General features: G+C 34.8%; 1 long non-coding RNA gene across 1 annotated transcript; it reads right to left on the reverse strand.

The window, feature by feature from the left end:
- Window positions 1-27,719: 27,719 nt before the first annotated feature.
- Window positions 27,720-32,838, reverse strand: LOC117244608. Its single transcript, XR_004498044.1, has 3 exons — window positions 32,799-32,838; window positions 31,634-31,706; window positions 27,720-29,488 (listed from the first exon to the last, which is right to left on the reverse strand). It is a non-coding gene; the product is annotated as an uncharacterized LOC117244608 (long non-coding RNA).
- Between the last annotated feature and the right edge of the window lie 39,251 nt (window positions 32,839-72,089).

Consider the following 72,089-nt stretch of genomic DNA (forward strand, 5'->3'; position numbering starts at 1 on the left):
TCAGTGGAAATGCTTCTATTGATTTCAGTAGCTTTGGATCAGACTTTAATTCTGTTGTGACTGGATTGAAAACCAATATATTTATCTCTTTGGAATTCTACTGACGTAGTGTCTTTTAAAGGGTTTTGTTTAATTCTTTTCCTGATGCAATTCAGGTAATTATTCAAATAATTCAACTTACTTCCTATTTAACATATTGTTGTCAGCTGTCAAAATAATTAAATACTCAATATAAATTTAAGCACTTAAACTCAGAAAAATGTTGCTGATAAGAATAATGGAAGAAACAGAAAATGGGAAAAAATTACAAAGATAATTCAAACCATTTCATCTGTAAATAATGAGAATTTAATGAGGTTGATATCCAAAAAGGCTCTCCCTTCTTACAGTATAAAGCATTAATTTTTCACATTAATTATCTTTTTAGTAACATTTTTAGGACACTGAAAAGAAAATATTTATGTCAATATAAGTATTGGAACTTTTTCTCTGGTCCTAGAAAAAACAGATCACCTATGGACTTCTGGAAAAAACATTTTGTAAAGAGTCTGATCTGTCAAAAAAAAAATAAATTCAAAACTCAGGAGACTCATACCCTATAAACAACAGGCTGGCTCTTTTAATTGAAAATCTGAGACTCTGAATTCTCATGATATAGAACATGGCCTTAGGGTAAGCTTTGTATAATATCAAGCTCTAGAGTCAGCAAAGAAACAAGAAAGTAACATTATGGCATTCGTCCACATTATTTGGACATTGTTCTTTCAGATAAAAATAGAACAACTCTTAGGAAAAATTTATAGCTGATTAGTGATTAAATGCACAGGTAGCACCACCAGTGAAATAGTTGTTCTATCTGCCCTAGACATCCACATTTATTGAGATGAATTATCCCCTGGAGGTACTGGGCTCTCTCCATTTACTATAGAAAAGTCTCAGTAGATAAATTAATGGTATGGTCAGATCTTAGAAAGAGAAAATTAGGTAAATTGAGACCTACACTGGATACTGATTCATTCATGTGAAGTACCTTCTTGTATCTTATTTAATAAGTCAAAAGAAAACAGTTATGTATACTTGATACAAGAAGCAGGAACTTTATGTGCCTCTTTGTGAAACATTTCTTTCACATGTTTATGCAATGCTTTCAACTTTGAAAGTGTTTCTTTAGTTTATGTTAAACTATATAATAGGAAAAAAATAGGGGATGGGAAAGATGGGAAAAACCTGAGAGGAACAAAAATACCAGGAATTATAGTGAGGAAGAAATTATACGATTTAAGATGAAAAAAAAAAAAGAAGAAAGATGATAGTGTGTAAAACTGAAAAATTGATGGCAGGCTGCTGATGCATAGCTCTAAGCAGCTATCTCAGTTACCTGTCTCTCCTGAAAAAGGTTTATTGCCAGCACATCACTGAAAGCTGCTGTTGAGGGTGTCCCAAATGGGCACCCTTAAATGGGAGTTTGGTGTTCAAACAAGAGCACAACATTTATTGAAGGGCTTCAGGTAAATTAGGCAAGTGGAACCCCAGACTGCAGATAATAAAAGTTTTAAAGATCATGAAAACTGTTTGAGTCTAGAAACCCACAAAACCAAACATAAGGTTGATTTTTTTTTTCTGACATTTTAAGAAACATCAAAAATAATCTGGAGGTTATCACGAAAGAAATAAGGGTCACTGTAATCAATATTTTTGTTTATGCCATCCAGAGATGTTTGAAGTTAATAAAAAAGTATCAGCAATGTGTATGGGCAGATATGGAATTATGTACTTAAAATAAAATCTGTAAAACTATGTTGGTATGTGTCAGCCAACAATAATGATTTCTACAAGTATGAAAGGGTTGAGTGGACCTGTCAAAAGTAAGAGGGTTTTACAAGTAGTGAAGAACAAAAATTGAGTGTTGTGTTGCTACCAGAAAACTTTTACAGATCGGCAATCAAAATATTTGAGAGCAATATGGACTTAAAACAGTATTATCATAAGATAACAGAAAGGCTTGGGTTAGAAGTGACCTTAAAGTTCCAGCACCCTGTCATAGCCATGAGTCATCCCACTAGATCATGCTGCTCAGAGCTCCATCCTACCCGGCCTTGAACACTTCCAGGGACAGGAGATCCAGCTTTTCTGGGTCATCTGTTCCAGTGCCTCACCGCCCTCAGTAAAGAATTTCTTCCTGATATCTAATTTCCCCCTTGTCATTTCATTACATGTTGTTGAACTCACTCTTATTCATAAGCTCTAAGTACTGGAAGGCTGCTGTAAAGTCTCCCCAGAGCCTTCCCTTCTCCATGCTCAAATATCCCAGTTCTCTCAGCCTGTCTTTGCAGAAGAGGTGTTCCATCCACCAGATCATCTTATTGCCCCTTTGGACTTGGTTCAAGAGGTCCACATTTCTTGTACTGAGGACTCCAGACCTGGACACCTCACCCTTGATGGTGTCTCACAAGGACAGGGAGAGGAGGAGAATCACCTTCCTCAGCCTACTGGCCTTGCTTCTTTTGGTGCATCCCATGATGCAGTTGGCCTGCTGGGCAGTGAGTGCATGCTGCTGGCTTGTGACTTGTTTTTTGTCCATGAGAACCTGCAGCTCTCCACAGAGCTGCTCTCAAGGGGCTCTTATCTCAGATTCTACATGCCTGGGATTGGCCCAGCCCTAGTGCAGGACCTTGCATTTGGACTTGTTGAACTTCATGAGGTTCTTATGGGGTCTCAGCCAGTTTGTGGCTGTTTCTCAGATATATTGTTTAATGGGGAAGGAAGACAGTTTAACAGGGAAGGAAGTGGAAATTTTGCTATCTAAACATAAACCTCAGTGCCCACAAAGGCATGTTTTGACCACATAAAATTTGCAGAATTGAAACATATTTTTATTTGGGTTTGTGTGGCAAGGTTTGGGCAACCAGACCTAGTGGTGGGTGAACAGGTATGATTTCTCTGAGAAACTACCAGGAGCTTTCCCTGTGTCTGACAGAGTAAATGGCAGCTGGCTCCGAGATGAATCTACCTCTGGTCAAGGCTGAGTCCATCAGCTGCAGCCCATGGTGAGTCAAGCTGTGGCTCTGCAGCACTTGGGGGTCCATGGGGAAGCAGAGATCCACCTGCAGCCTGTGGAGGGCCCCATGTCAGAGCAGGTGGATGTGTCCAAAGGAGGCTGTGACTCCATGGGAGGCCTGCACTGGAGCAGGGTCCTGAGAGGATCTTGGACCTGTGGACCCATGAAGAGAGGAGCCCACTCAGGAGCAGGTTTGCTGGCAGGACTTGTGATACCACAAGGAGCCCACACCGAAACTGGCTTTTTTTGGAGGACTGCAGCCTGTGGAACAGACCCACTCTGGAGAAGATGATGAAGAACTGTAGCCCATAGGAAGGATCCACACTGGAGAAGTTCATGGAGGGCTATCTCCTATTGGAGGGATCTTGGAGAAGTGGAAAGTGTCCTCTCCCTGAGGAGGAAGCAGAGGCAGAAACAATGTGAAGAACTGACTGTAACCCCTATTCCTTGTCCCTGCCTCACTTCTTGGGGAAGAAGTTAGATAGTCAAGAATAATAAGCCCAAGTTAGTACAAGCAGGGGGAAGGTGTGTTTTAAGATTTGGTTCTACTTCTCATTATCCTATTCTATGATATGGTTTACAAGAAATTCAATTAATTTCCCCAAACGAAGTCTGGTTTGGCTGTGATGGTAATTAGTGAGTGATCTCTTCATGTCCTTATCTCAATCCATGAACTTTTCATCACATTGTTTTCTGTCCCTCTTGTCCAGAGGAGCAGGGAGTGATAGAGTTGCTTTCATTGATACATCCAGCCAAGGTCAAACCACCAAAAAATTATTTAAAACATAAAGGAATAGTTGTAATCAAAGCAAACCAGGATTTAATCTCTCATTTTACAGAGGTCTTAATAAAAGGCAGTTGAAGAAGTTATATTGATGGACAGGAAAAAATCAATGAGATCATAATCATGCCTGATCTAAAGAGTTGAGAGATATGCAAAAGAGAATTTCTGAAAAAAACTGGCTATACATCTCTTTCGGGAAGAATTCCTTAATGACACTTGAAAGGTGATAAATTTGTGTTTTGTTGAAAATAAGGACACAGACACCACACCCTAAATGAACTCTGTTCTCTTACCTAACTATACACATAAACAGTTTCTAGTATCAAATAGAATACATAATCTCTAAGGCAATTATAGAAACACATTCATAAAGCAAAACGTGTCAAAACCAGGTTGACACAGACACATTTTGCCATCTGTCACAGCAAACACTTATAAATATTGAGTAATTAACACACAAAATTGAAGCAATTTTGCTTCAGGAAGCCCCAGCTTACCAGCTATATGTAGCTGCTTCTTTGTACTCATGAAAACTTGCTCATGTCTTATATTTGGAGGGTGAGGGGAATTCTTTACCTCATTATATAAATTAGTTACTGAAGGTACAGAGCCCAGACATACGACTAAACACCAATGTGGTTGGTGTCAGATGCGCTTATGTTAGGGATTCATTCCTCTGTGTTTAAAAAATAGCTGAAGGAACTCGTAGTAGCCTGGAGCTTTATGGAAAACAAACTACCCTGCTAATGCATGAGAAAGACCAAAAGTGCAGTAAGAGGCTATCAGAGAGGCTACATCTACGGAGAAAGGCAACAAAAAAGACAGAATGAGTCAAAGCACACTTTTGAATCAAAATGGGTTTTTCATGCCATGTTTTTCTTTGCAGCTCATGATAGCACAAGCCATTTAAATACTAAATTTGGCTTCAGAAAGCAGTTTTATCAATATGTGGCTTGTATGTATTGAGTATAAAATCATATCTGTTACACCCAAGGAAATGAAAAGTATTGACTACCTAGAATTCTGTGTGGGTGGACTTAGTATCTCCAATACTACTATACTAATACTCAATATGGATTGGTTTAGTGTTTTTATAATATAAACTGACATTATTTAAAGTTGTGAAGACATATTTTTACTTTTTTCCATTGCTTTATTTTCAAACCTAGAAGAAAACAGTAACAATGCATGAGGAGTGAAAAAGAAATAATAAAGAAATAGCATGTTCTAAAACTCCTGAAGTTAATACATGTTCATTTATGTTCTAAAACTGTTGAGTTTATATAAAATCTGTGTTCCTACTATTTACAGGTGTTTGAAGACCACTGACCTTTACCATATGGTAAATGTCGATATTGTCAACATCTATTAAACAATTAAAAATATATTGAACGTTTTTGCAATGTACACCTGTGCAGTTTGAGCTCATTTTCCAGCTTCTCCTTTAACTGTCCACACAACTGACCTTATTTCTACTGGGTATCTAAACAGACAATATCACCCTCCTTAACTCATTTCTATGAACCTGTTTTTCAGCTCTTGTAGCAACATAATTTTTCCTGATTACTGATAAAGCTTAAGTCTTTCCTAAGAAGTTGATTCTTTCCTCCAAACAAATGCAGCCCCTTTACATGATTTTTCTACTTTCCGTCTGGGATGTGTTCTTGTGCAAAGAGAGAACTTGGGAGGAGTGAAGACCGAGTTAAAAACCAGCAGATTTATAGTTGCTTTCAATTAATTTTCACTCATTTAAATCCAAACTTTATTTTCTAGTGGATTACTTACACTTTAAGTACAGTATCAGACCTCCTAACTTCAGATTTATTGGCTCTGCAGGATCTAGAATAGCAGTTGTGCTACATGTTGTCATCACCTACAGTAATTCCTAGAACTGTAGCTCTTTAAGTCAGAAGTGACTTTTATGATCAGTCAATTTAACATTCTAGATAATAAGGCTCATATGATGTCAAATAACAAGGTATATCTCTACCTCAATAGCTCTTAGTCCAAAGAAAATAACAATGAATGGTCTATTTGAGCATGAACACAATATCTGAGTTACCTGGGGACTCTCTGTGTGGTTCATTATTGCTTACCTCTTCTTTGATTCATGATTCCTATACAAAGTGTTCAACATCACATAAATTCTTGCTCTAACCTGTAAATTGTTGATGCAGGCAACCATTGTCTTTACTTGCAGAATAAATATGGGAAAAAGGAATAATTAAGCATGGAAAAACTAAGTGCATTTGTGAGCCCTAGTTTTTGGAAGATATATTCTGACTCTTAGGCAGGAGAACTAACACCTCAAAAATAACATTCTTAGAATCCTGTCAGCTCTTTAATCAACACCTAAGGAGAAGGCAGAGATTTGAAACCCAAGTGTGTGAATGAAGCAATGGTGTGTGTATAGAAGGAATATACAGATAGGAACTGGGGAATTTCTCTGATGAAGGAAATTCCACAGGCAGCGTAGCCTGAAATGTAATCATAATGGAGCCAGGTAATGAAAATTAAAAGTGTTGTAGACTAACATATAGAATAAGAAGGGAGAAAGTGGGAGAAAGCTAAGATATACAAAAGTATACTTGGCTCAAAGTGACACAGCTGCTTGTGTCCTACCTCTGGGGACAGGAACATGAAGGATATAAAAAATGCTACTGCAGTAGCACTCACTATTAAGAACATCTAGCATGTGAATGTTCAAATTCATGAGAGGCAAATACATAAAGAGGGGAGGAGTAATATAAAAAAATAACAGCCCAAAAAGAATGAAATTTACCTGCTGATTTAAGACTCTAAAATTTGTGTTTTTTTTTTTTAAAATCAAAGCCCAAGTAAATTTGACCTACAATTCAAGAAAGAAATAAAACTGTCCAAACACCCTAACTCTAACACTCACAGCAGACTGAGAAAGTTAAGGAAACTATCACATGAAAAAGGCTGACTTTTATGAAATGGAATGCTTGCTCAAAAAAATGCTTGCTCAAAAGCAGGAAAGGAAATTAGAGGGGCTGGAAAAGAATTCTCAAACTGATTTTAAAAACCCTTCATATCAACTATCAGTCTTGGTAACTTCATCTCTGGCTATGATCAGTAAAAAAGCCACAGAGATTCTAATGGCCTATTAAAATTAAATAGGTGTTTCTGGGAGAAAATCTCCAACTTTTTTCCTGAGGTTAGACAAAAAGGCAGTTGGTGCTTTTATCAAAATATGCCACCCACAGTGAAGCACTGTATGATTTTCAGTATCTAGTCTTTATCATGGAACCAAATTCAGTCATCTATTCCATGGCACAATAGTCCACTAGGAACCAGAAGTGGTTTGCACAGGACAGCTGAGACAGTGTTACCTGTGACTTCCTTGTTTTCCCATCCAGCTGTGTAAACAGATGTTCTTCCTTTGCAGTATTTATGCAGATCAGTGGAAAAGAATCATTAAATAAATCAATCTAGAACTTTTTGAGTCAATAGTGAATAGACATAAGTGTGTTTAACAACACTGGAGTTAGCGTTTAGTTCCAAATTAAGATTTTATTAAGAAAAAATCTGGTGAGATGTTTCTTCTTTCATTTTAGGTAGGGAAGGAAGGGATCAGGAAAACATTTGGGGACATGGGGAATGCTGTACTGGTAAAATATAAGAGATCTCCCTCTGCACTCTGGTTTATGTAACTCTTTTCTACCAGGCATTCTGTTCCATACCTGCTATGACTTTGTGATAAAATCTAGCTCTTTTTTTTCTAAGGTAAGGCTGCTTCACTAATCCACCAGATCAGTATCTTTCTTTTTCTATAGTAGATAGCACTAGAAATGATCTTGGGTTATCAAGTCCAGGACCCTGCTATCATAGGGAATCACATCATCTAATCCCTTCCTTTAACTTATCTAGTTCCATCATACTGTTTTGTTGCACTAATACTACTAGAAATATGTTCCAGAACCAGGTTACTCCACTTAAAACTTCTGGTTATTTGAAATGACATGTATTTATTAATTATATGAACTCATAACTGCATATTTTTGAAGGTGGATAAAATTAGCAAATTGAGCTAATCCTAATACCCTTATGGCTTTCCCCATGATAGAGTGACATACATACAATATGCAGCATAGTATCTTAAAAGCCTACAACACAATAATAACTTCAGTGAGATATTAAAATTAAGATCAGCTTTACAATCTCATTTTGAAAATCCATTTTATCTGGTCTTCTTTCAGGATTTATTAGTCAGGGATTTCTTTGGTTTATGTTTCATATACAATAGGCAGTGAAGTGTTAACTGTTGGACCTTCTCAGGTATGGGAACAGTTTCAGTGAGAAGGCTCATTTCAAGGTTCATTAGGAATATATTTTTGTTGTTGCAAATTGCTTAACACCCTCTTCTTTTTAAACATTAGGTGAGACTTCAGTTCAGCCAGAAAAATTTAACTTTTTAAGCCAGAAAGGCAAAAGTAAATCTTTAGTATAATCACTGATGCAGAGAAACGTTAGCTCTATTCTTTTCTCTTCTCCCCAGGCTTTAGAGCTACTTATTTTTAACAATATCTAATGTTGAGTTCAGCTTGGAGACTGAATGTAAAAAGAAGCAGATACTGAGTACATCATGGTAGGGTGAAAAAGCCTATTTTAGTCAAAGGATGATGGCACTAGACTGTGAAAGTCTGAGTTACTCTGTGACTCACTCTGAAGAATGGACAAGGGCTGTGCAGAAGTGCTTCACCAGTCATTTTTCAGTGCTGTGGCATACAATCAGTTTTTGATTACCCAGGTTGAGATTTCCTGAAGAGGAAAAGCTATCGCATTCAGAAATTATTTCCAGAAATGCTAACCAAAGCAAGACTCAGTTCTTCTCTGTCAAACAGTAATTTCTAGCAATTTAAAAAAAAACACACTTTGAAATGTGTCCACAAGAGGAGGAGAAGGGCAGAGGATCTTCAGAAATGTTTTACTTTTATTTTACTTTTCTCTAAAACTCATGGAAGACTTTAAAATCACAAATATGTAAAAGTAATGCTATCTTTCAGAACACAGGTATTCAAAAAATCCTCTTGGTGTAATGCCTAACATAATTTACTGAGGTCATTCACTGAAGGTGTTTAGAGTCCAAAGAGCTAACAAATATTTAGAACATTTCAAAAATGAAGACATTTTTACATAAGGTATTATGTATATTTTTTCTAATTTTTATAATTTTCAGGGTTTCTTGGAAGCTAAACAGGAGTTCTTCCAGAAATATTTATTTTGGGGGAACTGTCCCATGCCCATTTTTTCATAAATAACTTGACTTAGGTGTCTGCTGGATGTATCATAATGGGTTTCCACATATTAAAAGAATGGTAAGTTTTTTAATATCTGATTTAATGAAAAAAATACATTCAAAATTATATAACAGCAGTTCTAAAAAAAAATTTATAGACTCATGTGTGAAAAAATTATTATTTAGTGAGGGTAATGATGTCAAGGAAGCACATTTTTCACTTTCTAAGACACAGCACTGATTCAAGTAATGAAATGTTTAAAAGGCAATATTAATGACACCTTAAAAAACTTGCTCTGTAGCTGTGCACTTGCTGAAGCTGCTCCTTAATCATTAAATGATATGACTAAAATCTGAATAATTAACTGAAAAATTCTTAGTTTAGAGTGAGCCTTTTTAAAATTATATCACTGTTTCAACATATTAAGAGAAACAAGCTCTACTAGCAAATTAGTTCATGCAGAAATCATCAAGAGCCTTTTCTTTCTTACAAAAACTAACCTCTGTTATCAGTGCTGCTGCATACAGAATCACTGTATTGTTTGATGGACTTAGGTTCAAAAATCCTACTTATTTAACTGCACTGGTGTGATCACTTTGGTATTTTTTCATCTTACTCATGAGTGTTATCTATGTCTCTTTTCATCTGTACAGTATTCCTTTGCTATGGAGTTAGGTGTTGCAGAATTTTTTTGCCTCAGCCTGGTACAATGGGCTGGTGAAAATCAGAATATGTAACTATAATTCAGGTAGTACATGTACAACATCTTATAATTTCATATTACATTATAACTTCAGGCGATTAGATACTGTAGGCTTTTGTTCATTTTTATAAACATCAATATCTTAATTTTCTATAACTTCTAATTTTCTAGAATGATACGTGTTCTCAACTCTCACATATGCTTATCTTGATTCTTCTCATCTCAGGGATCTGATATTTAAAAATGCTTTTTTTTTTGCTAACTTCTAAGACTTCAGAGATTCCACTAACACTTGATGTTTATAGACAAAACCAATTGAACTGTCTTTGAATAACAGGCCATTTAATTAAAACTAAAAATCACATCTTTTTCTGAAATCCTGATCAGGATGAATCTCTTTCCAGCAAAAACCATTAATAATTTCATGTTTAGGATAATGCTTGTCACAAGGATACAAGCTTGAAATAGAATGCAGTGGTCAGATAAGTATTCAAAGAGTATCTGTTATCACCTGATAACCTACACAAGAAATTTGACGGATGGTAGAAACACAAGAAATGCAGTAGGGCAGAGAGAAGGACAAGCAAACACTGAGTAACATGTGAAAACTAACCTAATATCCTCCTTTCTCTTCTGAAGTGGTAATAAATAACTCTAAAATTAATTTCTTGCATGAGTTTTACAAATTGTCCTTGTGGTAGTTTCATTCACATGTGGTGCTTACTCTACATTGCTTATATGGTAATCAAATAACCCACAATCAGTTGTTAGTCATCCTTATTGCACCACTGTGGCCTATTAGAGCTTTGTCACCAAACATTGGACAGTATTAAGATGTTATTTAGTCACTAGGAAAAAGTTCATGCTGCTTATTTAATTGACAGCTTAAAGCATAAATTTTGTATAGCTGGCTGCTACATACATATAAAAGGCCAAACTTATATTTCATTTCACACTATTGCCTTTGAATTTATTGGTTTCCTTTGTTGTCCTTGGGGAACCACTTTGAATGCAAGAAACTACAGTTATAATAGTTAGAAAGAAATCAGTGGTTACAGGGGAGGTGATCAAACAGTAAATAAAATAACCATTTATAGCTGTTTTAGCAGTTTGCCTTTATGTGTGCTTGGAATCGCATCTCAATAAAGCACAAGCTAGGATTTAAAAACACACAGTTTCAAAGGTAACATGCAAAACAACTTGACTCTTTTGCCAGATTCCACCCTAAGGCTAATGGCATGCTTCAAAATATCGCTTGGCTAGGCTTTTATTTCTGGCAAAAAATATCTTCCACAAAATTGTTCTGTTCTGCAGCATAGCAGCACTAATTTATAATTTGTGCTTCAGTAGCAAGAGGCTTTCTGTCTTTCCCTCTCCCATTTAACATTTATATTTACTTTATTCCTTCCCCACTTTTATTTTAGTTACTGTAGCAACTGCATTTAAAAAAAATAACCTGTAAGAAAAAATGGAGCTTAAAGAAAGGCCTGGAAAAGTAGAAGCTGAAGAAAAGTTTTTGTGTGTATCTGCTGATGACCCATGGGATATGGGTCAATGCTGTGCTCACATGCTATATTTTCTACTTGGAGATCTTTTGGCAGTTTGCACAGAACAGAAAATGACCAATTTGATTTCACAGATGTGAGGGAAGGGTAGAAGCAAAAGTAAAAAAGTTACATACAAGGTGTATACAAGATTAGCACAAAAAGAAAGCAGGTCTCTTCATTTTCATATGCTCTAGACCAAAGTGTCTTTGCACGTAATCTTTGCAGTTTTCCATAAAACATATCAGTTACATACAGAATCCCCAACAGTTCAGCAGAACAGAGGTAACCCACTAGCAGGGGTGAAAGATATGGTAAAGATAATCTGTCCTCAAGGAATTGGAATTAGAGCCATAATTCAGTACATGTAGGCTACTAAACATCTTAATTTGGCAATTATTTTTGGTTTTGTCAGCCTCACTGGATTAAAAGTAGGAATGAAGCAGCTGGTGACTTCTCTGCATAGAGTAAATGTGTTATTAATTTCTTGAGTGTAGCTTTGCTCCCTAACCACTGCATTTTCACACATGTTCACTCCTCATTGTCACATGCAATACCATCAGCTATGATTTTTTTTTCAGGGTATTGTCATGAAAAATACAGCTCATCCTCAAGACCAAAGAAGTGATTATGTGTAAAGTGCACATTACCTGATCTGTTGCAAGGAGGAATCTGGGGTCACATAGACATTTGCCTCTTCAAGGAAGAAGTAGAAGCAATTTATTCTCCTGAGCAGCGTTTTCTTCCTTATCAGCATAGCTTTTGCTGTGCTCCTTTTTTTTTTCACCCTTGTTACAGTTTATGTTACTGCTATTGTACTGCTTGAAAGAAAACTAGTGCACAATTTGCACTAAAAAAAGTAAAAAGCAATAGTAATTTGAGCTGTTTCAGTAGATTACTTACTTTTTCATAACCCATCTTATCTAACTAATTACAACTCATCGCTTATGGATTTGAAAATATTACAAATCCACTCATTCAAAATTATGATCAGATTCAGGTTTTCTTACAGTATTGTATCTATGATTCCTGATCTGATTTCTGATCAAGAAAATCAATATTCCATTATTAACATAATTGTGTTTTCTTACCTGATTTTATTTACCACCATTTTCAAATCTAAGCTATACCTTCTCCCTTACATTATTCTATTAGCATTCTGCATAAAATACACTATTTGTTACTGTAGACAGCAAAGAATTATCTTCGTATTATGTGAGTTGTCACCTGGGAATTTTAGTATGATCTAGTTTGGAGTTTCTGGGAAGCAGCTTGCTCAATTCTCATCTTCCCTTGTTTTTGTTATTGCACATCTGCAAGCTGAAAACTATTTCTGTCCCTTTGTCTTGGATGTTTCTGGGCACTAGAATGCTAAAGGCACTTGTTTACAAGGCAGTGAGAACATGAACACAAACCCACTTTGATAGATGATCCAGGTTACTCCTCAGACTTCCCTGTTGTTTTATTGATTCCCTAAACAGAAAGACTAATTCCAGTTTATGTTCTGTGTATTTGCTCTGGTCTCTCCAGAATTCTTCACCCTCCCCCAAGATTAAACAAAATAATTTTGTCTTTCCATCAGCACAGTGACAGTGGAGTAACCATCAACTAATCAATTTTATTGCAAAACTAATTTTTGTTTTAAACAAACATCACCATATTTTGTTGACACAATTAAATGATTTGAGTGTTATGCCATATATCTAGCATGCACCCTCGGGAGCAGGTAGAAGCTACAGCAGAAATCATGACATACGTGCCTCTGCATCAAATTAAATATTTTTCCCTTAATCCTAACACCAGCAGCTGTTAGACACTGTGGCTTGCTGCATATAGCCCATATAATGAGACAGATGCAGTCAGTTCAAGTTCCTCTGCTGAATGCTGAATAAAGTCCATCTCCAAGGCCACTAAGTCTTAGTGCTGTTGAATTAGTCCTCCTCAAGCAAACAAATACATTTGGCATTCAGATTTCATAAAGATGAAAAACTGCACTGTGGTTTTTATTACTAGGGAGACAAAAATTAAAGAGGTTTGGTAAATGAAATGCGGGGTCTTCCATAGAATTTGGTGCAAAAATAATTTCTTTCTGTTATCCAAAAAAGAGTAAAATTAATTCTTTGCAATAACTACAAAGTTTTTAGCAATTCCAAAACTGGAGGTGGCTGTTCCCAGCCATTGATACAATATCCTGGAAAAAGTAATTTACTGATTGTGGAAAAGAACAGAACTGTCTGCAGGTGGATGATATAGCTAATTGACCCTTCATATTAAGAGCAGATGTAATCTGTTCTAAGCTCCATTTTATTTATCTCCTGTTCCATTGCTTAGCAGGCTGCAAGGTTAAGGGCAATCCTTTCACGCTACCTGACAACGTGAAGACAGCTTTTCCATATTTGAACAATAAAACCCAGTCCAAAGGACTACAGGACTCCCAATTAAAATTCTCCAGTAAAAGTAATCTGAAAATATGATCTATAACTGAGAACAGAAAAAGCTGAAACAGATCACTGCTTGAAGCAATGTGCTGATTACTTCCTACTGCAATGCATGCTGTTGGACTTCATTACAAGTGTGGGAAGGGGGTTTTGATTGTGGTTTGGTTTCATGTATTAAAACAGATTAGTCTAAATTGGAAGAATAGTATAATTATGCTTGGTTGTTTTTTTGGGGTTTTTTTTTTTGAGCTGGGTGGAAGCTGGGGCACTACAACAGAAGTTATTTGTGCCTGGAGGGCCAAATCTTCTCCCTGCTGTGTAGCCAAAGTAAACAAGTTGTTCAATAGAGTTTGAGGATGAATTTAAAATATTTCTATAGGCCATAGTTTACCTGTAAAACCAGAGTATAAGTGCTGGGTTGTGTTTTTGGCGCTCTTATGCTTGTTCTTCAGATATAAGAATTATCCTGACATGCTTATATACAAAACTATCATAATCTTTTATCATTCCCATCCCTTTTTCACATACTAACAAGACATAAGGACAGCAAATTTAAGTCTACTAAGTCACCTTTTGCTCTTAAAGTGTCCCACACACAGAATTTTAATACTTGTTTCCAAGATTCCACTCCACAGAAATCAATTAAAAAAAATAAAAATAAACAACAATGACAACAAGCCCAAAACAGCCAACAACCAAGTGTTGGTTATAGGGAATTTAAACATTCACTATTGCTGTACCTGCTGCGAGTTCATGTTTTGTACTAAAATGACCCTTTCTTGCCTTAGATACAAAACCTCCCATGTTTTAAAGGAAGTCTCTTGCTTTACAATTTAAATATTAAGTGTGTCCAAAACCTTGTTATGTTTGTGAATTTTTTCAATAAAATGGATATATTTAAGCTAAATATTACCAAAACAAATTTAGATCTAAAGTGTGGTTGTGTAAGTGTGAATTTTCAAATGTGTCTCTGAGTTTCTAGAGCATATTGTGAGATCTATGTCTCCCAAAGGGACTATACACACTACTGTAAGAAGTGGGAAAGAGCAGAGCTGGTTTTGAAGTAATGCTTTATATGTACAACAACATCACAAAAGTCATGTTCTCAGGCATTCAATATGATATGAGAAGTATGTATTTTTTAACTTCCCAGTTTTGGTTCCAAATCTTAGTTGGGAGGGACAATTAATAATGATTTCCAAACTCTGCCAGCATTGATGTTCTAAGAGGGAGATATTTTTTATCTTTCAACGTATTAAATAAGTAGAATCTGTTTTGTGTTAGAATATTTAAACCAGAAGTAGTAAATGCTAGTCCTGATCTCATAAGGAATGCAGTTAGATTCTACTGTGATTGCTATAGGCATTTCAGTCCCTTTCAAGCATATTCAGACTTCAGTCCAAGAACAGTGAATTGGCATACATGAGATCATTATATCTAAATTCAAAGATGCAATAAAAAACACAAAATACCTTCCCTGCTACAGCTAGGTTTCTTAGACCTCTCTGTTGTACCTGGCTTTTCCTATGAATCAAGCAGAACCCAGAAGATAATAAAGGCTTCTCTCCTGGTCTCCAGGATTTCCTCCAGGGCTTTATTCCATGGCTCTCTATCAAGGAGGTCCCTGAAGAGGTCAGTGTGCTCTCCTGAAGTGTAGGGTAGAGAGCTTACTGTGCACCCACCTCACTGCCCTAAGGCACTAGAGCTCCACCATTGCACTGCAGCCAAGTCTGCCCACTTAACAGTACACATAATAACTCTCAGGTGTTAAACTTCAGCATGTCTTCCAAGTATCTTTCTGCCTCCTGTAAAAGGATGGATTAATAAGCTCTTTCTTCAGCATTTTCCCCTTCTATTGCTACATGTACATTTGGTTTAGTGAAACTGTGCTATGGTGAAGGACATTTTTACTAAGGGTATCACAATCCAGATTTAATTTCTGGACCATAATAGCAATATGACCATAATTACTGTACTAAGTACTCTGAGCTAGGTTTTTGAGGAATCTCAGTGAATAAGGAACCTACATCACTCCATTGTTTCTGATCCTAGCAACAATTACAATAAAAACAAGACAGAATGAATGCTATACAATTTGGACCAATCTAATGTTTTAAACTATTATTAATAGTTTTAAAATAATTCTCTAATATATTTTTTAAAGTCAATTGGATTTCCTACCTTTACTTCATGTGGGGCTCCATGAGTCAAGATGAGGTTCTGCAGCTGTAGCATACAATATTTTTATAACCACAAGAAGTGGCATCCTGGGCTGCATCAAGAGCAGTGTGGCCAGCGGGCTGGGGGAGGTGATTCTCTCACTCTAGTCAGCTCTTGTGAGATCCCACCAGGAGTGCTACCCTGGGCTCCTCAGCATGAGGAGGACATGGAACTAATGGTGCAAGGCCAGAGAAGGGCCATGAAGGAGATAAGAGTACTGGAGCAGCTCCCCTCCAAAGAGGCTGAGAAGGCTCAGCCTGGAGAACAGAAGGTTGCACGGAGGCCTCAGGCCTGCAGTTGCATAGTGCATGAATCCCTTCTTTTCCTTTATTTCCACGTGCAGCTTTTGCTTCACCTATTAAACTGTCTTTATCTGCACACAAGCACTTTTACCTTTCTGATTCTCTCCCCCACCACCCCCACTGCAGCGGAATGAGCAACTGTGGGAGACCGACTTGCCAGCTGGGATTAGCCCACAACAAAAGTCAATACACTTATGATGGATGCATATTTCACAAATGGAGTTGTCAGTTTGTTTTCTTTTTATAGGTTACATTCCATTGCACTTTTCAGTACAGAGCTCAGATAAGAACATCACAGCTCTGCAGAACAGAATTAGCTTCTTAGCTAATCCTTAGCTGTTTGAAGAAGCACCAGATTTCCATCAATATTGTGCAAAAATTTATTCTTCCTTTAAGAGTCTATTAGTAGACCCTACTGCAGTAAGTTCTTACTTTGTAAATGACTGTATTTCTGTACATATTGGGCTGTTTGGCTACCCGTATATTAATTTATCCACATAAAGCAGACTTAAAGTGTTTATTACCTCTGGAAAGAGAAATAAAAGTGGCAAATGGGATCTATTGTATCTTTTGTATAGTTTATGCTTTGCATTTTCTTGGTAATAATTCAGTCCTGGCCAGTCTGAGACTCAGTAATTATTTCTTAGATTGTTACAATAAACACAAAGGCTGCACTACCCACATACACTTGAAATTGATCATCCTCTTGCATTTTAAATATTCAGTGAATATCAATGAACATATGATTTTATTGCAACCTTGTTTTGTCTTCCTTTTTATGCGAATCAGAAAAGTAAAAAGTTAAGCAACAGCTAATTCAGGCAGATATTACTTTAGCTCTAAGACACCATTACTTGAATAACAGGAATTGAAGAACACTACATTAATCTACTATTGGGTAAATTATCTCATAGAGGCAGCTGGTATGGCAAAATACTGAAGAAGGACAAAATCAACCAAACAAAATTCACAGAGTCTGGATACCTGGGATGAATCATAAAGAGGGGTAAACACCCACCAAATTCTCTTCAGTAAGCTGAAAGAGTGGGAAGAATGCTTGCAAGAGTCACGTGGGGAATGACTGTATTATAAAATATTGAAATGACATTTTGAAATGAAAATTTAAGATTAAAATAGGAAGAATCAACTTCCAAAGCAAAAAGTTTTAGTGACCTGTCACCTCTCACTTTCTGGTACTGAAGCAGGATGGAGCAGATCTGAATGAAAAGGAATGAGAGAGGAAGAACCATAACATTATATAACTGAAGCCTGAGAGTTCCAGGTTCTGCCTTGATTTGCAAACCATTGAATTAAAAACTATGGGGACATAAAATGTTTGTGGATTAGAAGAAACTGGTTTTATTCAGAAATTAATAACTTGCTCCACAAGCCCAATAAGACGGTAGATTTCTGCAGTTGTTTCTAGACAACTAGAATTTCTAGACTGCTTCATTCTAGAGCTAAAGATCAGGAGAATTTTACAAGTAAGCATCAAATAACCAAAAATAAAAAACCTCAAAACAATTAATTTAAGAAATTCTTTCCATTTGATAGAAATCTGATATACTTATTTTGAATTTTTACTCCAAAATAGAGGAATAGATTTCTTTTAAATCATTGTCTACCTGTTTATATTTCAGATAGACTTAGTAGAGAAATTTTTTTCCTGTTTATTTTGCAGGTTGTTTACAGTCCATTCATCTCTTGTTTATATCAGATTTTTAGGAATTTAAATAAAATTATTTTATCAATAATAGTCTTAAATTACTAGTTCCTTACATTCCCAAAAAATCCCCACAAAGACAAATTTAAAGAGGTCTAAACTTCAAGACACTGATACTATCATGTTAGAAAGATAAAGAACCAAAATTTTCACTGTTTCTCCTGTATTTAAATTTGTATATATAAAGAAGAAATGTATTTTCAACCTATGTAATTATTAAATAATATCCAAATATGACAGCTGGTAGCAACCCTATTTCAAGTTCCTGGATAATTTCTGCGTTCTTCAGAGAAATTATCTTCATCACTAAACTAAATTTAGCTTTTTTCCCAAATTGTTTCATTTTTCCAACTATGAGAGAGCTGCTACTACTACTACTTTACTTTCTTCCTCTTCCCTGACAATTTCACTAAATATTGATTGACCTTGCACATTCAGTGATTTTCCACAGGCATTGTGACCTTTTTTTTGGTGGAAAAATTCACCTGAGCTGCACAAGTTGGCACACAGATCCACAGGAATTTGAGATACTCACATTCCAGTCAATTAGATTATCCTATTAGTTTTTCAAAATGCCAGGCAGTATCCTTCTGATTTTGTTTGCCATTCTTAAGCTGAAGAATAGAAATAACAAAAAAACTTAATATCTTTGCTGGGGATGATTGTTTACCAGCAGCAGCACCACCCATGCTGGTTCAGCATTTGCCTTGAGAGCACATCTTATATTTCTGGGCTTGGAACCTGTGGCATAAACCAGCAGAAGGGCCCATTTGAACTATTCCTTTTCCCAGGGACATATTATTTAGTATTTTCCAAAATCCAGTCTTCAGTATTACACCAGTTAATATGTTTAATGTTAGTCCTGCTTTGAGCAGGATGTTGAACCTGATGATATCCTGAGGCCCATCCTAATCTGCAGTTGTGAAATCAGGATCAGAAAGGCCTCATATTCTCTGTTTGCAAATATTTAGAACTATTGAGGCATGCTAGACATAGTTCCAATACTGCTTAAATTTCAATTATTTTTAATACATGCTGTGATACCCCTTGAATAATTCATGCCTCCAAAAAATTAGAGCAGCACACATTACTGTCCATCTGTCTGAATGTTTCACTGCTCTTCAAAACAAAAGCATGTAATTCCTGATTCTATATCCTGTCCTGATTTTTCCTTTAATTACAAGGGAAAAGATTTCATTTATGTTGTTGAAAAAGACATCAGAATCAAACTCATTATTTGTATAGAGACATATGACAAGAGAAATATTAATCCCTAGCCTTGACGTGGCAAACTATTTTTTGGATTAAGTGAAAATTTCACAATAATCATTATATAACCTTTATTTGCTACAAAACACCCATGAATTTAAGAATATGAACAAAGGTTACTCCTGAGGATGTTATGGCCAAATTGACCATATACAATAAAAAAAATTAATAACAAGGATGTGAACAGTATTACTACCTTACAAAAGCACATTTTTTTCAAGAATGGGAGGAAAGAACAGTTAATAACTGAGCCTGATCAGTGTTAGCTTAAATCCCACTGTTGCCCCTTGTAAAAGAAACAAATTGCAAAACTGGTGTCAATATGAAGAGGTCAGCTTAATGGAGGACTTTAGAGTGGTTTAATCCTGTCTCTTGGTATGGGAGAGACATGAACTCTTCACTGCCTCTCCCTAAATACTCATCTCAAATATTTTGTTTTTGCTCACATATATAATAGCCTCTATAATAAGGACACCATTTCTTGTCCTTCCTTCAGAACATCAGGTCTAAAAAGACAACATAAATACCCTCTCTTGGCATGAGCAGCCCTTTTCAGGATGTCCCAAGGACTGAGTATATGCATGTCGTGGAATGGGAGGATTAACAAAAAAATTTGTTATAGCAGTCTTACAGAGAGCTTCAGGTTTCCAAAATTGTTCCAGGGGATGATTATCATCTCAGAGAATTTCCTCTCATTAGATGCAACCCCTCAGCAAACTCTTCCTGTAGTGAACACTATTTTTCAAACCTCAGGGTAGGGACACATTTTTTCATTCCCTCCCTCAGGGGATTTACTGCTCATGAAAGTGCTGGCTCAACAGTCCTGAGGTTGAAGTTGTTATCCACAACATTAATGAATAATGCAACATAGCCTCTAAAACTGTTTCTGTGAAATGAATGGGGTTATTTGGGTCATACCAGAACTGCTAAGCAAATTATATTTTTTATAGGAAATGTTCTTTCTACAGTGAATGCTACTAGGTAGTATAGTAGAAAAATACATTAATTTGAATCTTTTTACACATGTGTATCTCTAAGAACAACTATGCTTTAGTATGACTTAGAAAATACATTGCGAGACAGTTGGTGAGTTTGTGACTGGTTTTGAAAGTCAGATTGTTCTTAAAAGCACTGAAATATGGAGCAATAGAGGGCTGTTTCTCGTTGGGTTTTTGGGATGGATGTTAGCTAGAGTGGAACAACACAAGTGGAACAACACAGTAATGCAAACGCGTTCTGCAGATACAAGCTCAAACAAAAAATCGGCACAGTTGCTACACTATAATGTAGCAATGTATATGTATTTCTAGACTATAAGTAGTCATTCCTAAAAGGTCTTTTAGCTTAAGCAACTCAAGAGAATCCAGCTCAACATTATTAATGGTAAGATTATACAAAAACCTATTTACAGGGCTAAAAAAAAAAGGAAGGATGGCAATTTTGGTAATGAACATTTTTTTTCTGATGGTAATTATATTAATTGTAAAAATTTATATTCCTTGCTTTTAAAAATTCTGAAATTAAAATTCAAATCTCACCTTAGCTAAAATCTACATGGCTTAACTGTGCTGTTTGTCTCTAGCACAGCTGAAAGCATGTGGTTTATTTTTTACAGTTATACTCCAACTCATTTTTTACAAAATCAGAATGTTCTAAGGAATGAGAAAGTGGAATGTTACTTTATGGTAAAAATGCATGCATGACAGAAGAATATATTTCATTCAAAATCAGAGAAATTTAAATACCATTAAAATAATTTTAGTTAAAAGAATGTGAAAATTAACTAATATTTATCTTTTTAAAATTTCACAGACAGAAAAAACCTGAAGGAGATAAATGGGGTGGGTGGGGAGAGAAAATAACCTTATATTAGGTTATTAATATGAAAAGAAAATAAAGCTAGAAAAAGTATTTTTACTCTAAAGAGAGTTATCAGGGAAAAAAGTATTTAGCAAACAGTATTATAACAAAATAAGGACCTAGAGAATTTAATTTGCTTTATGCAATTCATGAGAAAATCTTCAGAAAAATCATGTGTCCTGATTTTCAAGAAGAAAAGCACGGAAACCCCCACATATTACTCTCCTCACTGACATCTATGTGATATTTTCTAACCAACAGTCTTCAAGCATCATAGATAGCTTTAAGGATAGGAAAACTAGAGCTTCAGCTAATAATAATAATTATTATCATTATCAGGTAATAATTTCAAACAGATCAGAGTGATTATCACCCCCTTTTTATACTTGTATTCTTTACACATTAAGTGGCCTTTGAAACTCACTGATGATATTCATATCTCGTCGGCACATGACAACACCTTAGTGCTCCCAGTATTAATATTTTAAGATATAAATGAAGCTGTTCAGAAAATTAATCTCATCCAACATCAGATATTACAGTTGTGTGAGATAAACACACTTGGGATTTCCATCTTTGTACTATAGTTCTATAAACTATTTCATGGTCCGACTAAACTGCAGAGAGCACAAATAAGTTAACTTCATTTTAGCAGTATTGCAGTTCTGCTCCAGTCAACCTCTCAGAGGGCAGTTCATAGCAAGCTGAGGCCTCAACTTTAGAGACAATCTACCTTTTTTCTTTGCATCACCAAGAAAATGGAATACCTCAAATCAGCCTAAGTATCTTCTTCCTCTGTTTTGCCACAAATCTTTACTTGGTCATTTCAACCTTTACACTCTGTTTTAACACCACTACCTTGAATGAACACCTCCTCTCCATCCACTTGAATAGCAAGCATTACTTACAAAACAGTACTGCAGTAGAAGCAAAGACTAGCCATATCAAACTGAAGTAAATTAAGGCTTCTCTCTATCTAATAAAGCATGTTTCATGTCCAGATACTATATTTATTCCAAGTACTCTCTCCTTCTGAAGCCTAGGAACAAATCTGTTTAGCTCTTTCCAGAGTAACAAGACTGTTACAATGTCAGCTGAAAAAAAATAATGCTTACGTTTTCATGGACATGGCAAAAAAAAATGCTGGGACTAGAGGTCTGCAAAGGCTAGGATCAGATTTCCATACACTTTCCTTTCTTGTAGCTTGAATAAAATAGTTTCTAATATGTTAGCACCCCTTACCAAATGAAACTCATAGAATCCAGACTTTTTGCTTAAGTCCCTTTCTAGTAACATAAGGAGGTCAAGGGCAGAATCCTTCTGGTGAGGAAGAATTTCTTGCACTTGGACTTGCAAAATGGAGAATAAAGATTTTTGGGTCCAGTGTACACTGTGTCCCTGTGATTGCCAGCCTGGGCTTAGGGGCAACATAGAACAGGTGTGACATTTTGAAAAGACATTTTTGAGAAAGCTCTGCTAATTGAACCCAGCAGAGGCTTCTCACAAAGAGGTTCAGTAATGATGACTCAGTGTGGACTTCCCTCCCCTATATACATGCACACTCAAGTCCTTTTAATCAGGAAACATGCCTCTGCAAATAAAAAGAAAAAACATTAACCCAGTCAGTGACTTCAGGGAAAACCAGGACATACAGGCTCTCTTCATTTGGGTTAGCTATTGAAGGATGCTAGTAAATTAACAAAGTGCAACAAAACATGTTCTGCTAGCCAGCCCTGTAGCAAACTACTTTGCAGTCATGCCAGGAGATTGTCCTTTGTCATCTGTTTATGATGTCTATTGCCAAGAAAAATTCTGTAAGCTGCCTGCTGTAAGAGTGGCAACTGCCAGCCTTGACTGTAATTATGGGTTTTCCAGACAGCTGTGATAGTATTTAGATGCTGGCACAATGAAATGAGCTGAAATGGGATGTGGATAGAGAATAAACTGGCATACCAATGTCATGCACATGTGAGCATCTTAACTACATCAAAACTTCTATGGCTGCTGAATCTGGTGCTTGATGGATTCTCATTTTGAATGAGGTTTGTAGGATAAAACAGATATCAAAACAATGCCTAAGTTCTTCCTGAACATTCAGACATATCTTGTCAATTCTAGTTTTACTTGAGGACATGCTTAATGGTGTGTAAAAACCTGAAACTGGAAGCTCAAGAAAGATCTGAGCTAACGAGACCCATGCAGCTGCTGAAGGTCACTAAATATTCCTACCTGGAAAATGTGATAGTCATATCTAAAACTCTAACTTTAGAGTGGAAATTTTAACAAGGCCTCATGTATTAAAATTTATATTTAACATTTCTATTTAATTTCTATTTAACAGTTTATTATACACAACATGGACTAAAACCAACCATCATCCTGTACTCATATACTCTTATTTCTTAAAACACAAAGAAATGTATTTGCAAAAATGTTGTTTGATTGCAGATGATCAGGATATATCTATCCTCAGAGAAGCATGGAGATCTAGGGAAAGCTGGCTAAATACCCATTATGTGCTTATAGTAAACTTATCCTATTTTACATCCCCTGAGATGAATACTCAGATGAAATATAGATGCATCACTGATCTCTCTTGCTGTAAGCAGATGACTAAATGAGTATGGTCTAGCTAGGACAGATCAGTGTGGTGTTTCCAACAAAGAAAATGCTGCACAACAGTTAGTGAACTTAAAAACCGGAGTATGCAAAAACTTATCACATAGCTGATTCTTGTAACAACGCATAATTTGACATAATTTCAATTTATTATCCATCTGACATATCTATTGTGTCCTTCCTTATTAAATTCTGCTCTACTTGGAACAAAAGCTGCCTCTTTGACCTATAATGACATTTCAAAGGCTGAAGAATAATTATTGAAATAAAAGCCTTATAATGACTATCTAATACCTTCCCACACAGAATCTTTTCTTGTGCAGAAAACGCTTCCACTGTTGGTGGTCTCCTTTTTAATTTTTTTTTTTGTTAGTTTTTTTCTCCACCCTTTAAATGCATGGGCATGAAAATGAAATGCACTGCCACAAGTTCTGTAACTATATGGCAAGTAAGTGCAAGTTGCATGAACTCAGTTACATTTTTACAGTCAAATAAATAACTGACCTTTCAAAGTGTTCCAAATATATGAAAGAAATGGTTGAGGGAAAAATAGTATTCTTTAACTGCACACATTTGTGTAGGGTTTAAAAATCATGTCTACTAAATCTGAATTGAATTAGACTTACTATTTGGAATTGCAGCCGGTAATAGTTCAATACCAAGAGGAAAAGTTTTGCTTCAGTCTGTTTCACAAGAAATTATGTGAAAGTTTGGAGAAGCTAGTGGAGAAGAATCACTGGATATAAGCATCTCCCTTTAAAAAAATATGTTAAATACCTTGTAATGTAAACCAACATAATCTGTATTTTGAAATTGGCAGTAATTTGCAGTATTATGTTTCTTGCTCACTGAAGCAATCCCTCACCCTCCTTTAAGTTTTGAGATCATAGTCCATTTGAGGAGTTGGTACCATACCAACCTTTTCTCAGATTTTATCAGTAACTTTCTAGGTCAATATAGTCCAAATTAAAGTCATCATCTTCTTGTCATGACAGAAAAAGTAAGAAAATGTGACTATATACACCTCAAAAGTTCAATTATCAAAAAGAATGTATGGGTCTAGGAAAATAATTTTTAACAATTAAACTTCGTTGGATATTTGACTACTGCAATTGGCAAGACTGCAAAACCCTGATGCACGTAGGCACATGCTTAAATATTCTTGTTTCTGGTCCCCCTGGATTCAAGCAAATTATGAGGGAGCTTAATAGGGATAAACTGTTAATCATTAACCAAATATTAGCTCAAAACTTCTTTCATAAAACCAGCACAGGAAAGTTAGTATTTTGATTTATTTCAGATAACCCAGCTTTTGATGTTGTCTGGATAGAAATCTGAATTCTAAAGCTAAACAAGAAGGGAAGAATTTCTACATGTCTAAGTTTCTGTGCACTAGAACAGCAATAAGAGTGTGACCATGAGGAGATCACCAAAAGAAGGCAGAGGGGAGTAATCTACTCCTACATACGTTAGTCTACCTTGTTTATAAGTTATGAAAGAAGGTTCCATGTTCCCCAAATGTAAGTACTGTATAAAAAATCAAGATGCATCATTGTTTTTAACAAAATTTGCCCCCAACATTTGTACTGTTTATTCTGGTAAAGACAAATTTAAGGGTGAAACTAGTCATAGCTTTCTACCGTCTAAGGGAGCTGGCCACTGAGAAAATAGTACCAGATCCTTTTCTTTTCTTCAGATGTGCATTGTGAGATAAGGAGAAGCATGGTTCTGACTGGATCTACATAAAATTATTAACAGACTGAGAAATATTACCTAGAGCTGCAACACTACCTCCACATTCAAAACCCTTCAAAATTATTGAAAAAGTCCCATCAAGATTCTGGTCTAAATAAGTAAAATATTGACCATTTTTGAGATACACATTTACTTGTTTTAAATTAGTCTGGTAGATTTTCTTGTTTGCCTTCAATTTCTAACAATTTTCCTGGTGGCTAGCTTACATTTTTATATGACTAACTTCATTAAAATATCTCCCTTTTGACAAGCAGAAGCAATTTATCATCCTCCAGCCCACTCATATACCTTTTAATTCCATATGCAGCTGGGCATTCTATGAGCTCCACAGAGCACAGCCTCTCCCACTTGTCCAGGAGCATCATAAAGTAATGAAACTGCCACCTACATATACACTTCCAATATTATATAGACTTAAATTCATGCATTGTGGAGTCCAAAAACATACTTTAAAAAATAATTAAAGAATACAGGAGATTTCAGAAGCATCCTACATATTCCTGCATAAATTGGAAAAGAAAGGAGTGCACACAGTTCTGTACTGACTGTAAAGTATGAATTGCATAAATATTTGAGGAAATGGTTCTCAAGTGCTCCCTTCAGATTCAGACACAGCAGTCATGGTTAAAGAGTGGTATTCTTCAGCTCAATGAAAAACTGAGGGAGAAGACTCAAACTCAGTTAGCTCACATGTTGAGAAGCAGGCAGAGTGTCATCCAGCAGCTCTGTTCCACAGACCCCTCTTTAAAGTACTTGTAAGCCCAGGTTTCCAGGTGAGGAGAAAAGATGCTACAACTGAAGAGGTACATGCAGTAGTAAAAACTGCAAACTCTGGAAAGAAGTAACTTAAAGTAATAACCTGAACACTGACCACCTCTATCTTTATGATAGATCTTTACAATTTTGAATTTATCACTATTCCTTTGATAGTATTAATTGTGTTCTCCTTTCCAAAAATCTCCTGAATGATCATAAAAGGTCAAACCACTTCTAACTCTCATAAAACCAGCAGTAAATACTCAGAGAAATGTAGTTTCTCTTCAACCAATGTGATATGTTTACTTCATAACCAAAAATGTTAAGAGAAGTTAGAAAACAGATTTGCAGAACAGAAAATAAGTATTTTAAGATTTTTAAATACATCTACAAATCCAGAAAGGTGACCTATTTCTGAACAGTAACAAATGTAACATCTTTATAGGAAGAGAAGGGAGGACTAGTCAATGGACTACAGACCAATTACCTTATCTCAGTAACATACAAAATTAAGAATATATTTTAAGGAATAATCGCTAGACACACACAGTAAGTTAGAAAACACTGCATGGGTTTACAAACAACTGCACTTTACTTGAAATACGCTTTTGAAATTTACCTTCAATACAAATGAAACATGAGAGAGTTCATTTGTGGAAATCAAAGCCTCCATTTTTAATCATGCTTAATGAGGAGTCAAAATAAGAAGGATGCTGGTTACAAATGAAACCCTGAAAAGTTTGGTAATGATAAACAGTGGCAGGAGCATTAGTCTGGAGAGAGGGTAATAATGCTGTTTGAGATGGTTTTGGAAGTTGTTTTTTTTTCTTAAAAATGCAGCTGTAATATTCTAGACTGTCAAATTACTTGGAAAAAAAAGTATCTTTTGCTTGGCTAATGAAAACAAGGTAGCGTAGATGATGCCTACAAATTAATATGTTCTACCTAGACAGTGAAGAAAAGCAGAGGATTATTAGTGGGCAGAGTAACTGGCAGAACAAATAGGCACAAGTTGGTTAGAAGCTATAGATGCAGAAGTTTATAAAAAATTATTCCTTATATTGACACTTCTAATGTCCATGGAAAGATCTCCAAAATGCTTATTGACACAGAATGAGGTGTTAAATAAACTCTTCAAACTATTAAAAACCAATTAGCCAAGGAAGAATTATTTGCAGTATAGTACCCAAATCAAAAATGTCAGGAGAGCATTACATCATGGGTAACTGAAATACCTGAGCCATTTCTTTTGTATCATCAAATCCAGTTTAAGCATCCAGTACTTTGTATTAAGGGCCAGCTATTCTTTTGTTTCAACTGGGTTTAATTCCAATCTATATCCACTTAATTCTCATTATATTTGGAGAAGTTTATTAATAAAAAGAGTAAGTGTGAGGAGAAAAAATTTTAGGCAGAATTATCAGTACAGAAAAAAAATGTAAAATTCTCCTCAAGAGTTTTTGAGGTCATCATCATCATAGTTTTTGATTATCAACTCATCAGCAAAATGGAATGAGTTTAATGAAATAAAAAATGGTAATTAAATTTGTTTTGCAAGTCAAAATTGTTGCTTTTTCTGAAGAGAATATTTGAGGCCTGGATAACTTTTGCAGAACAGGTATCAGTATGGTAACTGAACACTACAGAAATGTCTACTGATAGAATCATTTGCAAAAATGCTGGGTGCAATACCAGTGCAATGAGGCTTCTCACAATTAATTTTTATTCTGAAATAAGATTTATAACTGATGAGGGCCACAGAGACAGATAAAAACCATAAAAAAATACCTTTTTTATTTCACTTGATTGGGGAAAGCCACCTTTAACAGTATTTGATACATGAATGCACCAACATTTTGTATTCTTTGGTGGAACTGACATACTTTTTCATTCTTCATCTCTGACATCAGTGCCCAATGTTTTTGAAGGTTTGCCAGATGAGAAATTGCTCAGAGGGCAATGGAAAAAGCAGAATCATACTCCATATCATGGTGTAATCCAGTGCCTGACCTTAGGAAAGCAAGCTCATACTTCGAAAAAGCATGTATTAAATCTGCAACATTGAAGCAACAACATCCCATGTATTTTCAAATTTAGTTAGATGAAGTGAAGCAAACAACACAAAGAATGAGTTTATTACAAAGAGAAGCAGCAAAATATATACCAGATAAAGTGGTTTTCCTGTTTTAAGTGAACATAGTTTTAAAGAGGAGTCAATTTTGCACGTAAATTTACAAGCACACATAAACCATTTTTCAATATCCTATGGTAAGGATAATACAAAGCAACCATTTATACACAATATAACTCAATATCTTCAGGAAATTGAAAGTACACATATGCACAATCTTGATAGACATATAAATTGAATATCCTCTTTTAAAAGTTAAAGGATTGCACATCACATACATCTAAGCACAGCCTTTTTCACTCAAAAATTGATGGAATACAGCTGCCACGGCAATGCTTTTGTTAACTCTGTGAAGATAGATATGTAAAGATGAAAAAAGAAATCCATGTAAAGTTGAAAGCTGTCAAAAGTAAATTTACTATCTTAAAAGAATGAAACTTACAGGAAAAGTTCATACCTAGATATCCAAGATGTAGATCTATATGAGGAATTGAGATGAAAAACTGAATCAACAACAAAAAAAATTACACTGCGCTAAAGCTTGGGATATTCAAGCATTAATTTAATTTGGAAAGTTGAGTAATTGCTTTCCAGATTCTCCATAGCTCAAGTATTATTGCACTTTATCATCATCACCTTTTTTACTCCTATCATTAGAAATTGTTATTGAAATGCCTTGAAACAGAATAGTTGTCTTCCACCCCTTCTGTAGAACTACCTATTTTCCTTTATAATTGGTCAGTGGAAATTGACACTGCCAGGCAGGGTTACCTTGGTGAAGAAATATTGTTGTTGAGGTGTGTACTTTTGCTTCTTAAAAACTTGGTACAAAGTCCATATACAGGTGAAAAGAGCTGCAAAGGGTTTATGATTACCACCTCTGTCTCAGAGTCAGATAGGTTTGTCACGCATATGATGCTCAACAATTTGCAGAAAGATAAGAAGTGGATGAAACAGCTATTAAGCTGACATTTACTTCAAACCACCTATTTTATTTTGCAGCAAACCTGGACTAAGATTCACCAATTTCCACCGAGGTTAAGGCCAAAGGATATACTTAAGCACCTGCAAATGAAGATCACGTATTTTGCAGATTTAGTGATTACACAAGATTATATGAAGATAAAAAAGATAAAAAAGCAAATGTCATATTTAGGTGCTTAACAGATTGGTTTATACTTATATAAACTATATTTATAAATACGTATTGTCTGTTATTATGCAGTAAAATATTTTAGATATTAATGTATTATCTTTTTAATGTTCCTTTGTTTTGTACAAAAATGTTAATAAGAACATTAGACATATTGAAGTAGATTAAAGTTTACACTAAAGCCTGTAATTTTTATAAATAACAAAGGGTAATTTCTCTCTTGAGCTAATTTAAATGCAGGTTGAATACTATTTGGCAGATAGGAATCTCTAACTGGTACTTATTTCTGGTAGTACACGATTACAGTAAATACAGAAGAAGTGTAACTAAGAGCCCAGCCTCTTGAATATTTCTTACATTCAACTGGGTCCTCATAATATCAAAAGATGAGAAAGTACTCCTAAGCCTTGTTAATATACTTCTGACAGATGGTACAGTATCACCTTCTTGACTAATACTGCTTCAAAACAACCTGCCAGGAAGGCTATTAGTAACAAGGATTACACTGAATGCAAGAAAGCCTCGTATGTCTTTTTCCAAATCCATTTTTCTTTAACATCCGTTCATGTCTCTGAACTTTTGTGCTAAAGCTAAGAAAATAACCATAGGAGGTATTATCTTTCCTATTACAATTTCTGAAGTGCTATTGTGGTCCTTCCAACTTTCTTCCTTTTGCTGTAGAAAAACATTTTTTTTTGATCCATCTTAAAAGTTTTTCTTTTCTTCCCTGAAGAGCGCTATGTAAGCCTAAGTTTTGTTCTGTTTTGTTTTTCTTTTTGTTTATCCTGTCTTTAGTTGTCAATGAATATCAAAATCATGGAAGTGTTCATTTCAGTGCAGTATATTACCCCAAACCCATAGGTTTTTATTAATTTTATCTATGCAATATAGCTGCAATTTGGTCAAAGTCATGGCATTTCACTGTTACCCTCTTTTGGAACATGCTTGGGGAAAGATGGGGTGGGGGGTGAAGTTTCTTTTTCTCAAGTGTGACAATAGCAAGCAATTCACAGCGGCTACTGAAAGACATTTTCCTTTTAATCTTTGGATTTCATCTCTTTCCTCAGCTACATTTGAATTGTAAAATGGTGGAATAATCCAAAACTGACTTTTTGCTCACTTCAAACTTAGTGTTTCTGTGTCATAAAAGGCTAAAAACTTCCTGGTTTGCTCCAGAGTGAGAATACTGGTTTTCAGGAACATAGTTATCTGTCAGGATTTGGTTGGAGCAGTTTGTACCCTGGTGGCTACCTCCAGAACCATAAGTTTTACCATCATGATTACTTTGTCTTTGATTCCCATCACCAGGCTGCCTCTTAGCCCAAAATTATCATCCATTTATTGTTGTTGCCAAACACCATTATCAATTAAAGTTATTTTCTTTTGTGGGGCACATTAAACATCCAGTCTGCTATACCGTACTGAAGCACTGAAATGAGCTGAATATATTCAAGGAACTTTAGCAGGCTTTCGCAGGCACAGACTTAACTGGAGATCAATCATGGCTTAAGCCACCATTTCCCAAAACCCATTAGCCCTACCAGGACCCATATGTACTTGCAGAACATGACATTCCAGGCTGACAAGACCTCTCAGCAAAATCAGTACATTCACCCATACTTTGATAGAGCAGTACTATACTGTAATTGATTTCTTCTTCCCTAAAGACTGCCAAAGCCTGCCTCATCTGTTAGAACTATGATATTTCTGAAAGGTCACTCTCCCTTAAGCAATATGATAAATTATTTTTATTTCATTATTTGCCTTTTGCTCTCCCCCTCCTTGCAAAACTATCCAAACCTGTAATTCAACTGTTTCCTCAAGCCACTGACTCAGCTAGGTATGGAATTGAAGTTCAAACAGGAGTACCTCAGAATGTTTCTTAGAATTGTTTCTTTACCCTCAAAAGTTTTCCACAGGAAAAGTGTGCCAAGTTCAATTAAGCCTTTATCAAAGAGAACTGCCAAGAATGTAGTCAAGATTAATTAACACAAATGAGGTATAGCAAAATTACCCTTTCAACCCCATACAGTGAATATTGCAGCCAGTTCCCCTACCCTGCAGAAAACGTTTGCAGCCTGTTTCTTTTGTGATGACTCGTCTAAATCCTTGTCATACACGCATCTGATACTGAAAGACACAAGATATCAATGGTTAAAGACTTCCATTAGGAATTAGTGACTGTAACACTGATTTATACATGCTTCTATGTAGATATTACATGCATATGTACACCAAGAAAAGTTAGAGACAGATAATTAAGCTTCCGACAATTTTAACTCTTGATCCTCTTCTAAACAAACACAGAGAGAGAAACTTCCATCTTTCCTAATATTAAGATGCAAGACTTGAAAAAAATCAACCATTTCTTACTGCTTTAAAATAACAAAAATAGCACAGATTTCACTGATTTTCTAAACTTCTCCTTTTTTATTTGTGTGTTTTTCAAAATCTTTCTCAGCATTCAAAATTAACTTTTTTCTGAAAAAACTGTGAATGAAAAAGATTACATATTAGAAGTAATAAGAAATATTTAATATGATTTTTTTTTCCAACCATATATAAAACCAGAAAAACCTACAAGGAAGCAAGAATAGTATCTAATTAAAGTTATTCCATGTTAAACCATAAGAAGGAAATGAAGAAATGTCTCATGATAATTTGTGTTTAACACCAGCATACAGAACTCAGTAAAGATACAATATTTTTTTTTTAATAGTAAAAGACTATTACACTTTTTTCCATCACAGCCAACTTTATACAGAGTATGTAGGAGAACAAAAAAGAAATATTACCAAGGCATATTTGTTCAGCGAAAACAGTTAAGAAATAGCAAAATTCAAAGTAATTGAGAACATTTTGAAACAAACTACACATATCCATTGCTTTTTCTACATATGTGATTATAAAAAAACATTCTGAGAAGAAGGGGAAGGGAGATTAATCAAACTGAAATTTCAGCACTCAGTTAGAAATTTGCAATACATAATACCTATAAGTAAAACATGGTTTTGTCAGCAGCAATACATATGAGCTACAGGATCATAACAGTAGCCCAGAAGTAGTAGAGAAGTGGGTCAGAGATACAAGTAAAGGTGACAGAGAAATATGATTCCCAGTGCTTATTTGTAACTTTTGTAGCAGAGAAAAAATTGTATGTCCTCTCCCTAGCATGAGGGTTTGGAAAAGGAAAATAACTGGTATACAGCAGCTCCCACTTACCACCAGGATCTAGGCACCATGCTGTTCTGTGTGATCACACTGTCAAGGGCAAAACACAACTTAAACTGTAGAATGGGAAATACTCTAAAACTTGTCACTGCTCACACACTATTGTGCAAAGCTGTCCCTTCTTTCTGCCTTATCATACTTTCCAAAAAGAGCTTTGGAGATTACCAAGACTTCAGTATGGGTACCAGAGATTTACACTAACATTTAGTAATGTGTTAACATTAACAAGGCCCATCACAGAGCAACAAGGGCAGACAAGAGACAGATTCAGATTTCTCTTAATGCTTATTTTCTGAAAAAACATCCTTAACACTGACCAGAAAATCTTGCAAAACAAAACCATATAATGTTACAAAGCAAAAAAACCCCCAAAAAATCCCCCCAAAAACAACCAAAAAAAGCCAACAAAAACTCCTCAAATATGATCTTGACCAGCTAGCCTTAGTACCTGTGAATGATACCTAAATTAGGCTCTTCCCAGGAACCAGCCTTCTCACCATTTTCACTTTAAATTCTAAAGAAAACAAGCTTGAAAGTTAGGTTTTTATCCTGAACAGAATCAAGCATGGCCTCATGATCACAGGATATCTGACTCTTGATTAGCTACACATTGGTTTTAATTATCCACCTGCTTTCATTTAAGTACCAGGAAATCCATCGTATTAACAGTACAAACTAATCACCCTTGCACAAACATAGGAGTCCTTTTTCTCTCAGGATACATCTGAAGAATAGAAACAATTAAAATAATTTTTTAGGCTTGGAACAATTTTGTTAAAAAAAATAACAAATCACCTGCTTTTTAAAATCTATAGATAATTTAGTAAGATGGACTAAAAACTGTACCTCATTTTATTGTGACAGTATCATGAAAGAAATTTAGGTTAGGAATCAAGAGTTTGTTTTGAAAACAACATGCAGTTAGTATGTTATCATATCCTAAAAATCAAAATCCTGACCCTGCCCTTCCCCAAGGTATGGTCTTTGTTCCAAAGGCTGCTTTGAAAACATGCCCTGTATGATCACCAGTTCAGCTTTCATAGCCAGCTGTGTGAGTAGCCCTGATATTTCTGCAAATGGGTGAAATGACACTGCACATCTGCGTGCAACATTTTAGAATCTAGAAGTAAAATACCAGAAAATGGTTTTAAAAATTATGTAGAAGCATAAAATACATTTTTTCATGGCTTACACCTTAGTATTGTCACAAAACTCTGTAGGTTGGATGGATATAATTTTATTGTTATTTCATTTAAATATCTTGAATATTATGCAGAAGATAATAAAAATAATAGTATTAATAATAAAATTCAGACTGTTTAAAACAAGAACAAAAACAAAAATAAAATTTAACTTGGCATTATATGTATGTGTGTATATTTAATAAAATATATGTAAAGAATAGCTGTGCATTAGAAACATATGAATATAAAATTAATTCAATTTTAATAAATTAAATTTTAGAAATGCATTATACATTTGTATTTAAATAGGAAGCATAGCTTTATGTTTTCAATAAAAATAAAGGTGGAATAAAAAAATCCAGCACTGGTAAATGAAACAACATACAATACAAGGACACTGAACTGTGGAAAAGATGTCGGGTATTTACTGTAATGCTGGTCAAAATGCAAATTGCTATCAGAGCATGTGTAATATAGTCCCAGTCACTGAGACTCCTGTGAAGACGTGTTTAGAATTTTATTCCTTCTGGAAAATAACTTCAAAAAAAAAAAGGCAGGTTATTAATTTTCTACATCCTAAGAATATTTACAGGACAGAGGAGAGGGTGACGTAGAGTAGGAAGATATTCTACCTGATGGTTGTTATATACCGGATGTAAGAAAGCCTGCCATAAGATCTAATTATCAAGAATTGCTTTTTCTGCCCCAAAGCAATCATTTTGATGACAGCCTTCTATGCACTGTAAAACAAAATGGGAAGCCTGTGCTATATAAACTGGCTCAGCGCTTCCTTTTACTTCCTCTGATATCAGTCTCCCCACCTCATTTATTTTCCACACATTAATGGTAGCAGTCACCTTGAGCTGTTGATGCAGAGTAATTTTCACAGAAACCTTGATCAGAAACCATAAATCAGCCTGATGTGCTTTTATGGTCTAATAACATTCTGCCTGCTCCTACAGGCCCTTATGTAAAACTGCATTGCGGAGAATTCCTTGGACTGTTTTTTTTTCACATGCACTCCTGTATCTGAAAGACATAAAATACCTACAATATAATAAGATTAATATACTTTGCTTAAAGCTGCAGTCATGGAAGCTAATTCAGGTATTAGCCTGTAAACATGAAAATATTAAAATAATAAAACTGGTTTTTTTTTGTCTGTAGATTTTTCTGTGTTTAGCTGTTCCTTCCTACATTTGGTTAGAGAAACCAAGTAATCTTCCCCTTCTCTCCCAGATGCAGTGCATCAACAGGCAGAGCACACCGAAGCTGAATGCTTTGTCTAGATTAGAAAACGCTAACCTGTATAGCTGTATCAGCAAATCCACACAGCGTGGGAGACTTCTGAAGGTGAATCTTGTCTGTAACATTCCACTCTCATTTGCAGATAAGTTAAAGATTTTAAGTGAAGAACTTAGAAAAGATGTATTGATTTCAGTATTAACAGCATCATTTTCCTCCCACGGAAAAGAGAATTATTAGTTACTGTTAATAACGTTTTCACATATGACATAAACACATCATGTAAACTGTAGGGGGTTTACCACATACCCCAGTTTTTCCTTCACCTGGTTTGAGAAGGTGTAACCTGTTTTAAAGAAATCCTTAACATTCCTAGTTCTTCAAACTGGATTTTCAATATTTCTTCCTGTCTCTTTTTCTGATTAATCTCTATGTACATCTGTTCCTACCTCTAAGGGAGAATAATTTCTCTCCCTGACCTTGCAAAGATGATGTGGGAACACACAACACACAGACACACAGACACACAGACACAGACACACACAGACACACACACACATCTATTGTAATACTAATTATGTCTCAGTAACACAGTTTCACATATATAATAATCACAAAATCTCTGACATGCACAGTTTAGGCTACATATGCATAATTTTTTGATTTAAGTGGATTGTTCATAATTTTTGCTTTTGTATCACAAATATTTTTAACAGAGTTGTTGTTGTTTTTTTTCTCTTACAGCTAATAGTGTAGTTTTTTGCTTTTATGACTAACTTTCTACAGCTTTTATGATGCCCCCCTGGCCAGAAGCACACACAGCTGATAGCAGCAATCAGTGCACCAACAAATAACCATGATTCACAGCATCTTTCATGTTAGATCTCCCCAGCACTTAGTAGAAAATACTTGTAAAAGGCAACTTCATCATTTCAGGGCCAGGTATATTAGTAGCTGAAGAGAAAACAGGGCATGAGAGGAGTAACTGCTCATCTTTCTCTCATACCTCTCAAGGTATGAACGTAAGTGAAATCAGTTTATTGTTTGCAGAAGGCTTTTGAAAACTCTCTGATTTGTGAACAGAGTATACAGAGTAGCAAGGACAGGGCAATGGAAGAAAATGGAATAAAGAAATATTCCTTTTGGATTTGCTGAATCATTGCTGTGGATAATGCAGTGATAGCACCAAAAAAAAGTATCATTCAGCATTAAAATGGCATCACTGTGAATGCTCTTTTCCTATCCAAAAATAGCTGCATTTACCTGCCATACCACTTCTACAAAATTAAAATTAAGGAGAGAATTACCATAATGAACAGAATGTCACTTAATGCTGGAGTAGGAATGGTTACAACATTAAATTATTTTTTATTATAAGCTTCCATAATTTAAAAATAAAAAACTAGTACTTTGAAATGCTACCCACTCATGGGTGGATACTACCTGTCTTATCTTGAAGAAACATCCTTCTTACCTTGCTACATAGTGTGAAAAACAGGACCTATCCAAGAAGAGGAGCATTCCTACTCTGTATGTATGCCTTTTTTGTTTTAGTGATGATTTTATAAAAATTACTTTGGGATAATTCTATGGTAATTTCTATAATTACATAGGTTAAATCTAGCTTTTCATATAGCCATCCATTCTGCTGACCATAATGTTGGCTTTATTGCTGAGCTCAAAGAGCATTGGGGTATGGAGAGATCTTGCTGACAAACAAAAATTGAAATGAGAGCAGTAATAATTGGTCTTGCACATTCAATAAGGCATTTCTCTTTTGTTGACCGGATACTAAGGCAATGAAAACCTAGGATCTACCCATTTATTGGATTGAATTGGGCTTAGACTGGCCACCAAGGATATTTTGATAGAATGCCTGTGACACTGGGCTGCTTTGGCACTTGGGAGTCTATTACTGTAAGGTGTTTGCAACCCTTGTGTTGATAGAGAGACACAAATGGTACAGGTACAATTTGATACTTAAATAAGGTACACCCAAATGTATTATGGGCTATAATTGGATCTGCAAAACATGTGATTTGAGGTAAAAATCTTTTTCAAAGCTGTTATCTCAACAAAATATATTATTATACATTACTATATCTGTTGGGCATAACCTTTTCTTTTATAAGCCAGGAAAATTGTGACTGTGACTACCACAAGAAATACTTAAGAGTTTGGAATTTCTTTAATTTTAATAATTTTTTCAACAACTCTTGAATTCAGCTAAAAGAAATGTATATCTGTTTTATATAACTCCCTTAGGACTGCCAAAACTGGAACCTGCAAAAACCAGATGGATTAATAAAGTTTATATTATTTTAATTTTGTCTAATGTGTGACAGCGATTTACTTTTATTTCTATTTTCAACATCATAACAGAAGGAATTTTATGCCCTGTGTGTGTGCGCACATGCATTTAATATATACTTCGCAAATATTTTTCTATCACATATATCATTGAAGAAACAATGGAAAATGCCAATTATTTTGTCTTATTTTGTGGTATAATCCATATTGAGTCTCTAGTAGTTTGCTTCCTCCACAAAATGTAATCTTCCTTGTGATTGCTCTATCAGTCATCACAGCTTTTGGTTTTGTTTTTACAGTTAAGCTCCTATAATTTGCAATACTCAGTGTTCTGAGGCTGAGAAAATTCATTTCTTGGTAATGGCCAATGCTTCACAGATAAGTTGACTTGTCAGAATTCCACACATGGAAAGAAGTGAGATCTGAACAACAATACTTTCCAGAGTTTTGTCTATTAAATTATTTGGACAAAACATTCTCTTTTTCCTTTGTTTAGTACACACCACAGATTGTCTTTACAGAGGGTAGCGGTTTACCATATTGATACTTCCTGTTGTTCATGACTGAAAACAGCTATTCAGATCATTTTGTATGTATTCCAAGAAGCTGAATAGTTATTTCTAATACCACATTTATTCTAATTACGTATTTGGCAATTGCTGCTGAGAATGAAGGCTGTGCCATACCTCTCATTGCAGAGACATACATCAAAGCTGCCCCTGTACCTGACCTACTGAAAATATGTTTTTACTAGCCTTACCAAAGTGTTCCCCTATTTTGATGTTAATTAAAAATGCTGCTGTTTTCCTTGACAAATTTCTCGTCAAGAGTTCAGTCCATTTTCCCCTTAAAGCTCAAGGGCTGTTTGGCAATTAGTTCTCAAGAATACCTTCACCATCTCTTCCACAGATGGGTCCCATGTAAATAATTCCCTTTGTTGTTTTTCTATTAGTAAAACACAAATCACTTGTTTTACTGAGATGCAGTAATATAGTAATAAAGCACTGAGATCTTAAACATGTGTGGGTGGCTGAAACAGATTTTTGAACTCCTGTGGATGGCACCAGAAGCACATGTGTTGAAAAGGGGCTATTAAGATTGCAAACAAGTTATATAATGCACACTTTAGAGATTTTGTGAGAGTATTGTGAATAAAACCCATTTTTAGAAAAAAAGTGTCTGTCTATCTAGTAGGCAGAAGCTTGGTTGTCTTGCTGATGACTTGACATTTTAAAATTGTTTTCTGGTTTCAGTTAATTTGTTCTTAAGTAGTAGAAAGACTAGTGTATCTAAAATACAGTTCTTTAGTCCTAATTTCTGCAGGATAAAAATCCGGCTGCTTATTAGGCTTCACATCGTGGAAGTAGCTTCCCAGGGAGCTTATATTTGTTGTTTTTCTTCCCAGTCTTCTTTCTGTCTTGGCTTCATTTTCTAACTAAATGTAGGTTCCATATTTTATGTACATTTTGAATATGCATTATTCCAGTTGTTATCCCTAATCTGGATAACATTTTCCCTACTTCCTTAACAGAAGGAAATGAAAATATTCAAAGGAAATAGTGATCCATTGTTGCCGACTTCAAAAGTCCACAAAAATTTTTTGTTTGTGACTATTTTACCTCTAATAATAAGTGAACATCCATTCAGTCACTGCTGTGCACGTAAGCCTGACAAGGAATGTAGGAAATTTTAGAAGCAGGCGTAAAGAACAGATGTGCTTCCTTTTTAGGGGAAAAATTTTCATAGTATTCAATCTAAACCTTCCCTGGCACCAATTGAGGTCACTTTTCATTCTGTCACTTGTTATTGTGGGAGAAGAGGCCAATCCCCACTGCTGCAGTCCGCAACCACAAGACCATGCCCAGAGAAGCTACAGTTACTGGGAACAGTACGGGACAGGAACGAGACAGGCCTCTGCTCATGAAACCCTTTATTCAGCATGGGAACAAACTCAGATCTAGAGACAGAGAGCTCCGAACAGAGGCATGGTGATGGGTTTTGAGGGACAGAAGTAGGGTGGAGTTTAGGGTCAGGGACCACTAGAAACACAACAAGGGGGTGTTGGAGTCTGAGATACAGTGTGTATGCCCTTGTTTTTAATACTTAGTTTTAGAATTCAAAGAAACACTGAATTTCATATAATATGAAATTTGTTGGCATGTTTTCATCGTGATACATGAGAACAAATGCTAAAGTTAAATAAGAAAAGTGTAAATGTGTAAATTAGAAAGTTTCTTGAATCACTGGGTGAATGGGTTGAGGTTTAGAGTTTAAGGTAGTTTAGAGAGCAGGGGACAAGATGGAGGATTTAGGGTGTTGTCTCTTGTCCTTCTTCTTTCTTCTTCATGTTCTTTCCTAGAGGTTTTTGGGTAGTAGTAGGTGATTGGGTAGAAAATGCCGCAGTGCAGCACAAAGGTGTTGGGTCATTGGGTCACTAATAAAAATAACTTAGTTGGCGCCTGTTAATTGGGTAAATGGACATATAAAAGACCTTGAAGAAGATCTTTTTTAGCCATTTTACCCCTTTACTATCATAGTGCACATAGCTCCTTGTACCTTGTAATGCTGATAAGAAAAAATAAACAACTGAGAACAAACGAGAGAAAATACTCGCCTCCCGTCTCATCAATCTTCAGTTCAAAGGGAAAAGAACCCAAATCCAAAAGTCCTATAAAGGGACAAGGGGGAAACTCCAGGGGCTCAAACCCAATCAGAACTCCTGGGCTACCCCTCACAAGGGGTCTGGGGTGGGACAACTTCATCCAGGCCTCACACGGCCCATCCCCCAAAGCAGGAGGTCAAAATTCACACCAGCCGGGCATTTCTGCCCTGCCTCCTCTTTAATAATGAGTATATGAAACTAAATCTTTGCCTCCCAGAGGCACCTCACAACACCCCATCTCCTACCATCTCCTTTCAGGCACTTGTAGACAGTGACAAGGTCTCCTCTGAGCCTCCTTTCCTCCAGGCTGGAAACCCCCACCTCCCTCAGCTGCTCCTCATAAGGCTTATGCTCCAGACCCTGCCCCAGCTCTGTTGCTCTTCTCTGGACATGCTCCAGCCCCTCAATGTCCTCCTTGTCATGAAGGGCCAAGAACTGGGCACAGGATCCAAGGTGTGGCCTCACCAGTGCTGAGTGCAGGGGAGCAGTCGCTGCCCTGCTCCACACAGGCCAGGATGGCACTGGCTGCCTTGGCCACTCTGGCACACGTTGAATCACGTTCAGCCAGGTGTCAACCAACAGCCCCAGGCAGCACTCCACACAATCTGCCCCAAGACTGTAGTGTTTCATGGTGTTTTTGTGACCAAAATGCAGGACACTCACTTTTCCTTATTTTTTTTTAAATGTATTTTTTTAAATTGAAAAGTCCTGTTGGATCAATCCACCTGTGCAGCCTGATTTCACCTGGGAGTCAGAGATGCCACCCGATGTGTATCTCTGTTTTGCCAGGTAGGCTCTGTTGAAGTATTTATATTATTTTGGGACTGGAAAATCTTTGATATGATGGAAGGAATATTTGGATTCATGTCATTGAGGTATGCTCAGAATGTCATATTACAAGGCATGGGCTTCGGTGCATTTTAATTTCAAAAGCACTCTTCAGTCTTGGGAGGAATTTCCAGACTTGTGGTACAGCTCATAAGAGTTTTCCTAGTTTCATTTCCAAATATTCTAGACTTTGGAAAAAAGTTGTCATTTCAGAACACCAGTCTTAAAGCCATGAAGGACAAAAGAGGTGCAGTAGTTATCTGGTAATAAAGAAAAAAACCAGTTCCCTACACCATTACATAAATAAAAAGGAAGGAAAAAAAAGAAAGGTTGGAACAGGTTTTGAGAGAATTTCTGAGAGCAAGAAGGAAAGCAGAAGAAAATTAGACTGCAAGTTCAAAAGGCTGGAATGCCACCTGCATGGATATTTCTTACAGGGGAACCAAAATTAATCTGAACTCTGAACCTTTTGAAGTTCTTGCATCACTCATGCAAATACATCTCTATTATAGGTGGATAGCAGTTTGGTTTCAGCTAATGTATTCAAAAGTGTTCAACGAGACTGAGACATATTCAAGTATTCTATGTATCTATAATGGCCTGAACTGAATTCAAATGCCTTGGGGGCCCCCCTGTGTATGGTGAAGCTCACAGAATTCTATATCAAATAACCTCTTTTATTTCTTTGAAGTGTCATATTTTATTGGCAAAGTTTCATCTCTTCTCTATTGTGCAGGTCATGCTGTAATTAATCCAAACACTTTAAAGGTGGGAAACAGGCACATTTCAGAAACCTTATTTAGTAGTTTTTCTGGTAAAAAGAGTATTTTTTTAATAGTAAGGAAAGCAAATTAATTATAAAAATAGTACTGCTGCCTTAAACACCTTTCTTCTTTCATTCAAAACAGAATTTTATTTATAAAAAGAGTAAGTATGCTTCTTGCTTCTGTTTTTGAACTGCAATAAAGCATGTCATCTGGGGGTTTTTTGTTGGTTTCTTTTTTGTTTTGTTTTGTTTTAAATCCAACCTCTTTATTATGTCTTTATGAAACTGTAAAAGAAAGGTTTAAAAAAGACTTTGAAATTTGCCACGTCTTTCACATCATACTGTTTGAATCAGTGGATTGAGGCACATAAAGTCCCAAAACTTTAAGTGATATGCAGATAGAATTTCACTCATGTTGCTAGCAAAAGGGCTTTCATTTTGCTTATTCAGGCTTCTTCCTTGAAGTAAGATTTACATCCTTTCTAAATGGGCTAAACAAAAAAAAATAAATCTAGAAAGGGCTTTTGTTTAAGAAACAACTTTTAGATTATATATTTGAAGATCTTTCCATATTTAACAAACAGGTTTCAGATAAATTTTATGTGATTTTCAGCGGCATTTAAGTGTCTAGATCATTTCACATCACTTAAAATTCCTGCCTTAATATTCATCTTACTTAATAACTGAAAAGAGTAGGAAGAATACCTTTTCTGCTCATAGAAGTGAGAAAAACTTGGTCACTGCAGAGGAAATGTTGTGCTTCTCAAATATAGATAATAATATCCATTATGATTCTTATGTTCCAGCGGAAATATACTGCAAGTACAAATCCATCTACTTAGCATTCAGAATTTTGATATGTTATTCCTCTTCTGTAAAGATTATTTTATCACTCTCTTCCTTCTCTGGGGAGGAGGAAATATTGCTATTTGAGGTGAGGATCAACACAAGGTGCTGTGGAAGAGTGGACCAAGGGGAATAAGCCATATTCCTTCTACATCTGGAATGACAGGTGTGCTCTTAAATAAATTTCCAGAGGCTGGAATTCCCTCATACCTTATAACTGGCACATGTTGTAATGTTTCTTGAAGTATCCAGGCCAGAGCTATCTAAATGAGAAAAACCTTTGTTAGATGTTTTATGTATAGAGCAAATGACTGACAAGTCAGTAAAGGATACAGTATTTATACTTGTCTGTATAGTAATTTTCTTCTAATATTCTCAAATTTCCTTACCGTAGTTCTTAGGTGAACATGAAGTCACTAGTTATAGAAAGTCTCTAGTTAAAGTATAGCATTTAGAATAACAAAATTAGATCTAATGATTTAATATTACTACTTGTGAAAGAAGGATTAATAGTACTCCTAAATATGACTTTCTCTATAATTTGATTCTGCCACCTCATAAGACTCTGTTAAAATCCAGCTGAATTAATGTAATTTAAATTAAGAAAGCAACATAAAGACTTGGAATTAAGCTCAGAGGTATAACTAAAGTAATTTGAGAAAAAAATAATGTGAACCATATTTGCATGTATCTTGAATCCTATTCATGGGCTGTCCAAACATGTATGTTACCAGATATTGGTGTACATGGTCTTCAGACTTTATACAGTGTTTTTTTTTTCTTATTTGCCAATATATAATATGATTAATTTCCTCTATACATTATCACTTATTTAAGTGATTTAAGGTGCAAAATTAATTATTTTTCATATTATTAAAGAAAAAAAAATAATGTGTGAATATCTAGGAATCTAGATTTCTACAATTCCATTAATTGGGAATTGGATTGTAGTTACCATAGAAATTTACATTCTGGTAAATAATTTTTGCTTAGGAAAAAAGAATTTACTAGTTGACTGCCTTACTTGTCAGTTGCTCACAGTTTAATTCATATAGACACCAAATAAAAAAAAAAATTACTCATTCTTTCTTCCATCTTGTTAGCTGACTGTAGAATTGTTGCACTATGTAAAACACCAAGACTTATATAGAACTTACACTCTTTGCCTAAGGGGAATCTCTTTGCTGCTCCAGGAAAGAATACAGTATTAGTAATAAAATATCAGTAGATAATCATTAGTATATTATATACTTGTTTATATGATTAATAGTCTTAATTCTAATTGTGCAGCTGATCAGGCCCTGATTCACATACGCTCTTACCCTATGTGAATATAGAGTATAGGATATTTTGGATCTCTACTGATTGGTGTGCCATTATGCACTATTAAAGGCAAATGAGAAGATGAGGAAATGTCAGTTTCCCACTGAACTTTGCTTGGGTTTTTGAGGTAAATATTACATCAGTTCCTAATTTCACTCCTTTATTTTACTTCCACAATAAATATAATATGATTACAGAATCCTAGAATGGTTTGGGTTGGAAGGAACCTTAATGATCATCTAGTTTCAGCTCCCTCCCACTATGGGCAGAGACACTTTCCACTAGAAAGGTTGCTCAAAGCCCCGTCCAGCCTGGTCTTAAACAATTTCAGTGATGAGGCATTCACAGCTTCCCTGGGCAACCTGTACCAGGGTCTCAGCACAGTCACAGGAAATAATGCCTTCCTAATATTGAATCTAAACCTACCCTTTTGCAGTTTTAGCCTATTCCACCTTGTCCTATCACTAAATGTCCTTGTAAAAAGTCCCTCTTCAGCTTTCTTTTAGCCCCCTGTAGGTAATGAAAGCCTGCAGTAAGGCCTTTCTGTAGTGTTCTCCAGGCTGAACCAACACAAATCTTATTCAGATATATGTTTTGATTTGCATACATGTTATTCTGACAGATGATGAAAAACTCCAAAGAATGTCTATATTAAAGTATGGCTATGCCTGTCGTGATTTATTGTTTCTTGAAAGTCTGTAAACAGAGTTGATCTAGCAGAAAGTATCCACATGCACACCATAATGCACTGTGTTATCCCAGTTTTACTGTTATAAAATACTCCCTGAGCATCACCCCTCACGCCTCCTCTGTCTTTTCCAAATACAATGTCATGACTTATATAATACCCATAAATGAAAGTCTTGCTGTTGATTTCTGCTGATCTTTACAGTATATTTATCATCCTCACAGTCAATATTCAAAATATTTTAAGCAGAAACTCAGTAGGAACAGGAGGATTCGATGGTGTATAACCAGGAAGAGAAAAATGATTGCTCATCAATAAATCAGAAAGGTGACCCCAGAAATTAAAAAAAAAAAACAATCCCTCAGATCTCAAAGAAGCATATTTTGGAAGAATCACCAAGCTACTGAAATACCTGTAAAGAAGTTCACATCTGTCACCCCCACACTATTTTAGGGGTACGTGGCTAGCACCCACACAAAGTCTGATCCCTTCCAGAATGGGAAAAAACTTCTTCTACATCACTTGTTGTTGAAGAGTAGCAAACCACTCTTTTCTGACAGGAATACTTCTGATCTAGATGAAAAAGTCAGGAATTGTAGTAAGGAGAGCAAGTGCTTGCTTGCTTAGAGGTCTTCTTAAGATGAATGTCAGGGAATTTTGATCAGGGAGGTGAGGTTTCTGCCTGTTGCTATGACAACGCAAAAAGAATCTAACCGATCGAAACAGGATTGTGTGAAAGAAAGGAAGAATCTATAGGCCATAATTTCCACTGAAAAACATGTTAGCCATATTTCAGCACAGCTCTTTGCTTTGCAGGCAAGTCCACTGAGAATGCAAAACTGTTTCTCACACACTGGGCTGTTTGAACATTTTGTGTGGTCTTTCTGGCAGACTTTCCAGATAACAATGTAACAGGTATTTTGGACACAGCTTTTAGTTACCCTTTGTACCCAGGTCAGGAAGCATGGACTCATTTGATGTCCCACATTTGCTGCAGTCACTACCAGTAAACAAAATACTTGTACTTCTGAAAATACAGATAGATATTCTTATGCCATATCTGTCTGTATCATGTAATAAGTAAGAACAGGATCTACAGCTTTGTAAAAATCCATTGTAATTATGCTAAATATGCTGTTATAAGCTGTTCTGGCACAGAATTTAAAAAAAACCCCAAAAACTTGTATGGCCAGCTGCCCTTTGTAAAGTTTTCACTGTGGAGGAGGCTCATATGCCCAAAGGTACATGCAATCACATCTGTCTCCTCCCCTTGGCATTGCCTCCCCTGCAATCCCATACTCTGCAAGTAGATTCACGGTCCTCTGCATCAGCTCCAGAGCTTTCTGTAGTGGTGTTGATGAGATAACTAGGTTCTTTGGACTGAGATAATTGTGGCCAGCCTTTCTTATTGCCAGTAGCTGACTTACCATCGGTCCGATAAGGGACCAGCCACACAAGCTTCCTCTCTTGCTAGGGGGTGCATGCTTTCAAAATGCCAAAGGATCAGACAAGTGTTTTCAACTACAACAAGAGCAGTGCAGGTGAAGCTGCAAAAAACAGTATGAGTAATCTTCATAAATTTTAATAAAATGGTGGGCTCTTGTAACTTCAGCAATACAGCCCAATGTATGCAGGGAAGTCTGGCTAATGGCACTTGGTGTGATTGCTTACACCTAGTAAGTAACAGGACAGGGGAGTTTAACCTATTACTGCTTGTATTTACAGGTAGGAGGAGGCAGAATTTTGCAGTTATCTGTGTTAACATTTTTGCTCAGTTTATTGTGTTCATTTTAGCCAATGGCAGAAATATTTGTGACCTGTGACTGTAAGCACCCAATATATAGGCACATGGGCATATTTGTATGGTGATAAAGATACTGGGTAACTAAATGACAAAAGCATGTTTTTAGACTTCCATTTTCAAAATTCAAAACAGAGTAACAATGTTCTGCATAACTACAAGAAATTAAAAGTGGTTAGCGGTGTTGTCCTTGATGTGATTAACCAGAGAAAACCCAAAACTTAGTATTTAGCTCTTAATAACTCAAAAAAAATACAAATAATTTCGTATTGAAAACTATTTTAATTTCTTTGTACATTCTTTAGTGCCATTGGGAATAGAAAGGAAGAGTTAAAGTTAACCCTTCCCTTACCAGTTGTCTTTTAGTCTTTATGAGTCACTCCTTCATTACTAATTTGTATACCAAAAATGATGCTTGATTTTGTTTTGACTTGAGTGAGTATTGGCTCAATTATGCATGGAAGAAGAAACACTTTCTCAGGCAATTTGCCTTCTTATGTAAGATTAACTATATGACTTTAAAACAAAAATTAATCAAAACTCTCTTTGAATCTTCATCTGAACTAATGAAGCGGCTCATGAGTTTCTAGCAAAAAGACTTCATGGCACTTTGACATTTCTTCTGCTCTGTTAGCTTATTTCATGTGTTAATTACAAATGTCTAAAACTATTTCAGAATAAACAGCAATGCATTATGCAGAAATGTTACCATTCTCAATATTCTGCAGAAAGCCAAATACCAAGGCTATTCATAAATGCTTATTTATTTGGAAGGGAAGGAAGGAAAAAATATGTGCAATGTCACTTCTGTGGATACGTGTTTATAGGTATCTCAAGCCTCTCATGTACTCATTACTCCCCAGATCACCTCCTCTTTTTTTGTCCACAGTTCGTTCTCTTTCAATTTACACTTTCACAGGACTATGTGAGTGGGGACAGTTTCCCTGCTACAGTGATATTTTTTGGTTTGTTCCTTTGGGTTTTTTAATATGCCTCTGTGAATAATGAACCCCAAAAAACCACATGGGGTTAAGATTTTAGGATGAAAATTTTTTAGCGGGTTAATAATACTAAGGTCAGTACCAGGGTTATGCTTTTTATATATTAAGACTTATGTTTAATACCCATTAGAAAGCTATGCATAGTTATATGCACATATTAATGTTATAGTTTATTGCTAAACTGCAATCAAGTGCTTCAGGTGTAATCTGTGTGGGAATGAATGTATTGTGAATAAGTTAAAGAGAGTTTTATCAAGCAGAAAATACTGTAGATGCATCTGAGAAAACCCAGGGACTAGTTCTAATTAATTATTGATAATTTTGAGGTATGTCTGGGTTCAGAGATATCATTGTAACCACAGTCACATGAACATTCTTTGCACACCTGAGGGAATACCATGTCTAAAAAATAAAACTGAAATTTTTAATAGCAAGTTGTTTATTCTGTATAAACAAAACTAACAAATACAGAAAAAAAGAGTTAAAAACCTCTCATGTGTTAGCATTAATATAATTACCTAATTCTTTCATGACTGTTTAGGAATTCTACCTTCTATTAATTGATAGCTAAACTTTTTCATGTCATATGCAGTCTTTCACAGATTTGTGTACTCAGAGCTTGATATAGCCTCATTTCCTACTTTTGTTTTCTCTTCATTGTTTATCCCCTCTGGACTGCTATAATTTCTGTTTTCTTTCTGCTGCTATTACTTTACCAACAGACTATCTGTATTATGACATTTTTCTTGATCCTGTCCATGCCATGTGAATAGCTATGTAATATTCCATGCATTTGTGCAATTATTTTACCATTTTTTGATACTTTTTCTTGTATCTGAACATTGGAAATATTAGCACGGACTTCAAAACCAAGATCCTTGAGGTTACTCTTTTAAACAAACCAAAACAAAGATAATATAAAATGCTGCTTTCACTGTAATTTTCATAACTCGTTTAAAAGTACAATTAAGTAATAGGCTTAAAAATAGAAAGGTCACAGTGTCACTTCACAGTAAGTGAACTGATTCTTAGTCCTAATGACTATTCCTAGTCCTACAGACTGGATATGCATTTCTAGTATTGCACTGGTTTGAACAACCCTCTATTCAGTTTTTCTGTACTAAGAATTATTAAATAATTTTCTTAGCCAAGTGGGAACAAAGAAACATATTTCCTGATGGCTGTGAATTCTCCTCAAAGTTATTGTGTTTGTATCCCATATTTTCTCGGGTCTGCACTGGCTTCCCATTACTGATGGCTTTTTAAAGTGAACTCAGGGAATTCCTTCATTGTTCTGATAGACTGTTCCTTAGGATTGCTTCATTACTGGAATGCCAGTATCCTTCTAATCAGTCTTTCCAATCCTCTGTGCTTAAGCTGCAACTTTGCTGTAAAGTGCATTTTACCTGAAGGCTGAGGCACATTTGGAGGGGGGATTGGAAAACAAGTTTATCCTATAACAGACCTAAAATATTGCTCAAACTGAGGAAAGGAAATGCTGGGAGTGAATCTGTATTCCAAGCAGTCGCAAAGACATTTTTATATTAATGACCCTGTTGAATTGTGTTTCTAATATGTCATCACAGACCAAGGTTGCTGGAACCTGGATGAGGAGTTAAGCATCTGTGTAAGTTATAAGGAATGTTATTCCACCTGTCTGCTCAGCAGCTACTTTCACTGCTGAGCTGAATGAAATAAATTCTAGGCAAACTTGAACCAATGCAGAAATGTGGGAGGCATGTGTATTAGGGTATTTTTTTTGTGTGAGTGAAGGTTAAAGAGTCAATCTCCTTTTTTAATTGTTTCTAAGCCAGGGCTGGCTTTCTTATTTATTATGAGCAGAGCAGTTACTTGTTAAAAAATGTATAGTGGGAATGAAGACAAGGAGGGAAAGAACAAATCATGAGTGCATTACACTCAGTTGAGCAGGTGTCAAGTGGCAAGGGTTGTGTGCACTTTCGCTGTTTTTATGCAGGCATGTCATGATTTATCTGTTCATTGAAAGTTTTACATCTTCTGTTTGACAGACAGCTCAGCTATCATCTTGTCTCTTAACCAGTACTGGAGCAGGAACTCCAAGAGCAGAGGCTCTTGTGAAAAATCAGACTATCTATTTTGGTTCTTGTGAACAGTCTCTGCTTTGCCACTGTAGTGGTGAAAAGAAAACATCTGCAGAGTTCCTCTGTGCTGAGAGCCACAGGTACACTGTCTCCACAGCCCAGCTTGAGGGCATACCAGAGTGTGTTCTTTGGAAAGTGTCTTAATGTACATCTGGGTCTAGACTGCCTGAAACTACGTCAGAGGATGTTGACTAGACTTGACATTCTCTCCAAACGAGCACTCCCATGATGTCCAATTATAGTCTCAGACTCTGAGCCAGAGGGGGTGATAAGGGAATTTGGCCTTGAGAATGCCTTTGAGGGTGAATATAAACTACCTGAGTCAATGAGTGTTAAGCATACCAATGCTAAAACTGGTTTCATCCTTTTTGGTTTTTTAATTTCTATCAAGGAAAATATGATGAGTGAAATTAAATATTGTAGAACACAGTTTACCTGGGAAACCTAGAATCAATCCTTCACCAAATTGCTTTTAAAATACCTGTTTCTGCTCATTAATGGGTGAGAGATGGATTCAGTTATATGCATTTTTTAATTTGACGTCTTTGAAAGGTATGTCTGTGTGCAACTCTGAAGATTAGTTTATTTTGTACTCAACATTTTTTTGTCCCTTAATGTCTCAAATTGTGTTTATTTGAATGTGAAAAGTCATTTCCTTTCCCCTTTCAGTTTTACTGTTGAATTTCCTGTCATTTAGTATTAGTCAAAGACATTCATTAGCTTTGAATATTATGTAAAAAGAGCAGGATAAAGAAAACAAAGACTGTTCTATTCTGCTGAACTGTTAATCTTTTATTTCAAAACAAATAAACTCTTATAGAGCAAAACAAACCCCAGGTCACTCAGACCTTAAATATATTTATCCATTATTGCCACCTTTATCTTGCTCCCTTTTGCTTTTAATGAGAATTCATCTTTTCAAATAGGTTAAACTGGGAATACTCTGGGAATAAAACTGGGTTAAATGTGGGATATTTTTGGTATTATTCATGTGCTTTAAGAAATCCCATTAAGATAAAAAATAAGAATTTTGTAATTTAATACCCACAACTTCCAGTAAGAAAGTTTCTGAATTAATAAGCTTCATTTTGTATCCTTGTTGATCAATCATAATGTATTGAAGAGGAGGCCCATATTTATGATCAGTTTTTAAACATCCCCTTAAAGTATTTCTGTTTAGTTCCTCAGGCAGATGTGTAACTTAGTATCTTTATTCAGGTTTGCACATACATCAGGGGAAATTAGGAAAATCAGTGTGTCACAAATGCTTTTCTGTTTTAAAGAAACAAAACCAGAGCTTTCATAGATTTAAAATTGTGTATTAAAATTTATTACACTTTAGAGAGTTATGACGCCAAGAGGAAGCAAAGATGGTCATCAGACAGAGTTACACTTAACCAAAAGTCTAAAAAAAATAGGCAGAACTCAATGCTGCACAACTTAGCAGAATCAATCCCCAAGGTGAATTGACATGACACTGTTGTATAGAGTTTCACTCCCTGAAAGATATGAAATGTAAGAGAGGGCTGTTAAGCGACGAGTTTAAATCTGTGCTTTTCTGTTAGCATGAGTTAAGACACTGACTCGATGGAAGATAATTAATTAGAACCTGATTCCTTTAGAGAGAGGCCTTTATTTTAAATTCTTAATTTGTGAGTTAGGATTAGAAGGAAATTTGATCTTTCTTCTGCCTCTATACTAATCTTCTTTTGACACAATTTTACATTTTACTCTTTTTTAAAAAACATATATAGAGAGAAACAAAATAGTTTTGGGTGGGGAGAGAGAAAGTGTGGAAATATGGAACATTGAATATCTTATAAAATCCAGTAAATACTTTAATTACATTGGATGAGTATAAATGAACACTACAAAGCAGCTGAATGCCATGAAACAAAATGTAATTTGTGGAAGTACAATAAAGACATACATGGTACAGATGAAATTACAAACTGGAAAAAATATGTCAGACCACTTGATATTTTTACAAGATATCTATAAATACAATCTATATAAATAGATGATAAAGGACTGTAACTCTGAATTTTGAAAATACAGAGTTATTACTTTCAATCTGTGCAGCAGGATTTCTATAACTGGCTTTTTCTGGAAGGTGTGCCCAAATTACCTTTATGCAGCCTGTTTGTCTCAATTATTTTGATGCAACAGAGCTAAATGGTTTTATGTGAAAAGTAGCATGGCCCATAATTATTCATGAAGGAAGAAAACACAGCATATTATGTGTTTTTTAAAAGATCCCACACATTTAGTATGATCACTATTATTGATTCAAAAGCTCAGAATGTTCCAGATTCTTGCTCTGCAAGAGTAATGTTTTCTGTTTATATAGATGTGTATAAGAGACAGCTATTATTGATTCAAAAGCTCAGAATGTTCCAGATTCTTGCTCTGCAAGAGTAATGTTTTCTGTTTATATATAGACTTTTCTAAATCTAATACAAAAGCCTAGCGCACATCTAAATTAAAACTTTTAGCATTATCACACTTTTTCTAAGTTAATTATTGAACTAGTATATTTTAATACTACTCTACTACAATATATTTATAGTACTAATAGATTATATAAATTTCCCATATTATTCAACCCACCTTTTACCTATTGTTTGAGTGAATTTTGATGTAAGCCTTGAGTAGTTTTGTTTCATGTTCTTGTCCCAAGACAAAGGTAACTGAGGGTGGTGTGTTAAATCAAAAAGTGAGACATACTGTTGTTTCTCTCTCAAGTGTTTCCCAGGTATATTGTTGTTTTTTGTCATTTTGGAGAACGTTAAAGTTTTTTATTATTGCTCAGCTATTGAAAATGCTTTGAATTCCTTCATTTTATTCATAATCCAAAATGTGTGAAGACTGATTTTTACACATATACACACAAACACAAAGACATATTTCTCCCTTTACTGAACAGGAAAATCAAGAAAATACAAAAAAATTAAAGTTCTTAGAATAAAAGGTTAAAAATAATGAGGAATACATATGTAGTCACTTTCTCTCTTTCTCTCTGGCTGTTATACTAAGGAAGAGTTACAAAGAATAAAAACCTGAATGTTAAAATACTCAGCTAAGCTCCCCAACAAGCACAAAATTGTAAATCCATGCAAAAGCTATCTGATGACAAAGATATTGAACTTTAAATGTCCAAGACCACATCCAATACCTATGAAAATTGCCCATTTACAGGAAATGCATTTAAATTGGCTTTGTCCATGCCAAATACAGGGAAATGATAGCTGAAAGAGCATAATTATGTTAAAATGATTCAAGAAGGGTGACAGTCTGTCGTGAAGCCTAATCAGTACCTTGGCTGTATCTACGGGCACAGAATGGTCAGGAACAATCTACTGAACTGCTAGTCCTCAATTATCATCATCTTTGACTTGTTGCCTAAGTACATGCAGTATTCTAGGGTCAGTGCTTATGCAACCTGGATTTCTGTGCGACTAACCATCCTTCAGAACATTGAAATACAATTTTTATTGTCTTTTCCTTTCCTCTTATACAATTTTGGTGGTTAAGCAATACAAAAGATTTTGCCCCAGGGTGATCTGATCCATCCTCTTTCACTACTATTTTAGGTTGCTAGCTTTTTCATTTCACACTTTGATTTCACTTATTATTTTCAGCATTGCATCAAAAGAAATACTTTGTTTTTTAGCTGTCTTGGAAGCATGTGATTATGTATTCTTGGGACAAGCCTGATTTATATAAAAACCTTATTCTAATCACTGTTGTAAAAATACAGACCTGAATTGTATTACTAGGCTTTGTAGATGTGTACTATACATTATACAGTGTTTACTTTAATGGCTCTAATAAATCTTTTTTCACCACTTCAATAGTTTCTCCTTCAAACATATTTTAAAAATAATTTCTTGTCCAGTTTCCCTGATAACTTGTTTTTATTTCCATAGGATTCAATTTCAATATGATCGTATTCTATCTTTAAAGGAAAATTTAATCAAGCAGATATTCTACCCATTTATCCTTTATTTTCGTAGAGTCTAATGAGATTAATACTAGATTAATTAATTAACTAGATTAATACTATTCTGCTACACTTTTTTTTTTATTTTTTTCCCCCAATTCACAATTAAACAATTTAAACTTCCAATTTCTCTTATTTGCATATTTTCATTCAGAGTATTAGGTTTCACCTCCTACAGTATAAATTCTCAATAAATAAATTCATAAATAAATTCTGTATAAATTCATCAGTCAAGATGATATTTTAGGACAGAAATATTTATGATGCTTCTTTTAAAACATAATAAGTCTTATAATAACAACAGGCACAGTCAGAAACCCCTGATTACTCTTTTGGTCAATATGAGTGCTATTTGTGTTTGTAGCATCCTTCCTTCCAGTATATTGGTATGGGATTGACTTTTGTTGTAGTTTTGTTTTACCACCCTCTACATATGCACAGGAGTCATATCAGTCACTTTCTCAGTTTTCTTCTCAGTTCTTTGTCTTTACAGTTGCTCTTATGATCAGCACCAGCCTCAAACCCCAAAGAGATACAGTGCCAACTGCTTTCAGAGAGTACATCCATTAGTTCTGTGTCTCAACAGATATGCGTGTAATTTAAATAACATCTGTCTGGGATTTATCTGTTGATTTCATTATCTTGTTCCCTTTACTGTCTTCCCTGAAGGATCCAGTGAATGTAACTGAAAACCATCTGAGCCATCATTTTACTGAGGTACTCGGTCATGTTTCATCTGCTGCACTGGGGAATCCTAAAATGTCATTTGTTGTGGTTTGAAGAAAGATTAATGGATTTGGAGGGGCTTTTCTTTCGCTCTCCAGAATCCTTTCCCACCTAATTTCTGTAGTTCATATCTTTGCCTCTGGTTTGCAGCACAATCTTGTAGTCTCTAGATCCTTTGTAATAACAGGTGGTTTATTCTCCTGAGCAAAGAGTACACAGTCTTCTCTTGGTGTTGAGGATATGCTTCTTGAGTAATCTACTGCTCTTCAATCTTCAAAACTCTTGTAAAATATCTAAAGAAGATAATGAGATCATCAAGAGAAATGTTTTTCAGAAACCTAATATTATCTAATAAGTTGCAATTAACCAACTGTGAGATCTAATTAAGTGTAAAAAAGATTATAAATACTTAATACATTCCACCAGGTAAACCATACAACTGTTTAAAATATTGAAAAAAAGGCAAAATATTTTTTCATTAGAAAAAATGAAAATTCCTTGTTTCTTTTTTTTTTTTTTTTTTTTTTTTTTCCCCCTAGGATTTTTAATAATGAAAAAACCCAAAATTATATCTGGAATGTTGCTTAGGTGATTACAGCAGGACATGGTCTATCACAATAGCAAGCCTAAATATAGAAGACCTTTATGCTTAATGACTGTATTTCTCACATTTCTAATTCAGGTGAAGGTAGAAAAATTATAAGGAGCAAACACTATGGCACTGCTGACATGGAGAGTGCACGCTTATTTGAGCACTGTGCTAAATCTGTCAGAGCTAAGAATCATTTCAGAAAAAACAATTTATCCTTTTTTTTTTTTACAAATCTACTCCAATCATTGCTCGTCCTTTGCATTCTGAAATGTTATTAATTGCAAAATATATTCCTAAGCAAATTCAGATGTGCATAACAGATGATACTTCCCTGTGGAACATGTAGCTATGTATCAAAGAGAGAAATTTCTCACTGGGCAGGTCTTGTATGTCCAGCAGTGAAAGATTCTTTGGAATGCTAGTGAAGTGAAGGTTCTGTTACATGACAGACATTTAATACTTGCCTTTATTTTTTTTCTTTACAAGATGTTACAGTTTGCTCTCTGTGCACAGAAATCCGGTACTTATTAATATACAGAGTATACTAAATCAGTACTGACAAGGGAAGGAAAACTTTCATGTAAATTAAACCTTAGTGTTACCTGGTTGACCCATGAGCTGAAGTCATCATTCAGCATGTCATAGGTTTTCTTTTTCTCCCTTCCATGTTCTAAGGTTGCAATTCTTTTGTGTTTAAGATACACCTTGGATTCTGCTCTGGCTAACCCCAGTAGTACAGTGGGACTCAAGAGCTGCTGCAGACTGAGGGGTTCATTTCAGTCCTACATTCATCTGAGTGATGGCATAGGACTTAGACTGAATGTTAGAAATTATGTAAACAATAGACTGATTTGTTTTAACCTTATTCAGTTTTGTATGTTTTTCTTAAAATATATTTTTTTAAGATTTAAAAATTCCAAAATATTTAAATTAATTTCTAAATTTAATTTATTTTTTTTAAGAGTATCAGGTAGATAAAGAGATTTCTTCCTCATTATGCAAAATGCATTCAGAGTTAGGGAATCCATAATACTTTATCTGAAAAGTCAGAGAGAACTCTAATAAGTCCTCTGGACAGCAGGGAAGGCAGACTGTGTGAGAGGTATAAGAGCCTCTGTAACTGTGTCTGCAGAAGAGTCACTGAAAAGCTGTTTATGTACAACACCCACGCAGTGCCTGTGAATATGAGGATTTGGCCAACAGAGGAATTAAAGTCTGATATTTCTCACAGTGATGTGTGGGATGCCTAGAAAAACGAACTCCAGTAAACTGAAATAACAATTTAATACAGTTTTCCATCTCTTTCCTTTAATTCTTCTCCATGTAAGAATTATCAGCTACAGTAAGGAAAATATATGCAAAAAAAAGCTGTTTTGTAATTTGTTCTTACGGATGAATTTACAAATATAATTAATGCACAGAAATTATTTTTAGGATACATTCCTGTAGCTCACCACTGCGTTGTAGCAATACAGTTTTATGTTATATATACATTTTTCATCAGTAGTGTAACAGCCTTTCAAGTTAGTATATTAAATAGGTAAAGAGAACACAATTTTTTAAATTTAAAGGGAACACAGTACTTCAAATAATATTTAAGATAATAAACTATTTAACAAAAAGAAACCTGTAGTTAGAAAACACAGCTACATTTTCTTAGATTTAATTTTTTTTTTATTTTTATTTTTTTATATGAAACTAATTCTTTTTCACACACTGCAACTTGAGGGTCTATCTTTGGGCCAAAGAATAATATGAAACCAATAAAGAAAGAAATGGGTGATTTAAAAAGACTGTGAAATATAGTTATTAGACTGTTGAGAGTTTCCAGGATTTAAGGCCACAGGAGATAAAATAAACCAAGTAAAAGACATATGGCAAAGGTCCATTTCTGACTTCGTTTTGGTTATTGTTCTTTATTGATTTTTTTGATCTCAAAACTTTCTGAATGTGATGGTTTCGAGATATTGAATGCACTTGAGACAGGACAATAAGGGCCTGGCTTGAAACTATTCATCATTCTGATTTTTATTGTGGTACTGTCACTTCTGTACTCAAAACCTTAGTGTACAAAGTGTGATAGAAATACTAAGACATGGGAAAATTAATAGGCTGTTCAAATCCATCAGATTCCGCAGGTCTTATGTAGCAGGTGAAGGAAGAGAAATATGGATAGTACTCTGTTCTACTCTTGCAGGGAACATTGAGAATCTATCTTTAGGCTGGCAGAAAACATCATCATATAACATGCTGGGAGAAAGAATGATTTTCAACAGTGTTTACTTATTTGGTTTTCATAAAAAATAAACAAAAGTAGTAAAAGTATTTTTAACTTTCCCTACAGACATATATTAATAGAGATAGATTATTGGTTCAATCATTATGAAGGAGCTGGTTCTTCACACAAGACATCAGACTGTGTTATTTATGGAATATCTAGGGGATTACCTTAATTAAAATATAATTAAATTTTAGAAACTGGTATAAAACCAGTTGCTGATGGACTATGATGTATTTACATTACCTGCTATAGCATCTCTGCTCTTATGAAGGCAAACAACTTTTGGCCAGGTCTTCATCATGTTTGGATTCCTTTTATTGTTGTCCAATTTCTTATGGATTTGATATGTTTATTAGCATAATTAAGGATTTTTGTGCATTTTTTATATCAATCACAGTGTTAAAAATTAGGCAGCTGCTAGGGCAAACCAAATAGATTTTTACACCTCTGGATCACCCTATCAATTATTATTATAGGCTGAAGAGATAAGTACAGAATTCCTCCTTCTGACAGAGTTTATTGCAATCAGTTTTATCACAACTTCATCCAAAGGGTCAATTTGGTTAGAAGGTACGGTTGTAGAAATTTTTTTAATTTAAAAGAAGTTTAATTTCTCTTTTATACTAGGTGTATTATATTAAAAAGAACAATCCCAGTCTTTAAATAAAGATAATGCATGACAGAAATATAAATTCTCTTGTCTTCAGAAAAAGCTATTCACAGAATCACAGAATCAATCACAATATAATGGAGGCTGGAAAGGACTTCTCCAAATCATCTAATTCTACCCACTGCTCAAGCAAGGACAGCTAGAACAGGTTGCCCAGAATCACAAGCAGTGAGATTTTTAATATCTTCAGAGATGAACCTCTCTGGGCAACCTATTTCTGTTTTTTGTGACACTCAAATAGACTAATAACACTAAGATAGCTACATTTAGGTAGGGAGTTGGGAAGACCTTAATGATTGTTTGGTTCCAACTCCCTTGCTATGGGCAGTGTTTCTCAAATAAAATCATCCCTATATTAAAATCAAGCCAGTTGATTCAAAAATTCAATTATTTTGGTTTTGGTAAGATACTAAGTGAATAGCATATTTAAGATCACAGTACAAAAATATTAATAAAGCATTTTGTATTTGCAAAATACAGAGGAGAAAAAGCAAGACTCTATATAGCACAAATTTTTAATTTAGAGGATTTATTGAGCATAGACTTTGCATCAGCTTAGAATGAAATGAGATATTGTACTAAATAAATTTAACTTATTGCTGGATGTACACTTATATATCATCTTTCTTGCTAAGTATTGAAAGCTATAAGCCCAAACATAAATGTCTAATGAGCCTATTCAATTTCAGACTGCGTGAATTTGTAGGTCTGGACTTGTTTATTTCTAGCATAAGGAGTGGTGCCTTACCCTCTAAAAGTCTGATATACAGAAAAAACTCACATATGATACATAGGAAAATAATAATGGCGATTTTTTTTGTTTGCATGAGAAATAGGAGACAAAATCAGTGTCTTTACTGAATTAGCATCTTGAATTCTACAAAAATTAAATAGTTAATTAGCCAACAATGGGAGACATCAGTGGTTGATACAGATGTGTTCTGATTTGCAATTGGAGTTAAAGATACAATATATTTGGATTTGTCTCAATCAAAAAAATTCAGATAAGAACAAAAATGTGATAGGTATCTCGAGGTTTCTTAAGAACTAGGTATGGACAAGACTTTTGATCATACAAACCCTTTTCTCCAATAACTTGATTTAGAATAATTTCAAATGCATAGAAGCATTTGGGTTGGAGGAAACCTTTAAAGCTCATCCAGTCCACCCAACCTGCAATGAGCAGAGTCATTTTCATCTAGATCAGATGGCTCAGAGCCTTGTACAATCTGCTTCCAGGGATGGGGAATCTGCCACCTCTCTGGGCCACCTGTGCCAGAGTTTCAGCACCCTCATCACAAAAAAGATTTCTTCCTTATATTAGTCTGGGTCAACATCCTTTTAGTTTAAAACCACTGCCCTTTGCCCTACCATCATTATAAATTCTATCCCCCTCTTTATTATGCAACCCTCCTAAATGCTGAAGGGCTCCTATGAGATCTCCCCAGAGACTTCTCCAGACTGAACAACCCCAACTCTCTCAGGGTTTCTTTACAGGAGAGACACTTCAGCACCCTTACCTGTTTTGTGTCCCTCCTCTGGACACACTCCTACAGGTCTGTGTCTTTCTTTTATTGAGTTCATAAGCAATATGGAGACTTAGATTTGGAGTTTATGTGGCTCAGAATATTTTTCCAGTAAAAGTTGCTGTATTGTAATTCAAAGCTGAGACAAGATTGACACAGCAGACTATTGATAAGATTGCAAAATTAGAGTTTTAAGTAAGGACAATTCAAGAAAATTGTATGTAGGCATTCATGAACAGGAGAACACTGAGCATGTAGCAAAATACTGTATTTTGTACAAGTTGAAAAGTTTCAGTATTGCTTACTAAGAAGCAAGTTTATTCAAGCAAGATATTTTGTTCATAATTCAGATAAAGTAGGTCTTCATACTGTGATAGCTCATTAACTATTGCTATCAAATTAAGCACAACACTCAGAAATACACTTGCTGACTACACAGTTTGTATGACAATGCTTAGCATGTTTTCATCCAGGAAGTTTGTTCTAAAAAGATCTTCTTGTTACCTGTTTGCACATCCATTTCCTCTTAAAATATTTATTCTGCAATAATGCAAATTTACTTGACAACTTAGCTGACTTAAGGTATTCTGATTCCTTTTTCAAGTGACAAAAAAATCTTTTTTAGTCTAGAAACTGTCTGACTGAGCTGCAGGTTTGTATCCCAGTGATTCTTAGCAACACAGTTGACACGAGTCATATGTGCAAGGTACTTGCATTTTAATTCCTGACATCTTACAGTAACACCTACTGAAAAAAAATTATATTTTGTAGCTCATGTTGTGAAAACTAAATATTTTATTTCATAGAAAGCATGAATACAGAAAAAAGTATAACAAAAAATAAAAATCATTATAACTCTTCATGGTCAACTGTAATAAGTTTTACCCATGGCCTCAGCCTGTCTTTCAGGGATTGTATCATATATTTCTTGAATATAAATTAACTCACCTGATATAATATTCAAATTATATATATTATATTATAATATTCAATTATATATATTGGTGTTGTTTTGTTTAGGAAAAAAGTACATAATATACTGTGGAAAAATGCATAAATAATGGAATGATGAAAGAGAGGATATCAGTTTGAAAGACACTGTGGCGTACAAGTAATCTGTGTGTAACACTGAACTGGTTAAAATGTTTTTAGTTCATCCTGTTGTGAGGAATCAGTTTGTGTGCTACATGTGTAGAAAAACAGAAAAATATAGCTGGAGCTAAGGAATATGGAATCTTCTTAAATTCTTTTAGCATTTCAGACATGCTTGCAGCTTTTAACTATAAGCAGATGCTGGGTATATTTTGAGTACTTATAGTAGCTAGTTTTCCAGTAGGATTGAGAAAGCCACTCCAATAGCTTGAAACACATAATACTACAGTAGATACAAATGCTGGGTTTCAATTTACTTTGAAATACTTCAAAATATAAAAATGCACAATAATTAAATTTAGAAAACATAACAGAATATGTAGAAGATAGTTTTATCCATTTGAAGAGACACTCTAAAAATGCTGAGTGATTAAAAAGCTGTGTAAATATTTTACTTAATATAAAGACAAATTATAATTTATTAATTATTTAATATTAAGTAGGTTTAATGCAATTTTGCCTGCTGATTATTTAAATCTTAGATTTTTCCCATCACTATAGCATCCAGAAACCTTATTAGTTTCATGACATGGTTTGTTTCTTCAGTGATTTAGGCATCTAGGTGATCACAATTTTCATTACAGAAGTGGTCTGTTGGGATGCATGAAAAAGGCAGACAGTACAATGTATAATTTGAATATGCCCTCAGTCTGTACAAATAAACTTCACATACAATGTCAGCCTTCTTTACTGAGCTTAAAGCCATCCCATAAGTAAAACAAAGGTTCAAAGGCATTACAGTCACCTACTTGCCATCCTCATGTCTAATAAAATCACTCTCTTCCAAAAGTCACATCAGACCAAGCTATAAGCACCTCCCCTCTAAGACCAGCTCTTTATAATTCACACAGTACTCATCTCCTTGAGGATAAAGCATACTTTACTGTGTCTTTTTTTCTGACTAAGATGGTAAGTTTTCAGCTTCAGGGCTGCTATAAACTCTATATTATAATTTAAAAGAAAATATTGGAAAGGAGTAACACACACACACACACACACACACACACACACACACACACACACACATATATATATATATTCCTCCTCCAAAGAGATAAAATTCAACCTCCTTCCAAAATAATTTACTTAGAAACAGCTAAGTAAAAAGAAGAAATCTGCATTTGATACCTAAATGTGCATGTCTTAGGTGGTAGTCCAGCTTTCTTGCAGTTCTCAAGTGCAGCTAGGATCGATATTAGCATGAACATTTCCTACTACTTTCTTTTGACAATATTATGAGATTGATTGAAGATTCTTTTCTTTTTTGAATAGCTAAATATTTGTTTCTATTGTTTCTGTTATTTTGTGAGTGTTAGGAACTCCTATCTCAGTAGACTTTCCATGCCTCTCATCAGTCACTAAAGGTAAAAGCAAAAGAAAACCACATAAGAATGGTTTCTAAATCCCATTGTCCTGATATCTTTTCTTTATGTCCACCTTAGTCACCTCCAGTCACTAAAGGTAAAAGAAAAAGAAAACCACATAAGAATGGTTTCTAAATCCCATTGTCCTGATATCTTTTCTTTATGTCCACCGTAGTCACCTCCATACATTCTACTGCTTTGAAGTAGTGTTTCTTGCTAAATGTGAGACAACATTCATCATACAACTAAAGGAACTCCATGATTATCTGGGGATTTTATAGGTGAAGATTTCTTCTAATGGGAAAAAGGATCTAAAGCTTTAAAATACAGTATCTGGCCACTGATTCTTTCAAAGTAAAGAGACCCTGGCAGTTTGAATGTCAGTGATATTTCTACTATTAGAGTAAAAAACCAAAAACTAAAAGCAACTTTTGGTAGAATCTAGATGGTTTACATTCTCACAGATAACAGAATTTAGTATGAATATATGGTTGTCTTATTTGAAAACTAAATACTTTAAACCCATCTGCTTGTCTGAAAATTTTGAGTAAAATATCTTAGAAAAGAAATGGTTCTCTGTTTGCCTCACAAAATCACTATATTGCTTATATAGTTTTAAAAAACTTTCACAACATTAAATATTTTCTCATTGTTTCAAAAAGTTTGGGTTTTATCCTAAGATATTAATTTTGTCAAAATCACATTTCAAAAACTTGTCCAACTTTGTTCTGGCTGGAAGATTGCTTTCAAGCCTTTGAAAATCACCCAGATAGCATTTACAACTGCTTCTTTGAATGGTCATGTGGCTTCTTCTACCATGAGCCTGTGTTTATCTTCACAATTCAAAAGCCAGAGAAAAAATCCAAACATCTCATTTAAGTAATGGAACTCTGGCACACAAAGAAATTGTTTAAAGAGAACTGAACCTTTGTATTATACAGCAGTGTCATAACCCAAGAAACATTCTTCACATTCTAATTAAGAGCTACCATATAACAGCTTGCTGTGCAATGACTAGATAATCGATCCTGATATTGTGATTTAGTAATCTCATTTTTGATCAGCAGTGATTTTACTCTAAACTGCACACACATAACTGTATACAACAGTCTTCAAAGCTGAACTTCAAGGATGGTCCTTTATTGTCATTCCCTGCTTGTTTTGGGGTGACAAGGAGTAAGCAAGCAACTGTGTAGATGCTCAGTTGTTAGATGGGGTCAACCACCACACATGTAGAATCAAAGATGAATCATAGACAAAATTGAATAATGATGTTTTCCTCTTTTTTTCTCTTTTTTCTTCCTTTTTTTTTCTTTTTTTAATGGCTGAAGAAGGCAGTTCTTGACTGAAAATTCTGAGTGGATGGAGACTGCATCTAAGCGTACTTTTCAGAAACAGAGAAAGCAGATTAATTTTCTGCATTGTACCATATAGCATAAAACACTGCAGTGGTCTTAAAAATATTAAACTTGAAAATGTATTTAAATAAATAATATTTGTTTGCTGAAGGTAAAAGTAAGGTAAGATCATCCATAATTATTCACCCCACTCACCATCATTTTCAACATCTCCTCCTTCATGTCTAATATGCTGCATCACACCTGAAATCAGTTCACCATTCAGCACATCTTTTATTCTTTTCCATAAGCTTCCTTCTTGTTGAGGATGGACAGCAGAGTAAATATATAATAGGTGAGTGAAGATAATAAAATCATTCTTTCTTTCAATGGTCTGTACATCATCATTTTTGCTGATAACTTGCAATGTCTGACCTTTTAAATTGCCAGGATGTTCACCACTGAAGCTTTATAAAGATGGCTATCTCATCTCAGAAAAATGGAAGCCAGGCATTCAAGACTGACTTGTATTTGTCTCTGAATCAAACTGCCATTTTTGCTCTGTTAGTGTCTGTTATCAAATCAGGACAAGCAGTTATTCTGTAGGCAAGTTCATGTAACCTTGATTTTTTCCAAAAGTCCTTGAGAGTTAATTTAGTGGGTTTATGCAACTACAGTTCATGTGTATGAGTGAGTTGTACAGAATCTTGGCAGCTAGCAGTTGTAATAAACATTTAATTTACAATCCATACAATCGTTTTAGCTTTGCAAAGTGCTTCATGTTTCTATCTATTTCCACTGATTTATTATAATCCCCGTTTAGCTCAACTCACATTTATGGGGAATCCTTCATGGCTTAAAAACCAAGACAAAGATATGAACAAGCCATCGTTCAGCAGGAATCCTGTTAGGATTTCAAACCGGATTTTAGTCCAGAAATTTAATAAATGGACAACCCTCCTCCCCTCCAAATCAAATCAAAGCAAACAAAATAGTGCATCAACACCCCTTTACAAGTAACACAAATATATATGTCAAAGACCAAGGAACTCACTGCACTATTGTAAAAAGAGGAAATTAACTCATTGATACTGATATGAGGTGTCAAAATATGAAACATTTCTAAGCAGCAAAGCTATCACATTCTGTTTTATATATTTGCATAATTCACTACAAAGTGAACAACTAAATAAATAGTCAAAATCAATCTAGAATTCAAAATTTTCAGGGAAATAACCTACATTAGAGTTGAAGGATCAGTTTCTGAACAGTCCTTTAATTTTAAATCCAAAAATATTGTACTTTTTTAAAAAAAAATTCTTACAGATTTTACTTATTTGTTTGTTTTTTATTTTTCCCAATATCTGCCTGTAATTTCAGCACTGATCTTCTATTTATATTATGGTAGGCAAAGTAGTCCTAAAAATTCTTGCAGATGGTGGTAGGAATTTGAAGCCACCTTGTGAAAGTGTGCAAACAGACAAAATGGGATTTCAAAATATACATAGGATACTTCAGTCTTAAAAGGGTTTGAGATTAGAAGAATTTAGAAAAGATTTTCTTCCCCAAAAAGTTTTGATTCACAAATAAATAAAGCCACACCAAGAATCTAGAAAACTTCAATTTAATTGCCTTTGTTGTGCTCAGGATTTGCAGAGAAATAGACTTTAAGTCAAGATTTTACTTAGCTCTTGGTTAATTAATTAAGACTTTTTTTTTAATAAACACTTAATTTCTACTGTTCTATTTGTAACTATTTAGAAAGATGACTTCAAATTCTGATTTCCTTATTGAACTGAATGCATCTGCAATAAATAGAATACCTACACAACCAGAGGAACGGAGATCTAATTTAACTATACTGTAGCTACATGCTTAGAATGAGAAACTTCAATACAGAAAGTTTTGCTGGTTCTTTTATAACATGTAGTCTCGTTTGGGAAAATAAAATGGAGAAAGTGTGATTTTCCTGAAGCTGACACTCTGGAATCTCCTGTCTGTGCTACTCTCAGAATGAAAAATTAAGAGAACTATATTTATTTAAAACAGCATTTTCCAAACATCTTGGCTCATTCTTTCTAAAACAATGGATTGTTACATTTCTCAGTCATGGCACATATTCAAATATCTTATAGACTGAGATCCCTGAGTCTCATTTCTGGGCAGGATTTAATAGTTGGAGCTTAAAAAATTATATTATTATTTTAACTAAAGATGCAGACACAAGGCTGAGATATTGAACTGATTGTTAGAGATTTTAAGTAGAACCATTAGCCAAGGACTTCATGTTCTGTTGACTACACCTGAGGGGCTGTTGGTAAGTGACTAAATCAGTAAATGGGTTCTCATTAAACATAACAAGCAGCAAGTGCTGGGAATGAATCAGGTAAAAATAGGTTGGCTATTCTACTTCAGCTAATTGCTCTCCTGACAAACTGTTTATTTGGGCAAGGTCTTGAAAGCTATTGCTGTGCCTCTGGCAAAAAGGTGTCAAAGGAATATTCAGTGCTTGAGTGCTATCCATCAATCCCACTGTGAATTCTAGCATGTAAAATATCTTCCTTTGTAACATACATAGATTGTACATCTTATTTCTGTTAAAAATACTTCTGAGAGTAGTGGGATGAAGAGTCACTCCTACTAGTATGTGTTTGCTGTAAAAGTGGAGATGTACCCTATTGGGGTTTCCCGTGTTCTGGGACTTCTCCATCTAATCAAAACATTTTAATTAATAATGTATCTCAATTGTGCTTTTTTTTCTTAGAATGCTTTCAGGCTATTAAAATATTTTATTTCCCACATTTTTTTTCACTGCTGTAGAAAGGTTAGGCACAGAAATAAATAACCTGCTTTAATGTCTTTCTCTACTATCTCTGGGAATGAAGCAGACTACAATAATGCTGCTGCATTTGTTTATGTTTTATCAGTTTCTCAGAGGTAATTACTTATTGCAGTCTGAAGAACTGTAGGCTTTTCTTACTATGTCTCATTTACAATTGTAGTTATTTACATGTTTACCAGCCAGTTAATAATAGACTATTTAAATATTTATATTTATTCCATGGTGGTGTAATGTATACAGGAGATTCACAAATCATTTTTAACTTATTCTGATTGTAATTCTAAAAAAAAAAAGGCAAAAAGATATCTTCATTCAATCTGACATATCCAAGTTCAAAATAATTCAGCTTGTTTTGAAATAGATAAATATGGCAAATGAAAAGGAGTGTTGGGAAATATGTCTTTAGCACCAGGTGATGATAAAAGAATAAAATCAGAAATCTAATTGTCCATCACTGTGGTGAATTGTTTCCATCCATGGACATGCTTTCCTACTTTGAAGTCAGATCTCAAATGCACCTAAATGCTTTCCCAAGTGGTTTTGGTCTGGTTCTGTTTTTCAGAAGTAAATGGTATATACAAATACTAGCTTGTTAAAGAAAAATGCATTCTGCCTTCTTTACCCTTGTACAATCAAAATGTAAACCAGTTACATCATCATTTATATATCTTTAGCATATTTCTCAAACAGAATTTTCTTCTTTAAAATAAGCAAGGGAAGGAAAAATTAATTGCTTTACTCTGGAAAATATTTTAATGTTTAGTTGTACATATTTTTACAACTCTTGCTCCTTTCTACTTCTGTATACCATTAGATTTTGCCATTTGTTTTTAATGATTTTGCATCCTCTGTGCCAACTCAAAGTTATATCACCAATGACTTTATTTGTAAAGTGTACAAGTGTAAAAAGATGCAAATTTCTTGATTTGAAATCTTTGGAGCTATGCAACACCTTATGCATCAATTAGCTGGTCAGAGTAGGCAAAGATGCTTTTTATTTAGAATTGTATTCTGCTTCTTCTTCTACTCTTTTTATTCTTTGTCTTTCATGTTTAATAAAGTCTTCTTTCCATTATAATTATTAGTTTTCATAAAGATAAAGTAACTAATATAATAATTTTGGGGTTTTTTTGAAATCACAGATTTTAAAGTTTTGATGGGAAATTCCTGATAATTTTATCTCATCTTTTGTTCCAGCTTGGTCACAGACATCCAAGAAGTTAATTCCTGTTTGAAAGAAAGCGTACATACAAAGAAACACAGACACCCACACACACATATATACTCATAATAAAAATGTAAATTTTTTGTTTTAAGAGCTACCTTATCCTTCTGAGACTTTTTATCATGATCAAAATATTTATATGATTTATTTGTAATCTGAGTTTTTCTAGTCCCAGCTTCCAGTGTCTCAATGATTTTATAGTTTTTTCAGACATCCTGATGAGCCCTCTGTTATCTATTTTATTCAGGTAATTAAAAAAAAAAATCAACTAAAATTAAAAAAAGAAATGCATTCATAGAAATGTCAAATATATATCATACATATTTTAATAATTCACTAAATGAAGGTACTATGGAATAAAAAACTTTACAACAAAAATGGGAAAAGATTTGAGAAAAATTATAAGTTGAGTATCTCAAGTCATCAAATTTCTTTTATTTAATATTATAAAATATGACCCTGGCATGAAAATATAGTGCTGTTATCATGTGAGTCTCTGATGACGGAGAGATGGCAATAATTTAATTTATAAAGTGTTAGCCAAGTATCATAAACATAATGACAGATCTATGGAAAAAATTAGGTTTTACAGGATGAAGTGTTGAGTTATGTAGTTGGAGATTAAAAATTTTGGAGGCCTTTTTTTTATAAAGAGAGAGTTCATTGCCTGAAATACCAGAGGAGATTAAATTTCCATGTGGAATCTCTTTCTCTGCTAATGGTAATGTAGCCATGAAATAAAGAAATGAAATCTATCAATCAAGATCCAGTTGACACAGAAAAATATTTTTATTACTATACAAACCCATGTAAGACTTCATTAGGAGTACTATTTTTAATTTTAAACTTCAGTGCTTGAGAAAAGTGGACACAAATGGATAGAGTTTCAAAGAAAATATGTAGGATGAAATGCATAATAAAGAACCTTTGAAATAAGATATCTAAGTGACTTTCTTGCCATTAAGACATGAGGTTTTTTGAATGGCATCAAATTAAAAAAATATGGCCTACCAGTTCTTTGACAGAATCTGGTAAATTTATGCAGATTAACAGGATTGCCTATAATAAGGTTATATGTACGATAATCCAGCTTGTTAATTATAATCATAATATTTACTTTAAGTATTGTGAAATATCTTCATGATAAACTTCACTCAGGGTTGAGTAGCTACTCTTCACAGAAAAAGTATTTTATTTGTGTGGGAGCACACTGATGTGGGAGAACAATGTTTTTGAGATGCAATAGTAAAAGGTTACTGTTTGCCATTCATTATTTCATTTTTCTTCCCATTGATGTGACCCTTTAAAATGATGAAATGCATAACATGTCCTGTCTGCTGGTACAATATGGACACAAGAAGTCAATATTATATCACTTTAACTCGATTCCATCAGAGTCAACTCTGATGTCAGAGACACTTAAGTCTCTTAGAAAGGACTAATTAAGGCTGTCTGATGTAGACAGCCAAGGGAAATAGTTGAGTTAGTCTATTTATCTCTTTAGGCATACTGGCCTTAGAAACTGCTTTTGAATAGTGAGACTTTCCCTCTGCACACAATCTTTTTCACCCTCAAAATCTCTCCTAACTAGGTTATCATCAGCAATTTGAACATCAGCCAAACCAGCTCATTGGATTCCAGCAACACTGGACAGATGAAATGTGTACTCATGAAGTAGTAATTTATAATTGCTATAATTTATTACTCAGGCTCCTGGAAATGAGCTCTAATTTGAATATGGTTCCTCAAACTGGTATCTTGTATTTTTAGGAATAAAGCTGTAATATTTAACTCTTCTTCCATACATTCATGGAGAAATTAATTACTGATAAACTTCAAGCTCCTGAGTGATCAAGGGCCTAAGATGTCTATGCATGGAGCTATATAAATTAAATTGAATTACAAAAAAAGAAAGGTCATAGTGTGATTTTCATTAATTATTTTTGGGTTTCCTTCTCCTCTTAGCTCTTCTAGAGTTCAGCTTTAGGAAGATTTCAACACAGTCTGATGGCTCAGGGAACCTGGTCACACCTTCCATAAAGAGTATAGAATTGATATTGTTGGAAGATACAAATTAGTTAGAAAGACCAGGAAGTACTACACAAACAACCACTGAAGAGAAAAATGCTGTCAAAATAGTTTCTTATCGAATTCCACAAAATTTCTTTCATACTTTCACAAACTTTCTTTTTATTTAGGGTGTCTTTAGAGCTGGACAGTGAGGTACCACTAATGTTTGAACGCTTTGGTTCTCTTTTACTTTCTCAGTAGTGATACACATGAATACCTTTCTAAACTCAAAGCATATGAACAGTCCTCACTCTGCTTTTTCACGTTCACTAACTTTCCATACTTTTAAAATTCTCATGCTGAATTTAATTTTCATATCTGAATTTATAGTTAATCTGAGTCTCTGGACCTTAGGGTTTACAGTTAATTTGCTTTAAAAATCTTTGTCAAAAATGCATTCTGGAAATTGCTTTTCCATTAGAAAAGCTGCAGTTGTGTTCAGCATGATGTCTTCATTCAATCTTCAAGGTTACAGTACCTTCAAAATGAATCAATAGACACTTGATTCCTAGATGAAGGTTAAAATGATTTTCTGGCAGCCCTGGCAGAAAATGTTTGGCAATTCAGTTACTTAAAATTGGTCTGGATTTTTATAAGTAATTAGTCAACTGATAGATCTCTAGGAGTATATCATTCTTTAGGAATGTAATTTCAATGTCTCTATTTGAACATGTGTATTATGGGATCCAGATTTTCCATGAACATTTCCTTTTAACCTAAAACTATGTACCTAAATGATTTTTGTGGAAATACAAAAGCAATGGCCCAATTTCTCATGACATTAGTAGCTGTATCTCCTGAAGATCTGGCTCATTTCAGTAAGTGATATTATACTAGTTGAGAGTAGAAACCAACTAGACATGAATGAAAATGAGATCTTAAAAAAAAGTTTATTATTTCATAATGTTATATTTTAATAAAAATTGGTAGGAATAGAAGACAGGTTTCAGTATCATCTTGCTACTTTGAAGGGCAAACAGGGACATTTGTCTCAAGAGACATTTGGAATAATCCGTTAAACTGTGAGAACATAAATTACCTTAAGATGTAGAAACTGTACATATCCCCACTCATTCAAAATCTTAAATATGTGAAGCTGATAAAGACTACAGTTTCTTGCCAACTATCAAATTTTTGACACAAAAGGATTGAGATGGGGTTTGTATTCTCAGCATTAAACCAAGTTACCAAGAGGAATATGTAAAGAAGACATTTTATATTCTAAAAGTAAAACTTTGAAAAATAGCTAGAACTTAATAGGTAGGTGAAAATATTACCATTCTCACCTCATCGAACACGGGAAATAGAAATTTTAACATGAATCACACATCATGAGAAGTAAAGTTGAGTATTTGTGATAAACAATCAACTGCATCTTAGCAGTTTAGTATGTTTGACAGGTACTGCAACAACCCTGACCTGTTAAAGTTATGCAGAACGTAACTAGAAGTGCTGCTTTAATATACAGGAAGTAAGGGATGAGTATTATAAATCAAAATGTAGCAAAATATTACTGATTAGTAACTAGAAAAGAAATTTTTTTAGCTAAGGGCAATGACTATATAGCAAATCATCTGAGAGGCTCTCTGGTGATTTAAGAAAAAACATCAGGTTCAGAAATTATAGTTTGCAGGTATTGGGACAGAAAGTCAATAATTAACTTGAAGATTTCAATCCCATCTGTTTAAGGAAAGTTTTTCTGATAATCCCCAAATGGCATTTCATTAGAGAAATTGTTCATTATGGAAATCTTCATTAGAAAAGCCAGGAACTGTAGGGGCTTGCATGCCAAGTGACTCATAACTGGCATTTGATCAAGTTCATCAATAGATTTTGTAAAAAGACAAAAGGGACATGTTACTTGCCTTGAGGTCAGGCTGCAAAAGTTGTATAATTTCCAGAGTCTGTGTATGCTATTTGTTGAAGAGTGATCTGTGTGAGCAGAATGTTGAAAATCTATATTTTTGCTGCCTGTCAATCACTGCATAGAACATGAGACCTTTCTGGATGGCAGCACAAGTAAGAATTGTTTGCAATATTTCAGTGTCATGACTTCACTTAAAAAATGTATAAAAAAGAATTCTGCAGACTGAAACTGAGCATTCATGATCCTACCAATGTCTGAGTATGGATCTGTCTATTTGGATAAATATCCAAAGATATATATATATATATATGTAAAAAAAAATAAAAAATATATATTTTATAAAATGGTTGTGCTATACTGAATAAATACTTTTACAGAAGTATCCATAATTATGAGTTTGAGTTCCTAATGTAGTTCTAGAATGAAAAATGTATGTAATATATTTTTCTTTCTAGTTTGTATTTTGTTTTCTATACAAAGCTTTGAGTTTCACTTATCACTTGGTATGCATAGGTCTTGCTTTCCCTGTTCAAGTGTCATTATCTCCATTCACAAGTATTCTCACTTTCTTCTTGTTTTCTTTTCACTCCACAAGAGAAGGAGAGAGGGTGTGGCAAGAACCTGGGTCAATGTTTGTCAGCCAAGGTCAATTCACCAAGTCTAAACCCTCCCTCCCTCCCTCATAAATAAAGATAAAAGAAACAAACGAAAAAAAAAATCCTTCTTACATGGAATTAAAACTCAACATTCTCTTTAAAGTCAGATTACTTACAAGTGAAATAAGGCAAATTATTTCATTAACTTCCCTTTTGGCATATGAAAGTGATTCTATTCTAAATATCCCTGTTTTAGT

The sequence above is a fragment of the Parus major genome, chromosome 5 (genome assembly GCF_001522545.3).
Source record: "Parus major isolate Abel chromosome 5, Parus_major1.1, whole genome shotgun sequence".
Lineage (NCBI taxonomy): Eukaryota > Metazoa > Chordata > Aves > Passeriformes > Paridae > Parus > Parus major.